General features: G+C 40.2%; 1 long non-coding RNA gene across 1 annotated transcript; it reads left to right on the plus strand.

Annotated features, from left to right (window-relative positions):
* Positions 1-29,602: 29,602 nt before the first annotated feature.
* LOC124881497 lies at positions 29,603-49,658 on the plus strand. Its single transcript, XR_007041671.1, has 4 exons — positions 29,603-29,890; positions 40,665-40,872; positions 49,081-49,244; positions 49,325-49,658. It is a non-coding gene; the product is annotated as an uncharacterized LOC124881497 (long non-coding RNA).
* The last annotated feature ends 22,431 nt before the right edge of the window (positions 49,659-72,089 follow it).

The raw sequence follows: 72,089 nt of genomic DNA on the forward strand, positions 1-72,089 counted from the left end.
GTTTTAATTTTCTTTTGCTTCCATTTTTTGGGATTTGAATATCAAAATCCCTCTTGTTTAGCTTCTTGTGGTAATTTAGCATTTTCCCTATGTCATAGTAGTAGTATTTTATATATACTTGCAGGTTTTGTGGCATCGAGATGTCAAATCATGAAATGCATTAAAGTGCTCATCCAGGTTTGCCAAGCCTATCTATTAGTTGGCCTTTCTGGAACATCACTGATTCGTAAACTTATCAAATACAAAGTTCTTCACCAATAAAACAAACTCAGCTTACATTTATCATCTGGGTGATGGCTGTTCTCGTGATCAGCGGCAAGTTTGTTGCATTCGATTTAATGTTTCTATGTTAATTACTTATTTTCTAACTTTATGTCATGATCAAATATAAATAAATGATTAATACACCCAAAATCGAAGTACAAAAGCACAGCAGTCAAATGCATATGTGCAATAGGTGTAACTTATTCCTTTTTTGACAGCAACTTGAGTTTTTACAGGGATAGGTGCAGCATCTGGATGTGCTTCGTACCTTCTTAGGATTTTCTGTATACTGTTCCAAGTCAGCTTCCTGGGTGAATTTCTGTGTTTCACCTTGTCAGTTGCTGGTTTATATATTTTTCTTATTGTTTAGTTTTGTGCCATTTTTCACCCTTTTCCCAGCACATTTGTTTTCCTGCTTTCATTATTTCTACAAGTGTTTGGTGCAGATTGTCTCTTTGGATTACTCAAAAAGTTATGGGCATATTTGCATGGATGGTTTAGCAAAGGTTGCCCTTGCAGTTGAATTATTTTTTAGTGGAAGGTTCTTTTCATTCTGCCTTGGTACAGTGTTTATTTGCTCTTTGTTTTCAGATTTTTGTTGGCTGAAACTGTCTTGTGTGTTCTGTGCTTAGACCCTTCTATGAAGTAGAATAAATTCAGTCCGGTTACAGCGACAAACCTCATTGGATGTTATAAGGATTCTATGTGGTTGCCCGACAATAAGTAAAGCATAACTGCCAAGTGAAAAGGTTTTATGTTTTCTTTACATGTATAAACATCTGAAAAGTGTGGCATGAATTAGATTCAGCCTCATTTTCTCTGATATGCCCAAATAAGTAAGGCCCTGTAATTGGAAGCTTAAAAAAATCTTTCCTCATGGTAGAGATAAACAAAATTTATGAAATGTTCTTTGTACATGCCAGATGCTTTAGGGAGAACTCTAAGAAATGTATTACACACCTTTTCCATTTCTTTCCTTTCCGTACCCTTATCTGAGTTTCAAAGACTGACTGAACAGATTTCTCTTGTCAGGTCACTTTAAGTGGACGCAGTCATAATTCTGCAATCTCTTTTTTTCCCACAGCAGCTTTACCCACAGCTGAACCTGCTCCTACTTTCTCAGTTGGATACTCTTCCCTCATCTTTCTCTTCATTCTTTACAGCACAGTGCATAATATTTCTGTCTTGCAGACTTCTGAGCTTATTCTTTTTCTTTATTTCTTCAGCCAGGTGTAACATACTTCACCCCACCTAATTACGCAAGCCGCTTGGACTTCGCAAAGCAGCCAATGCCCTCTTTCATACTGCTTTTTTGTTCGGATGAACCACTGCCCTGTGTTTAGAGGTATATAGTTTTCACTAAAGCCTCTTGAGGACGAAAAAGTGTTGGATTATTCAGTGTCTACTTAGAGAGGAAGAAGAAAATAACTGAAAAGAAAGAATAGATTGATTTCTCACCATCACATAAATGCAGTTTTTTGTCCTCATAGTTCCTGAGAAATCAAGTATCCAAATGTATAAAACAGCTATTTCTTTTCACTTTATCTCCCATAAAACAAGCGTTGTTGTTTTTCTTTCTCTGCTGAAGAGGCGAGCCTTTATTTTCTTTTCCTGTTAAGTTTGGTGCCACTGTTTGAATCGTAGTAATATTGCTGCTCTCAGTGTGCAGAGCCAGCGCAGTCACAACAATCTGGACTGCTCATTGACTAGACTGCACTGGGAGTCCTAGCAAACCGCAGTAAGTAGGTACAGATGGATCACTTTATGTCACGCAGGCTCTATGGCCGAGTATACGGCAGTACAGAGTAGGAGGTATAGATCTAAGATCATATGCTTGCAATGCAAATCCACAGACAAAAAGATCTTTCCGCATTTAACATTTGCAACTGCTTTTTGTCCCCTGCTGTGGGACCCATTTGCTGTGCAAAAGTACTTTCAGTCCAAAAAACCTGTTCAGGATTTTATGATGTGTATTGTCTCTCCCTCATGTTTCCCCTTTCACACCAGACTGTTCACCTGAGTTATGCTGATATCTCTCTGTGTGGATGGAATCATCTCTGGATTGCCACTGTTCTCAACTACAACTCGGCTCATCAAACTTCCCCTCCATATGAAAACCAGCAGGAACCTTTGCCTTAGGTGATCCAGCTAAATCTTCTTCTGTTCCACATGCTTTGAGTTACTCATCTTCTGTTTGCTTGTACCCTAAAATGTCAGGATCTGTCTGTGTTAGGGTTTTGTGTTTGTTTACCTTTCTACTCAGCCAGGTGCTTTTCTGTTCATTCATGTTTATTAGACTCCTTCTGTTTAGTTTTTGTTACTTCATGTGTTTAGTTTTGCTGCTTTCTGGGTTCTGGTGTTAGACGAGGAACTGGGGTATGGAGGACCGATCCTGACAAAATTAAAAATAAAAGTAGAAATATATATATTTTCTTTTTCCTTTTCCTTACACATGCATTTTCATCAAGAAATGTATATATTTTCTTTTTCCTTTTCCCTAGACATACGTTTTCATCAAGAAATGTAAATATTTTCTTTTTCCTTTTCCTTACACATGCCTTTGTTCTTTTTACATTTCCTAATCTCTCTTTTTCCTTTACCGTATGCATTTCTCCTTCATTATGCAAATGAGGAGGGCTGCCTTCTTCTCTCCAGCTTCTCTACTATTGGTCAATAAAAGGAAGGAGGAGGATCCATGTGCAGGCCAAGGGTGTGTCCCAATTTAGGGGCTGGATCCTTCCAAGTCCGTACTTGTGGGCTGACTACATCACAGCGCGGCGCGGAAGGTCTGTCAAATGCGGCAGACAAATGTGTCCTTCTTTTGCCCGATTTGAAGGATGCGATGTGAGTATCCTTCGCAGTCCATCTTTTCCCATGATTCATTGCGGGTCGAAGCGGTTTGGTCAAACGGGCAGCCATGACGGACCACACTGGGAAAAGCTGTGAGTAAACTGTGAAAAATTACACTTTCTGTGACACAAATGAACTTTTACAATGTTTTCAGTGTGGGAAAAATCTGCTTGATTTATCAAGACATCGCTTAATTTCAAACTTGCTCCGACGTGTTCGGAGTTTTCCGCTCCCGCCATATTAACTCCTGGCTTGCCTTGCCAGCCCTACCGGCGGTGGAGCAATTAGGGCAGGAGGTGTTGTGGAAGGCCTCTGTCCCAACAACTCATCCATAAGGACAAACCAGGGCCATGTAGCTGCAGTGGGCTTTTCACTGACTCCCTCTCCTGACCCTGGATATTTGCAATCCTAAAGTTAGAAGGAAGAAAAAAAGAGTTGACTAAACAGAGAAACCAATAAGACTTTTAGAAATATTTTTTATTTGTGTGTGACATGAGAAGTTCTGAACATACTTTATATTTAATTTTCATTTTGTCCCACTTTTATTTTGGCCCGCAAGGGGGTGACCTTCCCCTGTTGGCCCATCTTCTCCAGAATTGTCCTAAACAAGCAAAAGGAAAGAGGGAAAACCAAAGGAAGTATGTTAATCACTGGATGGATATTTATGAAAGTTAGAAAGATAGGAGTTTTTGAAACTGGACAGAAACTGACTGCAAAGAATGTTGTTAGTGTACCTCCAAGCCACAGTGGCTGAGTTTTTAGCTCCAGTAAAAAGGTAGTGGTTCTCACCCCTGAGCTTAATAAACTGGCCCGTCTGCTCCTTTGTCCCTTAACAAAAACAACAAAAAACCCCATCTTGCTTAATATCAGTGTAAATAAAGCCTTTTTTTATTTTACATTTGTTTTAATTTGCAGAACATATTAAAATATGTCTATGCAAATGCCTAAAACAAGTTCTTTCAAACTTTTAACTTCTTTACTGAGATTTGCTTGCATTTGAAAGTGTATTTCTCTTCAGCTGTACCTGGAATCACGAATTATAATGCTAGCTGAATTATAAATACACTTTTAAAAACACATATAGCACATTTCTTCATCAAAGATAAATATTTAAAAGCTTATTTATTCTCAATCACACTCTCCAGCGATACGGTAGGATTACATAAAATTGTCCATTTATTCTGGTTAACTTTCATATCACCTGTAATGTCAAATCGACTTACATGAACAAATGACACAATATGTTAAAATAATACTAACATAAACTGTTATAAATCACTTGTGTTTAACATTCACTGTGATGACTGCCAGCGGGAGCTCAGTGCCGATAGTCCGGTCAGATCTCTACCGGGTTAGCTCGCTCCACTGCCGGTAGGGCTGGCGAAGCAAACCAGCAGTTACTACGGTGGGAGGGGAAAACTCCGAACATGTCGGAGCACGTTTGAAATGAAGCGATGTCTTGATGAATCAAGCAGATTTTTCACGTCTACACAGTTATATTCCCCCACTAAAAACATTGTAAAAGTTCATTTGTGTCACAGAAAGTGTAATTTTTCATAGTTTACTCACAGCTTTTGCCACTGTGGTCCGCCATGGCTGCCCCTGTTTGACAAACCACTTCGACCTGCAATGAATCATGGGAAAAGATGGACCGCGAAGGATACTCACAATGCATCCTTCAAATCGGACAAAAGAAGGACACATTTGTCTGCCGCATTTGACAGACCTTCTGCGCCGCGCTGTGATGTAATCAGCCCACAAGTACGGACTTGGAAGGATCCAGCCCCTGAATTGGGACACACCCTCGGGCCTGCACATGGATCCTCCTCCTTCCTGTTTATTGACCAATAGTAGAGGAGCTGGAGAGAAGAAGGCAGGCCTCCTCATTTGCATAATGAAGGATAAATGCATACGGTAAAGGAAGAAGAGAGACGAGGAAATGTAAAAAGAACAAAGGCATGTATAAGGAAAAGGAAAAAGAAAATATTTACATTTCTTGATGAAAACGCATGTCTAGGGAAAAGGAAAAAGAAAATATATAAATTTCTTGATGAAAATGCATGTGTAAGGAAAAGGAAAAACAAAATATATATATTTCTACTTTTATTTTTAATTTTGTCAGGATCGGTCCTCCATACCCCAGTTCCTCGTCTCAGTGTTCTTGCCTGTCCGTATGTAAGTGTTTATCTTGTCGACTCACCATGCGGCTCCCGTTCTCCTGCCTACATTTTGGTCCTGCTCAACCAGGATTCATGACTGTTATGTTTGACAAAAACCCGTCGTCTTCTGATGCTCAGGTCCATTTATTAAGGTAGCTCTGCCATAGAATTTTCAAACAAATCCCCTTACAGGTGTCACACACTTACTCTATTGTCTATACATCACGTTTATGCATTCACACAAACTCAGGCTTGCCACCTAGTGGACACCTGCATCATGCATATAATCATGACATCCCCCTTTTTTTTTAAAGTAAGAATGTTATGTAAAGACAACCTGCACATGTAGCAGAAAGAGCAAAACACAACATTGCTACAATAAAGCTACCTTAATCTTTTCACATACATACAATCAATGCAAAAATGACAAAACTGAAACATCTTAATACATTTTTTTTTTATTTTTTTTTAGCACTCATAAGTTCAGTCTATCAGGTTTCTTCACTCTAGTAGATCTTCTTAGCACAGGTGGATTGTCTCTACTAATGTCCTTGTCACAGTGTGTTTCAGTTGCAGAAGTCGTCTGAGAGTCCTCAGCACCTTCACTTGACTTGTCTGTGATGGAATTTTCAACAAAATGCGACGGTAACGTCTCAGAACTTGTCCATCTTCAGCTTTCACCTCATATGAACGTGGAGCTACTTCCTGCAGAATAGTTGCTTTAGTATTCCATCCCTCATCATCCTGAATCCTGACTGTGTCTTTGTATGACAGTGGGGGTAGAATCTTAGCTGATCTGTCATAATTAAATTTTTGCTTCACTTTCTGCTTTCATAACTTGTACTCCAGCTTTGATGGTTTATTCTCCCCTTGTTTGTTACTCCAATAACTTGGCAAAGTTGTACAAATCTTTCGATTAATTAAGAGTTCAGCAGGTGAAAATCCATATTGTAATGGTGATGATCTGTAGCTTAGTAAAGTCAAGTATAGGTCAGAATTACTATCTGCAGTTTTCTTCAGAAGTTGCTTTAGCATCTGAACTCCTTTCTCTGCTTTACCATTTGATTGTGCATAATGTGGACTTGATGTTACATGTAAAAAATCATATTGTTCTGAAAACCTCTGTCATTCTCTGCTAGTAAAACATGGTCCATTATCACTAACAACAGTATGTGGACTACCATGTCTAGCAAAGATTGATTTCACGTGTTATGACACAACTAGATGACATATTTGCTAACAGAGCCATCTCAGGATAGTTTGAGTAGTAATCAATGATCACTAAATAGTCTTTACCTTTGAAATGAAATAAATCCATTCCCACTTTCAGCTATGGTGATGTTGGAATATCAGCCATTATCATAGGCTCCCTGCTCTGTTAACATCTATATTTTTGACATGTTTCACATTTGCTTATTAATGTCTCAATATCTTTGTTACGTCCTGGCCAAAAGACTGATTCTCTAGCTCTTCTTTTACATTTTTCAATGCCTAGATGACCCTCATAAATACGCTGCAGAATGTCCTGTCTTAACACCTGTGGAATAACAATTCTGTTGTTTTTCAGTAACAGTCTATCCACAACACTTAGGTCTGCTCTGACATTAAAAAACTGTGAACATGAACCTATTGGCCATCCTTCATCCATGTTCTGTATGACAAGCTGTAATTCGGTATCCTGTGCTGTTTCCTCAACTATCTGTCTCAACTTTTTATCTGACAGTGGCAACACAGTAGACACCATGTTTACATGGCACTGAACATCGTCATCAGTTGAACTCACTCCATTGGCTGTAGGTGCTCTCGACAGAGCATCAGCAAGAATCAGATGTTTCTCTGGAGTATAAATCAATGTGAAGTCATACCTCCGCATCTTCATCATCAATCTCTGAATCCTTGGTGACATCTCATTCAGATTCTTTTTAAATGATGGCAACCAATGGTCGATGATCTGTTTCCACAACAAATGATGAATGTCCATACACATAACTATGAAACCATTCCAGTCCATAAGTCAGTCCCAAGCATTCTTTTTCTGTCTGGGCATATTTGCATTCAGCTTTTGTCATGGCTCGGGATGCATAAACCACTGGTTTCTATTGGTCATCGTCAACCTGAACTGCTCCCAATCCAGCTTTCGAAGCATCTGTGGACAGTTTTTTTTGTAGGATCATAGAAGGTAAGAAATACTTTTTTAGTTCCTTCCACTCTTGTTCATGCACTTTTGTCCACTGGAACTGGCTGTCATTGTATAAGAGTCTGCGAATGTTTGAGATCTTTGCACTCAGATTGGGAATAAATTTGCCAATGTAATTGACCATTCCCATAATGCGCAAAACACCTGTCTTGTCCACAGTCGGTGGCATTTTCAAGATTGCATTTATTTTATCCTCATGTGGTCTAACACCTTGAGCAAATAGTTTATCTCCAAGAAACAAGATCTCTTTAACTCCAAATGCACATTTACTCCTATTAAGTTTAAATCCATTCTTCTGAATGCGCTCCATGACCCTTTTCAGTCTGTCATTGTGTTCTTGAGCTGTTGATCCCCAGATGATGATATCATCAAAGTAGACTCGCACTCCTTCCAAACCCTCAATAACCCATTCCATCGCTCTATGAAATATTTCAGGAGCTGATTTTATTCCAAAGGGAAGTCTGAGAAAGCAGTATCTTCCAAATGGTGTGTTGAAGGTACAATACTTAGTACTGTTTTCATCAAGTTTTACTTGCCAAAACCCTTGGTAAAATAACTTGCTCCAGCCATTTCACTGATTATTTCTTCACGAGTAGGTATCTGATAATGTTCTCGCATGATGTTCTCATTTAGGTCTTTCGGATCCATACATATCCTTAACTCTCCATTCTTCTTCTTTGTCACCACTATGGAATTAACCCAATCTGTGGACACTTCCACCTTCCGAATAACTCCCAACATTGTCATTCTATTCAACTCTTTTTTCAACCCCTCTCGCAGTGGTGCCGGAATACGACGTGCAGCGTGCACAACTGGCTGTGTGCCCTCTCTTAGTCGAATCTTGTATGTGCAGGGTAAAACAACTAATCCTTTGAAGACATCTTCATAATTTTGAAGCATTGCATCCACTGAGTCATTAAGTTCATTCAGTTCAGTGTTGATATGATACACTCTTTTCACCAGTCCAACTATTTCAGTTCAGTGATGGAACAACGACAGTAGGAGTGGTGTTCTGCCAGAGAAAGCAGCATGCACAGGCTGCACAGACACGGCAGTTGCAGGAGGACGGTGTCATCAACTTCAAGCGGAGTGGTTTACAACATAAACCGTGACAATGTCCTGCCTACAATAAGCAGTGTCTAAATCCGGCGGAAAGCCAAATCAGTCGCCAGCGAAATTAATATTGACAATTTTAACGGAGGACCGTCCTGGTGTTTCAGATTCATGAAAAGAAATAACTTGTCCATCAGGGCGCGGACAACTCCCCCTGGATTACCAAGAAAAAGTTGCAAATTTTCAATAATTTGTTGAAACAAAGATCGCGGAGAATGCCATAGGACCAGACAACATTATAAATATGGATGAAGTGCCGTTGACATTTGATCTGCCTCTGACCTGCCCTGACTCTGCCCTGTCCCAATTCCCACACTACACCCTACGCCCCTCTATGAAGTGTTTACTTTGTACAAGTGCATGTAGGGGTTGAAGTGTGCAGGTTACAAGCGTGCAAAATTGGAGAAATCGGACATTAGGGGTTACGTCATCGACTTGCACCTCTGCACCATAACAGCAACATCAAAAAGGGCGGGAACCAACGCTGTTTTCCCAGTCTTGCTGCTAAAAAAACTATTTAAAACTGCAACAAGCAATTGTTTTGAGGAGAAGAAAGTGAGGTTTATACACCAGACTCTCGCCGCGTCAGTGTTGGTTTGAAAGGTAACTTCAGTGTTATGGCCTACTGACTGCCCAGACTCACCCTGAACCCAGTGGTATCTTACAATGTTAAGCCTGGAAAACCAGTAAAAAAATATATTTGTCGGCTTGCTGTCTAAAGTTTACGCAGTTCTTATTATTCTGATTTGATGGCTGGTTATGTTGACGGTTGTGATTGGTTTTTGCTCAGAACGTCATCTGCAGCAGTGAATTGTGGGTAATATACTTCGGCGAAGTCCGCTTCGATGCGGGCTTCACCGAAGGGCGGATGTGGGGCACAATTGGGGCGGGGCTAAGGACCACTCTGGAGAATTGGGACATACTACGCACTCGAACCCATCAACGGGAACGCGCAATTCAGGGACACAAGGATGGAAGTGCGAGTATTGGGACAGGGCCCAGGACTGTAAACAAGACAGGTGCATTATCCATTATGGTGAAAACCACAGGACATGGACACGAGAGGACACATTTCACCTGTGTCCTGGGTTGCACCGCCTCTGGAAAGATGCTTCTCCCCGATGGTAATTTTTAAGTGGAAAACTATGCCGAAAGACCAACTCCGAACAAGGACATTTTGGTTAAAGTCCAATGAAGGACTGGTCGCTACGGAAAGTGCCCAGGAGGATTTTTTTCACCGGAAGAAAGTGCTGCTTGTTTTGGACAGTATGAGGGCCCACATCACCGATTCAGTGAAAGCTCTTGCTCTCCTTGTGGTTGTACAGCTGCATTTCCTGGTTGTCTCCGTCGAGCCCGACACACACAGTCTCATTATCTTCTGCTCTATGAAACATTAATTGTTTCCTACGCTTTTCATCTTCCTTTTCTTTCTCTTCCTCCTTACACTTCTTTACTCCTTCCTCTCTCCTTTTAGCTACTTTTAACCAATAATCTACATCCTCATAACCTTCTTTGTCCATTTTTCTTAAATCACGATTTGTACTCTTAATTATTGCATCCTGTAGATTAACTAATTTTTGAGAGTTTAATCGACCATCATAATTATATGTGGTTATCCATTTATCTAAATATTTTAATTTATTCGGATCTTGCGCTTCTATGAACTTCCAATCTTTGCATTTTAATTCGTTTTTTAGTTTATTTTTACTTGCCCCTTTTCCCATTTAGTTTTTTTTTTTTTTTATTTGGTCCAGTATCTTAATTCCTAGGGTATTCTAAATGCTGGATTATTTTGCTCAGTAGGGTGACAGAAAAATCTCCTTTTGTGGTAATTCTCACTTCAACTCTTTCGAGTAGAGAATTCTTGCCTTTGCATCCACAAATGTTAGTCACTTACAATCCTACTGCTTTGGTATGAGGCAAACCTAGTGGTTTAAATCCTCCATTCATTTCTCACATTCACACTTTTGTAAATGCGGAATTTTCTTAGTATTTTTTTGTTTAAATACTTAAACAGGACTCCGCCGTCCTTGAAACACGGAATTTTTAGTATTACTTCTTAATACTTCGAGGACTACGCCGTCCCCTTTTTTAAACACGGAATTTTCAGTATAACTTCTTAATACTTTTTCAGGACTCCGCCGTCCTACTTTTACCTGTTAGGCCTAGGATTCACAGGGTTTTATTTCACGCAATGACCCCCAGTCATTCGTCACACCTTTTAATCCAAACTCAACTCACCACTTTGTCTTCTCCTCTCTCTCGGAGTTCTGTCAGACGTCAGACCCCAGCGGGCGGGCCGAGGTCCAGTCCCGGAAAGGGTCTGAGAGTCTCCCAGATGAAGACTGCCATGCGCACAGTCTTTACTGGAGTCCACCAACCTGCTGTAATCCTCGAGCGTCATTGGAATCCAGCTCCGAAGGACCAAATAATGTCAGGTTCAAACAACCTAAAATACTTATAACATCACAAAAAGAATAGAAAGACAAATAATTAGTTATTTTACTTGCTTTGAGGAGAACGGACAGAGATGTGCTTTCAGTTACAAATCTCCTACCACTCTGAAAACCATCTGTCTGTTCCTCTCTTTTTATTATATTTGGGGGTTCCCTAGTTGCAATAAACGTTGCTCTCTAAAGGATGGGAAAAAAAGTTGCAACGTATACAGGTCATAAACACCATTATCTTGTAACAACATACTTCCACAATCTCCCCCATTTTAAGATCAGTGTGTCTTCTGCTCAGCACAATCTGCCACCCTCTTTATGACATCCTCTACTGTGACTGCTTCCTTCCCAGCTGCACCTTTGATCCTTGCCTGCAGACAAACTCATCACATCCTTACTCACACATACATCATGAAAGGTTATAAAGATCAAATAGTAAAGTTAAAGGAAAAATATAAGATCAAAGTATATACAATTATTCCAACACAACCCCTGGACATCAGTGTGAATCGAGCGTTTGAAGCAGCACTCCGGGGTGAATGGGAGGCTTGGATGACTAGCGGCGATAAATCTTTCACAAAAACTGGCATGTGAAGAGCATCATTTTCTGATGTCTGTCAGTGGATCCTAACAGCGTGGGGCAGCGTGAAGGAATCTACCATCATCAATGGGTTCCGAAAGGCAGGACTGCTGGGTGAAGAAGGCACTACAGCTTCAGAACCAGCTTCACCCCGGGATGACAGCGACACGGAGAGCAACACTGACATCGACACAGAAAAGGTATGTGACAAAGCTCTTCTGAGGCTGTTCAACTCCGATACTGAAGAAGATGACTTCAGTGGTTTCAGTGCGCAGGAGGACGATGAATAAACCAATCAATAACTTTTCTGATTTGTTTGATCAGCACCTTCACTTTTATGCTACAAGTACCATTCGAAAACTAATCAGTTCAGTTATGTTCAGTTAAATTGTGTAATCAGTTCAGTCGATATCAATGGCTTTTAGCCCGGTGCGGCTTATATATGTACATTTCCATTTAAAAAAAAAACTTTGTGGGTGCGGCTTATATTGAGGTGTGCTCTATAGTCGGGAAAATACGGTATATTTATTTCTTTTGCACTATTTATATTTTTTCACTTTTCCATGGTTTTTCATTGATATTTCTATTATTTGTTTATCCTTCTTTACTAGAAGTGCACCTTTAACCTGTCCTACTATTGAAACTATTTAATTTCACCCTGGAGGGATGATAAAGTTTAATGTGTCTCTGTATTAATAATTGTATGATTGTAATAGAAGTTTATCTGCTCATTTACTTGACTATTTAGGGGGTGGATCCCTGTGCGATTAAGCCGTAAGCGTTTTATTAATTCACTGTTTTATTGTAAAGAGTATTGTAAGGATTCTCTTTCCTTTCTCTGTGTCTTTCTGCCATTTTCTCTGCTTAAGACACTCTTGGCTCACTAAAACATCCTCCTTACTACTCTTAACAGTTGTTCTCTCTGTTAAGGCCTAAGGTGCTTTGTGAATAACTTTTATCTTACTGAGGGAAAATTCTAATAAAAATCTTAGAATTCGAGATATTCTAAAACTTTGCTTAGAATGACGTCACTAGGAGTTACTTTTAGTCTAAGGATTCTTTGTAAATACGGACCCTGAAGGCTTTTTTTTAATCTTGTTTACTTGGTGTTTAGAGGGTCTGCAATAGTGCACTTCTTGGAACTGTTACTTTGCAGCAAGAGGCCACTATGGTAACTTGTTATAATGTAGGTGAGAAAAGCAAATATCTTAGGATTAGTAACTCACAGTAATGGAAAACAAAGGATAATGTAGAAGCAAACAGGAAAAGAGAGATGAAGAGTAGAATGGTACAAATCTACAGAGCTGCTTGTTACCATTATGGAGAAGAGAAACAGATGTGTATGGGAAAAACCACAGCTTGCACTTTAACTGGATTTAGATTCATTACTGGAAATGTTTGTGAAAGCAATTGTCTGGCCAGTACAGAAACCGGAAATCCAGCGTTGTGTGTGCTCCCAAGTCTTGATAAAAAAAATACAAAACACAAACAATATCAATGCTGAAGAGTAAATGTTTGATCATAACATCTGATTTAATAGTTAGAAAATTATGTAATCAGACAGACAAAAAATATAAAATTATATACAAATTCTTGTATTTTAACTGCTAGAATATAAACAAAAAACATTCAGTGATAATAAATAGTGCTATTCACTTGACCTCCAAATGACACCGCAGGCTCAGTAGATAAAAAAACAAAACAAACAAACATTAGAATAAATAAATAAAGCTTTAGTACAACCAAGAAGAAGTCTCCCTTTAACATAAACAAGGTACATTTGTGTCTGTTTCTGGTGCATTTTCATTCAATGAGGTAACTCAGAATGGGTAATTGTACTCAAGAAAGAGTAACGTTACTTCAAAATAATATTACCCAAGTAAAGGTATATAGCAAGGTGCTGTAAAGGTACCCGCTGAAGTACATTCTTTAAAAGTTGCACATAAATGTAACTGAGCAAATGACTAGTTACTACCCACCTCTGGGCGTGATGTTGCACTCCTGGTTGAATATAATAATTATTTTATTTAGAATAGTAGATCTAAAAAATGTATTTGAAAGTGAAAGATAAAGACCACATTGCTCTCCACTGAATCTAACATGTAAGGATGGTCACCTTTACAACTTCCCATTACATTACATTACTGTATGACTATAAATATGTGAGCCATAACAATACAATAAATCCCCTGATCTGGGAATCTTTGTTTTGGTGCTCTGCAGGCCTCTGTGGCTATTTTCAACTTTTTTCGCATGAACATACTGGAAGAGATAAAAACATGAACTACATGATTTTTTAATATTTTTTTGTTCTTGTCAGAACAGACTGTGCTTTTGTGTTCACATGTGAATTGTTTTCATATTGCATGTTCTCCCACTTTATTTGAGTATGTGTGTTTGCGGATATTCACTCTGAGACTATTTCCCATGTTAAATATTTAAATGCAGTGTTTGCTCTTCCTGATAGAATAGCTACATCTAACTGGCTCAGTAGCAGAATACAATACACTTGATGCGTCAGTTAAGATAACATACAGTTGTGGCTTAAACTTGTATTATCTCTTGTGTTATTTTGTCTTTTTTTTTTAAAGATATGTTTTCTTTATTTTGTATTGTATTTTCTTTGACAGTAGGCAGACAGGAAAGAAGGGTAGAGAGAGGGGGAGACATTCAGCAAATGTCACCAGGGCCAGGACTTGAACCCAGGACAGCCACTTCGAGGACTATAGCCTCTGCACATGGTCACATGCTTTCGCCCCTACACCATCAGCGCCACACCTTATTTTGTCTTTTATACACAGCTTTCCTTCCTCTAATACATTTCTTTAAATAGTCAGAACTAACAAAAAATGGTGAATCAGTCTCTCTCTATACTAATATGGATCTTTTGCATTTCTTTTTCTGAAGATTTCTATAGATTTGGCAAACAGAGAGGAACAGTGTTGTTGCATCCTGCTTTGGCATGTGCACTTTTGCTTTTTAGGCTAGAAAGACCATCAATAATGTTATTATGTCTTCACCATTGTTTTTATGCCTGTGTTGTATGGAGGACTGTTAGGTATTATTTAGTCAACTCAGAGGTAAGAACGATACAGAGTCAGTTTTACTTGTAACGAGGGTAGCCCACTTTGCAGTGCAAACTACAAAGTTTTGACACCCTATCTCTTTATTTATATGCTGTGGTCCAAACACAGTTCAACAGACAATTCAGACAGGGTGTGTGTGTGTGAGGCTGAGAAAAGGCTGGTTCTCACGGACCTCTGGTGAATCCCACACACACAGGGAGGACTGCACACAGGGAGAGCTGCATACCAGAGCATGATACAGAGCAGAGTGCAGGTGCCTTGCAGCACAAAGTTTTTACATGAGTGATAACAAGTCCTCGCACCCATCCAACAGTCCCTCCTTTTATCACAAGTAAAAACATTTAATATAAAAACGAATAAGAAAAATACTCTGTATGAGCGAAAACCCACGGATGGTAAACCGATTATATTTTGTGGGAAATACTCATACGGCCCCGCCGCCCTCGGCGACCATTAAAAGTTGAATGTTGATCAATACTTGAAATCATAAAAATAACAGAATAATATTTGAAAACATAAAAATAAAAGAATAATACCTGAAAACATAAAAATAAAAGATCAATACTTAAAAACATAAAAGAATAATACTTAATGAAAACAGTGAAACATAATAAAGGAATTAAAAATGTGCCCTGTTTATGTCATCATTGTACTTTTTCTCATTTCACTTAAACAACTTCTTTCGATTTTCTGCTGTAAGGTCATTTTCTGAAATACAATGTATGAGTACACTCAGGCTTTTGATGTGATTTATTTACAACATGTCATCATAATTGTCCCCTTCATTTTCGTGCATTTCTACCTGGTTCAGTGTTGCATATGCCACCGTGACTGACTGAGTTACTATTCTTTGTAAAATGAAGGGCATATTATATCTTATGATCTGTTTATCAACTGTGTGCATTCAGGGACTGAAAGGTCCCCTTTGATATTATAATCTGGCAAGGTTTTTTTATTGTCTCTAGAAACTTTTGAATGCATAATTTCCAGTTTAAGATCCTCATGTAGTTTTAGGATTTCAGTGATAATTAAGTTACCTGAAAATCCGTATTTTTATGCCATCGTGTACATATTTCTGTTAAATCAGAGCTTTTGCTCTCCCCCTTCCCCATTGTTCTTTGTTATTTTTCTTCAAACTATGAATGTCCCAGATAAAAGGTCACTGGCATGAGACTTATGGAGAGGACATTAACACGGCCTCCTACTGCGACAAGTCCGCAGCGGTGTTAATTTTCCGGAATGAAATCCGACCTTAATCTCCAAAGTCACCAGTACGTAGTTTTAATCTGGGCAAAAGAAAACACAGGACTAGCAGAATCCTACTATGATTCTGTTAAAATGCTTAGTCCTCCATACACACACAACACAGTCACACAGTTAGTATTTTAACATATTTCTGTCCCTTCAGCAATATGTATGGTCGACCTAGCTTAGTTTATGAGCTCCCTTATCATGCAACATCGTTTCTAATCTCCTTACGGCGAGATCCAACCCAAATTTATCGCTGTTTCCTTGCGGCGAAATAAAATCTTCCCAATGCTGTGTCCTTACAGCGACACACTACCTAGTCGTTTCTGATCTCCTTGCGGCGAGATCCAACCTAAATTTATCGCTATTTCCTTGCGGCGAAATAAAACCTTCCCAATGCAATGTCCTTACGGCGACACACTACCAACGACTTTTAAGTACTTTTCTTCTTTTATTTATATAGCGCTTACTCTTATCTCATGTATTGTATTTTAAAACTATCTCACCTCGGAGTTGACTTCTAGGTGACTCTGTCGGACCTCCCAGAGTCACCCAGCGTCGAGCAAGATGATAACCCACCGGCCAGATGCGAATGTCACACACCGGGACTTTCAGCCACCAGGCCTAGGTGCGGCTGTGCGGCAGCGCTTAACTCGACGTCAGGCTGTTCCCGGAGATCCGCCAGTCACTGCAAAGAAAAATAAGATAATTTTAGTTCTTATAATCTCCGGTTTCGAAGGACCAAGTTATGTTAGGTAATATTTAGTCAACTCAGAGGTAAGGAACGACACAGAGTCAGTTTTACTTGTAACGAGGGTAGCCCACTTTGCAGTGCAAACTACAAAGTTTTGACACCCTATCTCTTTATTTATATGCTGTGGTCCAAACACAGTTCAACAGACAATTCAGACAGGGTGTGTGTGTGTGAGGCTGAGAAAAGGCTGGTTCTCACGGACGTCTGGTGAATCCCACACATACAGGGAGGACTGCACACAGGGGGAGCTGCATACCAGGGCATGATACAGAGCAGAGTGCAGGTACCTTGCAGCACAAAGTTTTTACATGAGTGATAACAAGTCCTCGCACCCATCCAACAAGGACCAATCCTGATATAATTAAAAATAAAAGCAGAAATGTATATATTTTCCTTTTCCTTAGCCACGGATTTGTTCTTTTTACATTTCCTCGTCTCATCTTTTTCCTTTACCGTATGTATTTCTCCTTCATTATGCAAATGAGGAGGGCTGCCTTCTTCTCTCCAGCTCCTCTACTATTGGTCAATAAACAGGAAGAAGGAGGATCCATGTGCAGGCTGAGGGTGTGTCCCAATTCAGGGGCTGGATTCTTCCAAGTCCGTACTTGTAGGCCGATTACATCACAGCGCGGCGTGGAAGGTCTGTCAAATGCTGCCGATAAATGTGTCCTTCTTTTGCCCGATTTGAAGGATGGGTTGTGAGTATCCTTTGCGGTAAATCATTTCCCATGATTCATTGCGGGTTGAAGCGGATTGGTCAAGCAGGGGCAGCCATGGTGGACCACAGTAGCAAAAGCTGTGAGTAAACTGTGAAAAATTACACTTTCTGTGACACAAATGAACTTTTACAATGTTTTTAGTGCGGGAATATAACTGTGTAGACGCAAAAAATCTGCTTGATTTATCAAGACATCGCTTAACTTCAAACGTGCTCCGACGTGTTCGGAGTTTTCTGCTCCCGGCGTAGTAACTGCTGGCTCGCCTCGCCAGCCCTACCGGCGGTGGGGCAAGCTAGCCCCGGAGAGATCTGACCGGACTGTCGGTACTGAGCTCCCACTGGCAGTCATCACAGTGAACGTTAAACACAAGTGATTTCTAACAGTTTATGTTAGTATTATTTTAACATATTGTGTCATTTGTTCATGTAAGTCGATTTGACATTACAGGTGATATTAGTTAATACAGTGGGAGCGGAAAACTCCAAACACGTCGGAGCAAGTTTGAAATTAAGCGATGTCTTGATAAATCAAGCAGATTTTTCACGTCTACACAGTTATATTCCCGCACTAAAAACATTGTAAAAGTTCATTTGTGTCACAGAAAGTGTAATTTTTCATAGTTTACTCACAGCTTTTGCCACTGTGGTCCGCCATGGCTGCCCCTGTTTGACAAACCACTTCGACCTGCAATGAACCATGGGAAAAGATGGACAGCGAAGGATACTCACAATGCATCCTTCAAATCGGACAAAAGAAGGACACATTTGTCTGCCGCATTTGACAGACCTTCCGCGCCGCGCTGTGATGTAATCAGCCCACAAGTACGAACTTGGAAGGATCCAGCCCCTGAATTGGGACACACCCTCGGCCTGCACATGGATCCTCCTCCTTCCTGTTCATTGTCCAATAGGAGAGGAGCTGGAGCAAGAAGGCAGCCCTCCTCATTTGCATAATGAAGGAGAATTGCATACGGTAAAGGAAAAAGAAAGACGAGGAAATGTCAAAAGAACAAAGGCATGTGTAAGAAAAAGGAAAAAGAAAATATTTACATTTCTTGAAGAAAACGCATGTCTAAGGAAAAGGAAAAAGAAAATATATACATTTATTGATGAAAACCCATGTCTATGGAAAAGTAAACAGAAAATATATACATTTCTTGATTAAAATGCATGTCTAAGGAAAAGGAAAAATAAAATATATATATTTCTACTTTTATTTTTAGTTATGTCAGGATCGGTCCTCCATAGTCTTGTTCTTAATCTATTAAGATTAAATTAAATCGGCATTTTATTTTCTTTCTGCAGTTTATTTTTTTAGGCATTTTGTCTGTATATTTTGTTACTCAGGGACTACAAGCACATGCAAAGAGCCATTTGATCCAGAGGAAGCAAATAGATAGATTGAAAGAAGTGGATTAACACCTTAAAATTGGAAAGCAGTATGAAGTTAGCAACTACAGAGGTAGATTTCATGACATACCTAACCACGTCAAAATATATAGTAACTCACAGTTCTGGTTATTATTGCCTTTGTGAAAATAAATGGATCTGGTGGCTGCACACAGGCTTCCATGTAGATATCTGTGTTTGATTTAATAGAAAGCAAAGATTTTGTACTTTGAAGGTCCTATTTTTTTCTGTTTTTGATCCAGTGGATGCAATTTTTGTTTTGTTTCTCTTCCCAGACTCCTTCCACTTTAATTAATGTCAAATTCGATTTAAATCAGCGTTTTTCGTACACCAACGCCAGGGAAAAGCTATATAAAATATTTATTACAATTCCAATCTCTTACCCAGAGACTCTTAGAGTCTCTAATATTTTAGAACAAAAAAATAATGTAAAATGAATTGAAAATGCTGTTAAATTTTTTATAGTTTCTACTAGCTACAACATCATGTATTTTCCAGGGACATGCCATGTCAAACAGCATGGAAGACTTACCAGATGCAAGGACTGCTCATGCTCAACAAGGGACAGACAAGAGGGAAGATTCCATGGTGACATTTACGTAGGAAGCACTGCCCTTTAACTAAAGTCAATTTAACAAAACCATTTAAAGGTCACCATTCTTAGCACGGTCCTCATGATGAGTTGTATACTTGTGGAACACTGGCATACACAAGACATTTTAACCTGTAAACAACACTGTAAAACAGTGTAGACAGTGTCTCTCACTGTTGTTCACTAGTGTAATTGTATTGGGACATGTTTAGATGAACTTTGGAACGAAATCCACAACGGCACAAAGGAGAAGAGGTAAGTGGTGAAGGAAATAATATATGAGGATTATGAAAGGGCAGTTCTCTTACTGTTGACGAGATGGTGGAGTTTCCAAGGTGCAGGTGAGTATACCCACAGAGTATGGCAGGTGGTGGTGAGTGCTGCAGGTTGGTAATGTTTCTTGCTCTTTCTTTCAGGTAAGACGGAGATGACGGTGGAGTGTTGGAGGCAAGGTTGTTATTGTTAACGAAAACTAACAGAATAACAAAAACTAGAAGTAAAAAAACATTTTTGTTTACTGAAATAAAAATAAAAACGAGACTTTGAAGGATGTAATAAGTGTTCACAAAGCTAACTAAAATTAACTGTATTTATAGAGATAACGTACTTAGTTTTCGTTTGTGTTTCTCATGCATAAGTATGAAATCTAGTCACGGATTGTTGTTGTTTTGTTTTTCTTGCTGTGCTGCATTATGCCAGCAGATGGCGGGTATGCCAGTCAAGTAATCTGAGCGGTTCATCCATACCTAGCGTCATGTCAGCAAAATATTGGGATAAAGCACCAGAGTCCAAATTGGGATTACTGCTGTTACGTTAGCTGGTCGGGCTGCTGTTAACGTTACAGACAGAGTAGAAGAAGAAGAGCTGAGTGCGCTGCTTGGACTGGGCTGATCCTTGCCGTGATGAAGGTTTGTTTTGCAGTAGGAAACGTTACTAGTGCTGTCAACATTCAGAAAAATGGTAAAAAACGAAAAGAAATTGTTTGGACGTGTATTGTTTTAGTAAAGGTGAGGACACAAATGCAGATAACATTTAAAAAGTATAGTAAAAAATAGTAAAACGTTTTTATGAACAAACAGAACAGCAAATAGGAAGACAAGAGCACAACTCCCTGATTTGGGAAACTGGAGCTACAGTGTCAACGAGGATTCGTCCAAAGTAAGATGTTTTAAAATTGATTGACCTTTAGTTTATATTTCCTGAGTTAGTTATTAGTAGTTTTGCTAATTTATAATAGTGATTTGTGAACTCAGGCTGAGGGGTGTTTTCCACTCAGTTTGGACATATGAAAGTCACAGAGAGGAGTCAGTAACAGGGAAAGTGAATGGGGCAAGAACTGCATGAACTGAGAATGATGAGAAGGGAGAGAGAATCACCTGGTTAAATGTGCATTTCTTCTGTTGTATGTGCCTGTAGCTCCAAGTAAAAATAGTTGTTTTTTCTATTTGCTAAAAATGGCAATTTTGGTATTTCATCACCTAAGGAAAACAGTTAAATAATAAATAAATATATATAATATATTTAAAGGATTATCCTAGTTTCCTAGTATCTAAAAATATCCAACTACTAAAGGGTATCTGAAACAAAAATCCTATTTTATATGTAAATTGTAATTTTTCAGTATGTTATACGCTCTAATGTGTTTGGAGAGGATTGTGATTATGTTATGTCTCTTTTAGAATAGTGAACGTCTGATGGGAGAGGAGAGAGGAAAATAGAAAGACTGATAGAAAGAAGAGTAAAGCTAAGAGCAGGGAAAGAGCAAATGAGTGTTAGGAAAAGGAGGAGAGTAAAGAAGACAGGCATTACTACTGCTATTTATTTGTTTTATTACTCTTAGGAAATGCTAACAACAGTGTGGATAGAATTTCCTGCTATTACATTTGATTTTTGTAGTTTAATTATGAATAAATATTTTTAAATAAATGAAACTGTAACTGTACCAATGTTTTCATTATATCTTGATAACATTTATTTCTTTTAATCTCGGAGCTGAAAATGTCCCCGGATTTGATTTCAGAAAAAGGACTAAAACTATAACCGAAACTAATAAAAATTAAACGGAAACTAAGCATTTTCAAAAAATAAAAACTTTATTAGCAAACAAATGTTAAAAACTAATTAAAACTAAAATAGAATTGAAAGTCAAAACTAAATAAAAATAAAAACTAATGAAAATTGCAAAACTATTAAAACCTTGGCTGGAGGGTGGACAGGCAGGTGAGTTCTGGTGGTGAGATGTGGAGGAGTCCAGACAGTGAATCCAGGGGAGCAGGCTGAGGAGTGGTAAGAAGATTTACGGAGTAGGTCCTGAGGTGAGCTCTCCACAGACTCAGAGAGCGAGGAGGCCGAGTACTATAATCCGAAAATGAACCATGAACTGGGAACTGATTTTTCTGAAAGTAGGACAGCAAGGGATAAGCGTTGGAAATCAAAGAAATCAAAAGCAAAGAGTAAGTGGAGGCCTGATTACCACGGATAGAGCAAAACAATCAAACCATATTTAGGCACATATATGGTGAAGGGGGGGACAATATGAAGACAGGAATAAACAGTAGTTAAGCATTACAAAAAAAAGCAGTCATTTAGAAGTTCAACAATAAAAGGTTTTAATCCCCTTCTATTATTTTGCGTGGAGCATCAATACCAATTTACATATCTAGTAGGGTAGATAGTACATGTCATCTATGTTCAAAAGAATATAAATCAGCCTGTAGCAAATTTTTTAATTATTTTTTAATCATTTAACATTTAATTTATAACTGTTAATAAACATTAAAAGATATATCAAAGATTCATGTAAGGACAAATGGTACAGTTTTGGAATCCTAACCTACAATGCTGCAGAACCTAGATCTAGATGTTGTAGATTTAATGGGAACATGTTTATTTCAGTTGTTAAGGGCTTGACTCTGAATTGGCATTAAAGACTTGAGACAAGACTTGGACTTGGCCCTCAAAGACTTGAAACTTGACTTGGTAAAAATGACTTACGAACATCTCCGACATAAGGTGCCTGTTATACTGACTGGGACCAACAGATAGAAGACTCAAACCATATTAAAAAGAATTCAAGCCACTGCCACACAGAGTGCAATGTAAGTCTTCGGGGCTTTGTTGTAGACTTCATTCTTAGAACTTTGGAAGCAATGCATTTTCAAAAACTCTGAAGGAAAAATCAGTTTGCACTGACTGCTTGTTTGCAGTCTCTTCCTTGATTGCATGCTAAGTAAAACTGTGGTATAATTCTACAATTAGAAGGAAAATAGAGGAATTTGAAAGAAGGTGCAGCCTAAAAAGCCCTTCCGCTATGGTTTTGAGTATTAGAGTTGAATAACAGCTAGAAGTGCTGTTTTCAATTTTTAAATTCTAAACTCTATTGATTAATCCATCAACTATTCTGATGGTTTTACCTGCAATTTCAAGCATTAAAATACTGCATTCAAATAAAATGTACACATACGTAGTGGCAGTTTATAATTAGGACTTTGCTAAGATTTACTCTCATTTTCAGTTTTTTTTAAGTTACAAACACTATTGTCATTGTTTGTCCGTTTCTCTAACGTTTAATGCACATTATTTCCATTTTCATCCCTCAGGTCATTAAATTATTGAAATTAAGTACACTGTGCAACATCAATATCATGACTGTCATGTAAATTAAACAAGGAATGGAATCAAACACATTGTGTATTATTTGATGAAATTGCTTTTGATCATGCAAAAAAGTTTCATCGCGAGTGCATTACATGGAAATGCCTCTAATGACTGATTATTGTGGGGAAGAGATATTGGGATAGTGGGTAGAGCATGGGGGAGTGTGAAAGCATTTAAACGATGTGGACAGATTGCACTGGGATAGCTTGATCTTCAAGAATTTTAAGCAGGGCTGACTGTGCTGGCCTAATGCCTGGCCTTTGAATCCATTATAGTGGTAGAGTTGGGCTACAATGGCATGATCTTATTTAAAGCTGCTGCAGTCTGACATGATCTGAGAGAGTTGTGCCAGGTTGTTATTCGGGTGTTTGTGGAGGGATCTTCATGGGGAAATGCAGCTGATGTGTAGAGTGTTTTGGAGACCCTTCTGAAGACATGGGGAAAAAATTTTAAAAAATAATTTTTGGAAAATATTGAGAAAACTAGAAAATCGTTGCCTTTAAGCTAAAGATAGATTTTCAAATTTGCTGTGATCTTGGGTGTCAAGAGGTGATAAAGCTTGCATGTAGCATAGTGGGGCCTTCATCTAGGGGGGAATGGGGCCTAAAAAGTGTTGCAAAGTACCCTAAAAGTAGTGTTCTTGTATCCGGAGTCGTTGCTGACTGATTAAATGATCAATTGAATGACTGAAGGACCGATGGACATATCGACTGATTGATCCAGTAAATGATAAAAAAAAAATTAGCTTGCAAAGACTGTGTTGCATTTTTAATAAGCAGAAGAGCAAAAATCGTTTTTTCTCTGGCCTCTACTTCTGACAGGCCGATTCAAGGATGCTAAACCACTCTGAAGCGGAGGAATAGACGTCAAAGATTAACTTTCACTTTTCACCTCAGGAATGCTGATATGGGGATGTAAACATTTGTTGAGACAGAAATGTTGAAGGCAGCTTCACTGTCTGGTGATGGACTATGCTGAGGGGCTATGTACTGTACTGTTTTATGTTCTTTCGACAGCTCTATTTTCTCCCCTCTCATGTTGGTTTTAGATGACAAGCAATGGACTGTGTTTGTAGACTAATTTATGAATAGCGGTAAACATGATTGTCAACATAAATTTGAATTAAAAGATAAAGACATTGATTTACCAAATTATAAATTACCCTTTAATGGATTTCTGTAACATTCTTTCTAAAGGCAACAAGATTGATGTAATATCTGAATGTATCTGTGTTGTAACGCCACCAAAAATATAACATCAAGCCTGGTTAGAACAGCAATGCTTTACATACGGCCCTTGTATCTGCAAGGCTAATTAAGAAGCTTCATGCCCTGTTTGTTGCTATGACTGTCTAAGCTGGAATTGTGATGTGTGATGTGCTGCCTCAACCCTTCCTTTCTCTCCCAGAAGCTTTCACCCTCACAGCAATGCATCTATCAAAATGGCAGTTTTTGCTAACAGCCAGAAGCGTAGGAGCTGAATTCTAATGTCAGCCTGGTGTGTCCGTTTGAAACAGTACAACAATGTTGGAGGCCAGATCTGTAGACCTGTTTTTTTATGGTAGCTATAAGTAAGTCTGAACAAGCATTCTCATACTGTATTAATTTTTCCAAGCTGACTCAGTTATGATTCAGTGATGTAATCGGTTTTGCCACTTTGCTTAGGTTGCCTAGCAGGACATCTGGTTAATGTCTGTACTGTAACTGTTTGCGGTTCGTGCCATTGTTCTACATTGTTATCCACTGTTGGACCTCATCATCCACCTAGTTAGCGTACAGTTTAAGCCACAGGGCCAGTTTCTTTAAAACCTGACAAGAAAATTGTGTCAGAGACGACTGCCAAGGGACAATCTGCCTTTTCATCTTGCTTTCACCCAGATAATACATGCTACACCTTTTGTTTTTTCTATTGGGATCACCTTCAGCTAAACCTAATACCTATTCAATCAATACATATAATAACACTTAAGGTTGACAAAGCAATCAATAAATTGCTAAAAATATAGATTTTTTTAAGATACTCATGTGCTTCAAAAGCAATAATAACTGATTGTTTTCATGTCCCTAAGTTGGCGTAGTTTCTTTCCACAGCAGCCCTTCAAATGCATAGGCTCTCAGCCTCTTTACTCCTTTGTGGTGGTCTTATCTCTATATCTATGTTTGTTAGAGATCTGATTATTTTCAACAGAGCACTTTCCTCTCAGCCTGTAGGTTTACTGGTGGTTCCTAGAGTTTCTAAGACCCTGTCCCAATACCCACACTACACCCTACGCCCTTCTATGAAGTGTTTACTTTGTACAAGTGCATGTAGGGGTTGAAGTGCGCAGGTTACAAGCGTGCAAAATTGGAGAATTGGGACAGTAGGGGTTACGCCATCGACTTGCACCTCTGCACCATAACTGGAACATCAAAAAGGGCGGGAACCAGAGCTGTTTTCACAGTCTTGCTGCTAAAAAAACTATTTAAAACGGCAACAAGCAATTGTTATGAGGAGAAGAAAGTGCAGGAAGCAAAGAAGGTTTATACACCAGACTCTCACCGCGTCAGTCTTTGTTTGAAACGTAATTTCAGTGTTATGGCCTACTGACTGCCCAGACTCACTCTGAACCCAGTCTTATCTTACAAGGTTGAGCCTGGAAAACCAGTAAAAAAAAATATTTGTCGGCTTGCTGTCTAAAGTTTACGCAGTTCTTATTATTCTGATTTGATGGCTGGTTACGTTGCTGGTTGTGATTGGTTTTTGCTCAGGACGTTATCTGCAGCAGTGAATTGTGGGTAATATACTTCGGTGAAGTCCGCTTAGATGCGGGCTTCACCGAAGGGCGGACTGAGGGCACAAAGGGGGCGGGGCTAAGGACCACTCTGGAGAATTGGGACACACTACGCACTCGAACCCATCAATGGGAATGCGCAATTCAGGGGCACAAGGGTGGAAGTGCGAGTATTGGGACAGGGCCTAAAAGTAGAATGTGATAATCTTGTAGTTATCAGTATCCTCTCTTGTGGAACCAGCTCCTCTCTTGTCCTCTCTTGTGGAACAAGCTCCTAGTTTTTGTCTGTGAGGCAGACACCTTGTCTGCTTTTAAGAACTACTTTTATAACTTTCCTTTTTGATGAAGCTTATGGTTAGAGTGGCTTAGGTTATCCTGCGCATTCTCTGTCGTTTGCTGCTATAGCCTCAGGCTGCTGGAGGACATACTGACCACTCTTCCTCACTTTTGTAAGCAATGTTCACACTGCAGGCAACTGCGTTCCAATTCTGATGTTTTTGCCCCCATGCGACCCACATTTGACATTTTCATGGAAGTCAGAATGGCCCAATTCCGATCTTTTCACCTCCAAAAAATCTGAATTGTGCCACTTCCATATGTGGTACTTAATCAGATCTGTATCTGATAGTTTTCAATGCGTCTACAGTCAGAATGGTCATGTTGCATTTTATCTGACGTTTAAAAAACAAAATTGCATTCCAGTGAAAAATTGGAATTGAGCATCAAGACCTGCAGTGTGAACGTAGCCTTACTTTCTGCTATCACTCTCTAAATATGCATTATCTGCAGTTTTACTGCCTATAACATAATTTTCTCTGTCTTTACAGAGTACATTTTCTTTTTGTGTATAATGCTGTCTTTCTCCTGGACATAGCTGCTACTGCTGCCACTAACTATATGCACTCCTTTTTTAATCCCATAGATTTTATGACTGTCTCAGAGCTTCTATGTGTAGCTGTGTCTTTCTCCTCGATTAAGCCACTACAAGAGCTACTGGTGCCATCAACGTTTTACTTTTGCTTTGACGTAGAAAATACATTCACGTTCATTCATGTTCACTTTGAGAGGTTGCGGCAAAGTCATTTCGTTGCAGTCATCTGTCAACTGTTTTCCTGGGTTTGCTTAGATTAATAAACATTTTACCTGTTGATATAATAAACTGAACATGACTGCACAATATTATTATTACTGGGATCAGATCAAAATGTATGTATTTGAATTTGAATCTGTCTTTATATTTGGACTGAATTGACTATATTTTTATATATAAACCATAACTGTTTGTGTTGAATAGTGCTTTGAGATGACATTTGATGGGAAGTGGTGCTAAATAAATAAACTGAATTGAATTACATTACCTGAAGAATGATGGCTGACAATCATAACAGTGAGCTGGTGCTGGAAGTTTAAAATTCAGTTAACATGGCAAGTATGAACAGAAAAGAGGCTTTGCCACCCCGTTGGGGCCATCCATTTGGTCGCACATTTTGACGCACGCAGCTCAACAGACGTCGCAGCTCTGACGTTACTGGAAGTATAAACCGGTTGAGATGCATAGTCTCGGGGCCATTTCCACCTGTCTCACAGGACAGCGCAATGGAGGCGCATTTCTGGAGAGACAAGAGCTCGCAGGCGAACTTTTGCTCCACAAGGCCATTCCCGGAAGAGCTTGAAAGCTGGAAATCTGTCTGATACGAGAAGATCAGAGGATTTATTTGCCGATCGAAGACCCCGCCACAACCGGCGCAGGTAAAAAACCTACAGAGGTTCTATGTCCAAGGAAATGAGTTTCCTCCTTGTGTATGCAGTCGACTAAAGGTTCTTCATCTTTTCCCCTCCTGGACGGATGAGAAGTTACCGTTTTTTTCTTAATTCGATCACGGACGCGTGATCCCCCCCTCTATTTTTTTCTTCAGACCTGATCCATCCTCAACCGGTGGAGATAAGAAATCAACTTCAAAGTAGTTTCGTTCTTTTCATAGTAAACCGGATAGGTGCATTTATATGATTTAGGATCACCAGTAGTTAATCTCAGGTATTAACTTGTTTCAATACTGATTGAATTATGTTATGCTGAGCTGATTATGTTATGCTGAGTTTTGATTTGCTGCAGAATTATGCGTGGTTAATGTTTGTCCAGCTGATCCCAAATCAGCCAGGAGTTAGAAGTTGGACTTTTAAAAGTTTTTCATTCAAGGCAGCTGCGGTCTGGGTCTCGCCCAACCACTCTTTGTTCCAGTTTTATTGCTGGAAATGTTCCACTGGGTTCCCGCCTCAAGAGTTTATGACCCTTTGTCAAGATTTGGGGCGATCAGCTGATAGTGGCTAAAGGGGCGTGGCCCCACCGTTTCATCAGCTGATCTCTGCGATCGAGACATCAACACGTCAGGAGGACTTCTTCCCATTTAACCCAAATTACAAATTTTGTCCATAAACTGCTGGTTTGATCTTCATAAACACTAAATGCATATATATATATATATATATATATATATTTCTTTTATTATTATTGTTAGGTAGTCATTGTTATTCCCTTTGTGTAGAACGGTGTTTATTAGTTAGGTGATGGTTTTTGGACCAGAATAATGGTATATCAGGATTATTTGGCTTCAATAAATCTTCATATATATAATTAAGAGAAGTGTTTGTGTTTATTTCATGCAAGAGAGATTTATCTGTGAAAACAAGGTCGAAGTTCCCCCACCTTCGGTGAAGTGGTTGAATAAACAGTGACAGTTTATGGTTTTGGTTAATAATTTGTAATTATTAAAGAGCTTTGAGCCCATAATCACAACACCAGAGGATATCTCTGATTTCTATTCGTAAGTGATGATATTTGGTTAAGAAATTAATATTTTTCAAATTCTTATTTTAAATTATGCTATTGTTGATGAATATTAATTAATCAATAATCATATATTCCTTACAACCCACATTAGCAGAAAAAGCAAAAGGTAAAATTGTTATTATGAGGTCTGTCGCTTATGAAGCAGACTTAGAAGAAAACCCAAAGGATGTCGACAAAACCTTATGTAAGCTGTACCACAAGGAAGTGGCTACAACGCTGAGTAGCAGCTTTGCAGCACCTTAAAGACCAACACACTGATGTTTATAAAGAATTTAAAAAGATCAGAAACACTTCTGTTTGTACAACAGGTTAATCATGCAGGAGGTAACATAAGGTAACATTATCCATTTGATTATTACTAACTTACCAATAGCCCCATCGCTCCATTGTTTAGCAGTAAAGTTTGTTGGCTAATAATAAGAAAACAAGTGCTGCACATAAAAACACTGTTGATTTAATATGTTCAAATTTTATGTTATATATTTATATTCATATATATGCTGTTATATGTCAGACTGAAGCTGACAAATGTCTATTAGAAACCGACAAAGAAAATATGCTGCAAAAACCATTAAAATGAAGTATATTTATATTTTTTATATTAATTTGAGTATTTTTTTTCTTCTTTACTATTTTATTTTTGTGGTTGAAACTAGGTTCCCCCAAAATTTATTTTCTCAAAGAATAATTTTTTCTCTTATTTTATTAATTTAAAGATTTATAAAAAACAAAAAAGCCTGCTTTCCTTTTATTTTCTTCAGTATTTTGTTTCCTGTCATTTAGTACACTTGTCACATGATTTTATTATCACATGACTGGTAATAGTAAGCCACCATCAGTGTCTCATTAAACAGCTGCTGCTCATCATGCTAGATGGGAGATGCTATTTGGTAGCTGTCACAAGTAGTCTTCAAGCTGTTTGTTAGCCGTTATCTAAGGCCAGGTTCCTGAGTTCCTAATTCCTGTCTGTTGCTGAACTGACCAGACTGATGGCGAGCTAACCCTAGTTTGAACCAGGAGATCTGTTAAATCCCCACCACTCCTTCCACTGCGGTCGGAGGCGTGCAAGGCAACAACATATTCATTTTCACTCTGGACTCAACTGGATCCTGCCAATAACTTTTTATTTTTTTCTCCCTTCTGGTTGTTGAACTGATGAACGTTTTGCCTACACAAGAAAAAAAGATTTGCGGTGATGTATGAAGTTAAATTTTCAAGTACTTGACTGTATATATGTATATTTTTGTAAATATTTGCTAAATACAAATCACTATATTGCACACTATATTGTTATAGTGTGTTTACAAGGTACCACTTTCCTCCAGTAGCCAAACCGAGAATCTTCTGATTTAGCTTCATTATTAATTAACTCACATAAATCATATTTCGGATACATATACATATATGTTACACATACATATTTCAAGTCAGGTTAAGGACATTCCAATTAATCCTAACCATCAAACAATGCAGTCAGATTGTGTGTATTATTCAAATTGGTTAAAAGGTTTTTCTAAGGAGACTCGGCAGATTTCATAGAGTGAGTGACTTGCAGCTTTCACTCCTCCTGGATAAGCATGCAGTGACAGTACAACGATGGAAGTCTCACCTATTTTCTAATTAATTCAGCTAATAATTATTTAACAATTAGAGGGCACTTAAATACTGTGTATAGAGCATTAAACTCTTAGCAAGTTTGAAATAAGAAAAAAAAAAGTTGGTGACATAACAGCAACTTACTGTCCGACAGTTGCACACTAGACATTTTACACCCTTTATCCCAAGAAATACAGTTAAACCCCAAATTATCTTTACCCATGGTAGATTTAGGTGATAGGTAATCTTTAAATTTGATTAACATATTTCTTATGCCTGTAAGTAAAAGTAAACTTTTAGAGAGGCCCAGCCAGAGTTCTAAATGCAGTTTGAAAAATAATCTGTGGAGGGAGCTAAAGATTAGGGTGATGGTAAGGAGACCTTTCAACTTGCTACCAGTTGAAACATGCAAAAAAAAAACTGCTCATAAATTATAAGTAACTATATTGCCGATCAGTATTTTTCCATCCATTATTTAGAAGGGTATAAATAACGTTTCACATGCCATAGATGGTATTTATTTTAAATTCATACTGCTTTTACATTGTTATGATGTCTTTTAAAAGATACCTGTCTCATTTAGAATGAGAAACAGACTGCTTGGTTGAATAAAAATAATTTTAAATCTAAATCTGCCAAGGGTTTGAATAATTTTGGGCCCAACTGTATGCCACAATACAAAAATGGAGCACATCATAAGCGTCACACATAGTTCTTAGAGTTCACAAGAATTTATGTTTTATAAAATAAGAACCACAAAATCATGTTTTTACATCCACAAACATACATGGCAAAATTGATACCTCTAACAGTAGCTTTAGATAGCTGCTACCTGTTTTGAAAAAAATATATGGTGTCCCTGTGCTTATGTAGTTAGTCTTGGACAAACTCCCACAAAAAGGGAGTTGCAAAATAACTTGCCTTTATTCCTCTGAGGTCATCAAAAATATTCCACATATCGCTACAAAGCACATGAAAATCAAGGATACATTTTTTGTTTCTGAAATAGATAAACTAGCTTCCAAAACAGATTTTGGACATTTGCTGACAATATGACTGCAGTTTCTTCTGACTTCAGGCAGATGTTAATAATTCCTTTAACTTTGAACATATCTTTTCCATATTTGCCTAAGACATGGATATAATTTTTCATCAAACAAAGTTGCCTTCCCTACTACCACATTCTCTGCCTCCTTTGTGAGTCAAAACGTTTACTTCCATCTTGTTTTCTTAGTCTCTGCCTGATGTCTGTTATTTGAGTCTCCTGCTGCCTCTTTCCTGGGTGCCCCATCTCTCCCTGTTGTTCCTTTTCCTTTTTCTCCTTCTGTCATTCTTAGTTGGTGATGAGAAGCATTATTTCTTAGAGCATTTTACACCCAAGAGGCTTGCCTGGGTTTTGGCAGACATTGATAAGGGATGGTGCTGCAGTTGCCAAGCCATACAAATTATTTTAGGAATAAAGGGATCAATAGCTTCTTTTAGAAAACTGCACCCCTTTCAAGACCACCATTCAGCTTAAGATTATTTCTTATTTTTGACAGAAGAAAAGTTAGGGTGAACAAGAAAAGTGAAAATCTGAAGGAGTTACTGGGTTTATTTGAGGTCATTTCTTAAAATGGTCAGCTTTTTTTTTTCTTCTTTTAATTCCTGAACTACAGCCAGTGGGGAAAATATGTCCATCTGCCTGCCAGCTTTTGGACAATGTGCACAGCTTTTTAGATTGTAAAACTGTTTTAATCTTTTTTTCACTTTCAAACTTAAAGAATTGAAACAAATCAGGTAGGAAACTGTCACAGGAGGGGAAAGAGTGGACATACAGCAAAGATCCCAAGGTTGAACATGAAACAACTGCAAAACGTATTTAACTTGTGAAGCAGCCACTCCACTGCTAACCACATACCGCCCCAAGTTTTCTCTATTTGGATGATGCTGCTTTGCTAATATTCTAAATTCATCAAAGCTATTTTAAATAATCCATGATTAGTTAACTTTAAATAGTGAATAATGTCTTGTAGTTATCAGTATCTACAGTACCTACAGGCTGAGAGGAAAGTGCTTGACTTTTTATTGAGTAGAATCATTGCATGTTTGGCACTTTGAATTACACAGCAGTCTCAGGAAGAAAAACAATTATCTACAGTGATTGTTTCTATTCCTGGATTCTCTGAGTTTCAGTAATGTGGTGTAAAAAATTGTGGTTTATTTTATAAATTGGGTGGATGGAAGAAGCCACGCATTTCCAGAACTCCACTTCTGATTAGCCGATCAGGCCTGTGAGTGCTGATTTATCAAATCCGAACAAACTCTGATTAACTTGTCAGATGTTGGTCTCTTTATTATTATTGTGCAAAATTCATGCAAAGGTTTGTTTCTTCCACACTTCCAAAGTGCTCAACATCACTCAGTGGCTTTCTTCAAGGGCACCACTCAGCTTCGAATCCAAGATGAGCAACCTCCGAATATTCCAAAAGCCAGTTCCCAGTAGAGGGTCAAGTCTTCTTGCTTTTTGAGTGATTTCCGGGCAGGAAGAACCACTGTTGGAGACAAAGCAACTATCTCTCTAGCCTTGAGAGGGACTCAGGTGCCAGGACCATGGGGCACAGATGCTAGTGATTCTCAGAAGGAAAACAGCCATGCCAGACCCATAGTAATATCTGTTTTGTGTCTTGCCTCTGATCTTGATCTTTTCCAGGCGGTGCTTTAGGTCATTCCTTTAGGTTTACTTTCTTACTTATTCTGTTTATGTTGCTTTATAATTCTGTAAAATCTGTCCTTTGGTTATACTGTGTCTTTGCATCTCTGTTCAGTTCCAATCATGTTTTATTTCTGCTCTCAGCCACTGCCTCCATAATCAGCTCCATCTTTCTGAAGTCTATTCGAACTAACTCTGCCCTTAAATACGGAAAAAAGGGGTCGGAACCTCTCTGCAGCTAGTAGGCTCTGGTGTTTATGGAGGAAACATTTGTTGTCTGTAATGCAACTTGATTACCACACTGACTTGACATGGGTCAACACAGAAAACCAGTAATTTTACATTTATTTCCACTACAGTGCTTTGAGATAGCCAGTTTCTCTCATAAAACAAATGTGTAAGTTAAGAGTTCAAGAAAAAATTATCACACAATATTTCAAGATCTGAAACAATTTAAGGGCAATCGCTTACGATAACAAATAATATCCGGAATTCCTAAGACTGCTAAAGAAAACTCAGAATGTAGTTCATCTAGACCAGTATCAATTTTAAATATAGAGTATAAATTATTATCAATTATTATCAATAGTTGCAAAAAATCATTAGAAAACATTCTTCCAGATATGATACATGTGGATCTACCAGGTTTTCTCAAGAACAGACAAACTGAAGTCAATATCAGACGGGAATTAAGTTTTATGAGACTTTTGGGTAAAATGAAAGAGATATCAATAATTTTAAGTCTATGTCTATGGGCAAGAGGCGGGGTACACCCTGGACAGGTCGCCAGTCCATCGCAGGGCAACACACAAACAACCATGCACACACTCATTCATACACCTAAGGGCAATTTAGAGAGACCAATTAACCTAACATTAAGAGATTCTCTAATATTTTGTTTACTGGGAATATTCATATCAAACAATTTGGCTCTAACAGTTCTGTTATTTCAATTTAAAAAAATCTACATCACAACCCTACATCCAGAGTAAAAGTTAATGGCAATTTAACAACCCTGCTTTTCTTCAGAGGATTGTCAACAGCTTTGTTCGCATTATTTATAGAACCACTTGCACAGGGAGGATCAGGAAATAAAACGAATCTGTATTAATATACAGAATCTAACATATGTCTTTATGAAGATTATATTTTGCTTACCCTTTCCTAACCAAGTTCTAGCTTAACTAAACTAATGTCTTGTTTGAAACTATTTGGTTATTATGGGTACAAATTCAAAACAAATAAAATAAAAATTAGCACACATAATTATGCTCCTACAGAACAAATACATTACCCCTTAGATTTTTAACTGGCATTATAATGTCATTACGTACTTGGGCATTATAATCCCAAATGACTTATCTAACATAGAGACAGTATATATGTTAGGTGTCTGTCAGTTACTAAAGAAATTAAAGCAGATTTAAAAAGATGGACCTTATTATCACTGGAATTCTGTAATTAAATTGATATAATTAAATCAATACATATAGAGATACCTCCAAAACAATTCATTGAGTGGGAAAGAATGGTTTCTGGGTTTATATGGAAAAGTCTAAAACCTCAGGTTAGATATAAAACAGTGGAGCTCTCCAAAAAGGAAGGAGGGTTTTCTCTGCCAAATCTAGAGAATTACTATAAAGAGGCACAACTTAGATATTTGAGTTATTGGTGTATCTCCCATTATAGTGCCAAGTGGAAAACTATAGATTTAAGTCCAGCAGAAATAGCACTTTGCACAAAAAGAAAATGTAAACTGTTGAAAATGCCTTTTAATATCTAGTTCAATTAATGTGGCAAATTGAATATGTTAAATTATATTAAACATTTGAAGTGGGCCCCGCATGATATAGATTTTAAACCCGCCCGGATGGATAAGCAATTTAGTAACTGGTTCCTTAATTGTATCACAGCATGCTGTTTAATTTCAGATAATAAGGGCCTTTACGGTTTTCAGAAACTTCAGGAAGAATACAACTTAAAAACAAGACTTCTTCAGATACCTTCAATTTAGAGCATGTTTCAAAAGTACAACTGCAGAAGAATGTAACACAGACCTAGTTAATATCAAGGTTGATTCACATAAATCCAAAGGTAAGAGAAAGTTAATGGCTAGAATGAATTCATCCTCTAAAGAATGTAATGAAATTTCTCCACATTATATTAAATCTAAATGTGAAAAAGAAGCAAATATAAGTATTACAGAAGCTGATGGTTTAACATGTAAATATTTTGAGCTGATGTATCTCGTGGGAATTTACAAGGAAAAACATTGTTCGTTTCTTTATTAGTCCCAAAATGAAACAAAAACGAAAGGGTCAAACATATTAAGTGTGTTGTTGGAGGACGTGTGGAAACTCTATGGTGGATCATTTTCACATCTTTTGGGACTGTCCAGCTCTCCAGTCTCACTGGGTGGAATTTAATTAAATGATTTACTTAATTACTGGTCTGAAGATTGAATATGATTTTTATTCAATATATCCAGGAGGTGCCAATTCTAAAGTGAACTCGGAAAATAATTACTTGACTAAAATAATGTTAGCAGCCAATAAAAAAGTAATACTACAATATTGCAAAAACAGGACTATCCAACAAAAGAGGAATGGATTGGAATCATAAAAGATCATAAAAATAACATTGTAAGGTCTTTGTAAATGGATGTCAACTGATGTAAGGACATTGACCTACAGTTTGACATACAGGTCCTTCTCAAAATGTTAGCATATTGTGATAAAGTTCATTATTTTCCATAATGTTATGATGAAAATTTAACATTCATATATTTTAGATACATTGCACACTAACTGAAATATTTCAGGTCTTTTATTGTCTTAATACGGATGATTTTGGCATACAGCTCATGAAAACTCAAAATTCCTATCTCACAAAATTAGCATATAATTAAAAGGGTCTCTAAACGAGCTATGAACCTAATCATCTGAATCAACGAGTTAACTCTAAACACCTGCAAAAGATTCCTGAGGCCTTTAAAACTCCCAGCCTGGTTCATTACTCAAAACCCCAATCATGGGTAAGACTGCCGACCTAACTGCTGTCCAGAAGGCCACTATTGACACCCTCAAGCAAGAGGGTAAGACACAGAAAGAAATTTCTGAACGAATAGGCTGTTCCCAGAGTGCTGTATCAAGGCACCTCAGTGGGAAGTCTGTGGGAAGGAAAAAGTGTGGCAGAAAACGCTGCACAACGAGAAGAAGTGTTTTTAATACAAAAAACGTCAACCTTCAAATAATCATGTACAGTTATGCACTCAATACTTGGTCGGGAATCCTTTTGCAGAAATGACTGCTTCAATGCGGCGTGGCATGGAGGCAATCAGCCTGTGGCACTGCTGAGGTCTTATGGAGGCCCAGGATGCTTCGATAGCGGCCTTTAGCTCATCCAGAGTGTTGGGTCTTGAGTCTCTCAATGTTCTCTTCACAACATCCCACAGATTCTCTATGGGGTTCAGGTCAGGAGAGTTGGCAGGTCAATTGAGCACAGTGATACCATGGTCAGTAAACCATTTACCAGTGGTTTTGGCACTGTGAGCAGGTGCCAGGTCGTTCTGAAAAATGAAATCTTCATCTCCAAAAAGCTTTTCAGCAGATGGAAGCATGAAGCGCTCCAAAATCTCCTGATAGCTAGCTGCATTGACCCTGCCCTTGATAAAACACAGTGGACCAACACCAGCAGCTGACACGGCACCCCAGACCATCACTGACTGTGGGTACTTGACACTGGACTTCTGGCATTTTGGCATTTCCTTCTCCCCAGTCTTCCTCTAGACTCTGGCACCTTGATTTCCAAATGACATGCGGAATTTGCTTTCATCCGAAAAAAGTACTTTGGACCACTGAGCAACAGTCCAGTGCTGCTTCTCTGTAGCCCAGGTCTGGGGAATGCGGCACCTGTAGCCCATTTCCTGCACACGCCTGTGCACGGTGGCTCTGGATGTTTCTACTCCAGACTCAGTCCACTGCTTCCGCAGGTCCCCCAAGGTCTGGAATCGGCCCTTCTCCACAATCTTCCTCAGGGTCCGATCACCTCTTCTCGTTGTGCAGCGTTTTCTGCCACACTTTTTCCTTCCCACAGACTTCCCACTGAGGTGCCTTGATACAGCACTCTGGGAACAGCCTATTCATTCAGAAATTTCTTTCTGTGTCTTACCCTCTTGCTTGAGGGTGTCAATAGTGGCCTTCTGGACAGCAGTCAGGTCGGCAGTCTTACCCATGATTGGGGTTTTGAGTGATGAACCAGGCTGGGAGTTTTAAAGGCCCCAGGAATCTTTTGCAGGTGTTTAGAGTTAACTCGTTGATTCAGATGAATAGGTTCATAGCTCGTTTAGAGACCCTTTTAATGATATGCTAATTTTGTGAGATAGGAATTTTGGGTTTTTATGAGCTGTATGCCAAAACCATCCGTATTAAGACAATAAAAGACCTGAAATATTTCAGTTAGTGTGCAATGAATCTAAAATATATGAATGTTAAATTTTCATCATGACATTATGGAAAATAATGAACTTTATCACAATATGCTAATATTTTGAGAAGGACCTGTAAAGTTTAGTACACTGTGTTTGATTATGGAACACTCTGTAACCGGTAATGAGAATGCTGCGGACACAGTTAGATTGAGAGTTGGACACCTGCTATTACACACTGTATCAGATAGACACCAGAATGGTGACACAGTCTACTGATATACAATGAGGGTTTGCGCATTCCTTGCATGGGAGTGCCAGATATGAAAACTATGTTTGACCTTCTTTCGAGGCTGTTTCGTCACTTTGATCACCGAGCGGATCTAGGGCGGGAGCCTTAGCGCTGATCTCTGTAACCATTTCTCTGCCTTTATTTAGAATAAAAGTGTTAAAAGTGTAGAACAGTTTGAGAGTCATTTCTTTGGGAGAAAGGATCGCTTCTGGGGAAAAGATTTCAGGGCAGCTCCGAGGCGTCTAACCGCCAACAGGGTGCGGTAACTCAGACATTCCTGTGGATAGAGTAAAAAAACACATTTAATGTTCTTAGATTATATTTCTTAGAAAAACACATCTGTTGCAAAGAGATGACAGTGACAGCTCACGAATCCAAATGGTGTCTCTGGCACCAAGATTACTTTATAGCCTATTTAACGGTTTGGGACCTTAGTTTCATCAGCTTTGGCTCTGCTTGAAGAAAAGGTAAAAGATTACTCTTAAATTAAAGTTCATTGGAGTCTGTTGATCATTCACTGTCTTACCACTATAAAATGCAAAATTAGGTCAAGGGCCCTTTATTTAAACTACAGAGATAGGCCCAGAATATTTTGTTCATTAAAATAAAGCCTGTATTCAGCTTAACAGTAACTATACCCTTCAGTCATGTGTAATTCATTTCAGTAATGAAAAGCCTTTGTTTTAATGAACATCCAGAATTATTTTGCTTATAGTGTATAAGTTAAATGATAGTGATTGCTCACTAAAATAGAAAGAATTTATCCTTAAGAATTTGTCAATATTTTCCAAATTCAACATTCATGTTCATGGTTTTGTGAAGGACATCCAATTCTAACTTTCCAGCTAACCAAATTCCTCTCTGTCATCTTCCTTCCTTAACATCTGTTTGTCTGAAAGTTGACAGTTTTTCCTCTCACTTTGCAGTTCCCCAGTTTCCCCCTCTCCTTAGGTCAAAATTAAACAGTACAGACCAAAAGTTTGGACACACATTCTCATTCAAAGAGTTGTCTTTATTTTCATGACTATGAATATCGTAGCTTCACACTGAAGGCATCAAAACTATGAATTAACACATGTGGAATTATATAATGAACAAAAAAAGTGTGAAACAACTGAAAATATGTCTTATATTCTAGGTTTTTCAAAGTAGCCACCTTTTGCTTTGATTACTGCTCCACACACTCTTGGCATTCTGTTGATGAGCTTCAAGAGGTAGTCACCTGAAATGGTTTTCCAACAGTCTTGAAGGAGTTTCCAGAGATGCTTAGCACATGTTGGCCCTTTTGCCTTCACTCTGATCTCAAACATGGACTCATCAGACCAAAGGACAGATTTCCACTGGTCTAATGTCCATTCCTTGTGTTCTTTAGCCAAAACAAGTCTCTTCTGCTTGTTGCCTGTCCTCAGCAGTGGTTTCCTAGCAGCTATTTTACCATGAAGGCCTGATTCACACAGTCTCCTCTTAACAGTTGTTCTAGAGATGTGTCTGCTGCTAGAACTCTGTGTGCTATTGACCTGTTCTTCAATCTGAGCTGCTGTTAACCTGCGATTTCTAAGGCTGGTGACTCGGATGAACTTATCGTCCGCAGCAGAGGTGACTCTTGGTCTTCCTTTCCTGGGGCGGTCCTCATGTGAGCCAGTTTGTTTGTAGCACTTGATGGTTTTTGTGACTGCACTTGGGGACACTTTCAAAGTTTTCCCAATTGTTCGGACTGACTGACCTTCATTTCATTCATTTCTAAAGACAACTCTTTGAATGAGAAGGTGTGTTCAAACTTTTGGTCTGTACTGTAGATGTGTTAATTGTTGACATCACATTACAATTTAATTCTTATATTAATTATACTACTCAGTGTGCATATTTCCATCTTTGTAACATTACTTGTTTCCATCCCCAACCCCCATACCAAGTCTATCATTCCCTACAGGGATTGACTCTCCTGTATGGATGACTATAACCGTTTCTTCTTTGGTCTCCCACACAAATCTCCTGAGGAGCTCCAAAGGTCCAGAATTGAAGTTCTATTTGGTTTTGGCTTCTCTCAAACTAGCCAATAGTTTCAGTGTCCAGAAACAACTAATTTTAATGAATGAAGACACAGCAGAGCCATTATTCTGCCCTGAACCTGTAATTAAAAGTAAAAAGCATACCAGTTTTAGCAGAACGACCTTTGTATACAGGACACAAACCAACCAGAGCTAATAAGCATAATTTAATGTCCTAGTTTCTATTAATATAGCTTTATCAGAATCATTCTCCACTTGTCATAAGTTTTAAAAACAAGTTTGTAGCTTTAGGAAAAAAGATGTGAAGTCTTTAAGATTCAACACACTAACAACAAACTTCAACAACAAATTACCAAAGAAATGGTCACATCTACACATTCATTCTCCATTATGCTAAACCATTGCCAGCAGACCACATGTCACTCAATGTCTCAAAAAGATGATGGCTTACTTATGATTATATACTCTTGTGATGACATTTTCATTTTTGACTGCAGTGCCTTCTCAGCTACAGTGTAGGATTTTAACTTGTCTTAAAGCTTTTTGTCTCATGTGTGGCTAACACTCAGCTTGTGAACATGTTTAAAGAGTTTGAAGCAATGGACACAACATACAAAAAGGGTCATATTTAATGAAGAAAATGAAAAACCTTACTACTAAACCACTACTAAACAAATTATATCATACAGGAGACAATCTGCACAACTTCAATATCTTTTTGAGTCAGTTTTTTCACTGTTATTATAGAAAGCCTATGTCAGAAGATGTTTTTTGGAATAATGACACTGTCTGACCACAAAGTTCAAACACATGCACAACTTTATATGTACTCTAGATATTTGCCATGTCTATGAGCTTCATCATTTCATAATTAGTGCTAAAATCTGTCATAATCCTGAAGTGGCTGTTGTGTTATTTTTTTTTTAATGTTCTTTCTCCTCCAAATATACATTCAGGCCTGCTGTTCCCCCATTTTGGGCCCGGGACAACAGAGTTCCACCTGCAGCCTGAAAGTCAGAGCGGAGCAGACAAAGGTGATACAGGAGGGCCTGTTTTTTCCCGGAGCAGAGAGACAGATTCAGGCTGTGAGAAGGAGAAGGCAGAAAGCGCTCGCTACTGATATCAATGGAAGTGCCAAATAAGGGGCTGGTTGATAGTTTGAAGGTGAGAGCGGGGGGATGGACGGGTGGGGAATAAGGGGGAAGGGTGAGTTGGTTACGCAGGTGGTTGTGGGTCCTATAACCCTGTTCTCAGGGTGGGATTATATGCCCGAAAGACTGTGCTGTCCCAGGCCCTGGCAAACCTGACAGCAGCGTTGCATATTGTGCAGGCTTTCTTTATGGGCCGGACCGATTCCTTAGTCTCTCTCACTTGTGGGCCATCATCAATCAAGTCCTGGGTATTTAAGATTAGTGCTTTTTTTTTAAACAATTACCTATTTGTCCGATAATTAAGCTTTCTGTTGCCAGGAAAATGAGACAAATGCTTAGAATGGTATTAAACCACACGTTGAGAAACAGTGGGTGTTTAGGTAATGTCTGACATTTAGACTTTGCTTTGAGGCTGCAAGATACTTGCTGGAAGAATTATATTTGTAATAATAATTAGCAACCAGAGGCACAGAGATGTACGTGTACCTTTGCTTTGTTGCCTTTCTTGTTGGGAATCACTCTGTCATGCCTTTAGGTTATTATGTCATGGTCTTGCTCAGATGGCTGACCCACATGCGCAAATGTTCTCATAACAGGAGAAGATTTTAAACAGTTTATTGAACATAAATTGGATATGAATCAACAGGTCTTCTTGGTCCAGAGGTTGTCTGGGGAAACTGGTCAGCAGAGCCACTACGAGGAGAGAGGCAAAGGTGAACGGGAGGAATAATTGCCAAGATGTAATGTAGCTGATGGGGAGTGGAACTTACTGGGTGGAGGATGAAAGGGAACACCAGGGAGAGTCAATGGGAGTCTGGGGTGATTGGTCCGTGTGGCGATTTGTAAAGTTGGACGGCTGGAAATGGTAGAGAGGGCGGCCAGGGTGGAGAAGTGAGTTTTAGAGGGTGGACAGGGTTCCACTGGGAGTCTGGTTAATAAGGAGCCTCTGGCTGCCAGCCGTGAAAAAAAGGCCAGAGGTCGCAGTCTTTACTGCAAGAGTTGTAGAGAGCTGAGATCCAGAGGAACTACACTGGAGCACAGGTGATTGGGTTACCACATAGATTAATACTCAAGCAACAAGGAACTGGCAGCTTGCTCCTCTTATACACCAGCTGATGAAGACAGGAAACAGGTGTGCGGAGGCACACCAGCTCAGGTCCATCCAGCAGCATATTAGGTTAGCTGCGCCCTCCAGTGGCCACCTGAAAACACCCAAGATTCCTGACGTTATTATTCCAGTGTTCATTTATTAATTTATTAATTTATTTATAAAGCGCTTTACAAACCAAAGTGCTGTACAGGTGAATAAAAATAGAAGATAAAAAAAGATAATAAAAGCAATATGCAGATATAAGGTTAAAATATAAGTTTGAGAATATAAGCGATAAAAGGCATAAAAGAAATGAGGATGGGCCAGTTTAAAAAGATTAGTTTTTAAGACAGATTTAAAATAATTTAAAGTTCCAGCAGACCTAACAGAAAGAGGGAGTTTGTTCCAGAGCCTAGGAGCTGTGGCTGAGAAACCTCTGTCTCCCCTAACCACGAGCGAAAGCCTAGGAAAAACTAAGACCTTCTGGTCTTGAGATCTTAGAGTTTTACTGGGGCTGTGTGGATATAAAAGCTCTTTAAGGTAAGGAGGTGCCGGATCATTTTATACATCTAAAAACTAAAAGCAAAATCTTAAAAACTGTTCTAAAAGAAATTGGCAGCCAGTGGAGGGAATACAAAATCGAAGTGATATGTTCCTGTTGCCTTGTTTTCATTAGCAGATGGGTAGCTGAATTTTGTACCAGCTGGAGACAGTGAAGGAGAGACTGGTCAATCTCATCATAAAGGGAGTTGAAAGAGTTCCGTCTATAAATAATAAAAGCACTAATAACCCTCTCAAGGGCATCATGAGGGATATAATCTATGATTTTACTAATTAGCCTCAGATGATAAACGCTAGACTTGACTACTGTACTGACCTGTTTATTGAATTTAAAATCTTAGTCAAAGATCACCCCGAGATTCCTAACAGAAACACAGCCAGAAGAGTCCAGTGACCCAAAAGCACTGCTACACCATGTCAGCAGGTCAAAGTTACAATATAAAATCACCTGTATTTTTGTCATCAGCACATGCTCTCATTTATACCAAACACTTCAGCAAACTCTCCGCTGACTGGGTTCCACTGGGTTTTAATAGAAGATACACCTGAATGTCATCCACATAAAAATGGAATGACACATTGTTTTTCTGGAAAATGGAGCCCAAAAGGAGCAGGTATAAGGAGAGTTAAATAGGACCAATTACGGAGCCTTAGGGTACCCCATATTTAAGAGGAGCAATGGAGGAAGAAAACTCTCAGCTGGACTTCTTTTGGATTAATATGACTTAAACCATTCTATAGCTGTTTATTTAATATCAACAGACTGATCCAGCCTTGACTTTATAATGTCATGATCTTCTGTTTTAAAAGCAGCAGTGAGGTCAAGAAGAATTAAAACAGTTAAATCACCAGTCAGCAGTTTAAAGTAAATCATTGCACATTTGAATAAAAAACACCCTCTCTAAAAGTTAAGAAAGAAAGGTAAATTAGGAAATCTGCGTAGAGTTTGAGAGGACAGTAGGAATTAAATTGCTCTTCTTAAGAGGAGGATGGACCACAGCAAAGTTAAAAGCAGCTGGAACACAACCTAAAGAAAAATTTACGTTAACAAAGCTTTAAATCCAGAAACGTACAGCACTTAAAACCTTCTTCAACAATCTGGGATAAATTTGACCACCAGCATAATATGAAGGCCTCGTCTTTCCGACTACTACTGAGATCTGAGAGATAGACATAGGTTCAAAGTGTTGTAAAAAAGCTGAGGATACAGGAGGTATAGCAGGAATGCTTTGCTTTGTGTTAAAAGGAACAATAACATCCAAAATACCAATGGGAGCCATGCACAGATATTAAAAGATTAAATTCAAATAAAACAGATAGATGAACAGATATGCCAGAATCACACACTGTATCTCTTTGACATCTCAGTTTAAGTTAAAACCATGTTCAAGGTGTGTCCATTATCATGTGTTGGACCACTCACTAACTGAGTTAACATAAAAGAACCGATAAAGTTTAAAACATCTGTTAATGGTTTCTTGGATTGTGTTACAAGCATCACATGTGAGTGAATATTTGCACAAAAAAAAACTATGTTCATCAGTTTGAACATTAAATATCTTGTCTTTATAGTGTATTTAACTGCTTATAGGTTGAACATGATCAGCAAATCATTGTATTCTGTTTTTATTTACATTTTACACAACATCTGTACTTTATTGGCATTGGGGTTAAGTCTTGTTTTTGTGGAAATTGATTAATACAGCACTAATGTGTACACAAGGCATCCAAACGGTTGCACCTAGGAGGCATCCTGATCAAATACTTTTTAATCTGGAGAAGAAGAAGTTGTCCTTTCAGCTCCTTTGATAATGGCTCCTCTTTATTTTATCTCTAAGGTAGAGACCGGCGAGCCTCAAGAGGAAGCTCATTTTAGCCACTTGTTTTTGGGACCTTGTTCTTTCAGTCGTAATTTATAGGTGAGGATCAAAATGCTGACAGACTGGTGAATTCAGAATTAACTTTTTTCTTCACCATGAGAAATTAGATCAACACATTACAGCAGATGAGGCCCTATCTCCTGACCTCTTCAGTTGGATGCTGACCCCTAATGTGGAAGGAACATATTGTTTAAATAAGTATATCCTTAGAATCAAAATTCACAGAAAGTACGGTTTAGACAAAAACAGAGTTAGTAAGCCAGGGTGACATAGACAGAAAAGCAAGAAAGCAAAGAAAGAGAAAGCACAGGGGTGTGAAGTCTAATATAGGTTTAGAGGCAGTGAAATCGTTCAGCTTTGGTGGTTAGTGTTGGAGGAAAAGGGAACAGCCGGGCTCCCCTGTGCAGAAAGAGACTTGAAATAGCTTTCTCAAAAACAGCCTGATCCCGCATTACTGTAAATTACTTCCGATCACACTGGAAAAAAAGATATAATAAATAAAAGAAATCAGTGTAACTTTTCTGTGAACCATAGAAATCTAGTCTACAAGGCTGCAATGTGGATGCTCACACACTGGGATGATTGGTACACTGCAAGGTTGGATCCAGCAAATGTGGTTAATTGCAAAGAAAAACTGCATACATGTGCTTTTGATGATGGCACCTGAAATAAAAGTTGGATTTAATAGATGCATCCAGTCCTATTACGTCTTGAGAACCACTTCATGTATTCATTAGGTTGAATCTATAATGCTAATTAACTTCCCCTGTGCAGGGTTTATTTCTGATTGCCTGTGTGCTGCACAGATGTTCTAGAAGCATCTTTAAAATCTCAGGGCCTTGTAACTGAATCCAATTTGGAAAAAAAGCTTCCTGCCTCAGGGATCTTTTACAAGTTGAATAGGAGTAAATGAAAAAAAACAAACAAGCAGTGTTACCAGTTTTGAAGTTATGTGTGAAATTATGCATATTTCAGTACATCTCTGCAAGGAGTTATTTGGGAAGTTTTTATATTGTTTTTTATTACAGTCTTATATTTTTTAGTTTAGTTAACTTGTTTGTTTGATTTTATTAAAATGTAATCAGTTAAATTTAAAAAGCATGAAAGGGTAGGTTTATCTGATAAGGCCTGCACCTTTTGTTTGATTTTTGTCCATGATGCACAAGATTTGAATCTTTGGTTTTGCAAAAGGTGGTCCCTGCCCAGAAGCTAATGCTGTTTGAGGGGGGCATGGTATGAAAAAGTTTGGGAAACCCTGTTCTAGGATGTTATCTTGTATTCTCTTCACCCTTCTTTCTCTCCTTTATTCTTTTTTCCTTCTCTCCCTTTTTGCTCCATCTCTCTCTCTTTCTTGCTTCTTTTTTTCCTTTTTGTTTCCATCTCTGTGTCCATTGCAATTGAAATAATCCCAAGCAGTCTCTAATAAAGTGTCTTTTATTAAAATTTCAAGTTTCATTAGCTGTAATACTCCACTTCTGAACGTAAATCTGTTGTGCTTCTTCCTGGCACTCAGAAAACAATTCTGAGGTTACTCTGCCAGACAGGACATGCTAAAAAAAAAAAAAAACAACACTGATATGACTTATAGTTGAGAACTCCTTCAACCCCTCATGCAAATTGTTCCATAGGTTTTGCCCACATGGACAGAAATACACATTTGTTTGTTCGCTATTCAGAAGGATCCATCACAGAGGGAAATCCTTCTTCCCTCTGTGATGTTTGTACCACCATGTTCCAAATGAGAGACCTTCTTTCAAACTTACTGGCACACGCTCCTTCAAATTTAACAAATATAATTTTTATTATTTATTCCTTTATCACATTTATCACATTCCCTCTTTTGAGTAACCTAGCCCCTAAATCCAAAGATATCCCATTAAACCTATTTGCATGTACTCCCTCAGGTGCTTTCTGATTTCTCTGAGGTTTCTTTCAGAGGATAGCTCTCCCTTAGTTTGTTTGTTTTAAAAGGTTCAATCCACCAGGGGTCCTTCCAAGATCTGTGGAACACCTGTCTGTATATCTACTCCCCAGGTGCAATCTGCTCCGGAGTCTCTCCCATTGGTTCTCTGGTTAGAGCCTCCTATGTGTTATAAGACATAAACTTCACAGCAGATTGCAATTGTTCACCATAATGTTTTAATTCCTTTCTCTGTGAATCCAGATTTGGTGCACAACCATTCTGGAGAGAGGAGGTGAACGGAAAGGGCATGGTTCTTCCTGTCAGCAGCTGATGTGGTGTTAAACACATGTGCTAAGTAGTTGATATCTCATTGAAAACATCACCAAGGGCAACGCATCCAGCCATGTAATTTTAGCATCAGCACAGACTTTAGGCAGTTGTTCTTTGATTGTGCGTTTAACTCTCTCAACCCACATGGTGAAAGTGTCAACTGTTATACTGGTCCTTCTCAAAATATTAGCATATTGTGATAACGTTCATTATTTTCCATAATGTAATGATGAAAATTTAACATTCATATATTTTAGATTCATTGCACACTAACTGAAATATTTCAGGTCTTTTATTGTCTTAATACGGATGATTTTGGCATACAGCTCATGAAAACCCAAAATTCCTATCTCACAAAATTAGCATATTTCATCCGACCAATAAAAGAAAAGTGTTTTTAATACAAAAAACGTCAACCTTCAAATAATCATGTACAGTTATGCACTCAATACTTGGTCGGTAATCCTTTTGCAGAAGTGACTGCTTCAATGCGGCGTGGCATGGAGGCAATCAGCCTGTGGCACTGCTGAGGTCTTAAGGAGGCCCAGGATGCTTCGCTAGCGGCCTTTAGCTCATCCAGAGTGTTGGGTCTTGAGTCTCTCAATGTTCTCTTCACAACATCCCACAGATTCTCTATGGGGTTCAGGTCAGGAGAGTTGGCAGGTCAATTGAGCACAGTGATACCATGGTCAGTAAACCATTTACCAGTGGTTTTGGCACTGTGAGCAGGTGCCAGGTCGTGCTGAAAAATGAAATCTTTATCTCCATAAAGCTTTTCAGCAGATGGAAGCATGAAGTGCTCCAAAATCTCCTGATAGCTAGCTGCATTGACCCTGCCCTTGATAAAACACAGTGGACCAACACCAGCAGCTGACACGGCACCCCAGACCATCACTTACTGTGGGTACTTGACACTGGACTTCTGGCATTTTGGCATTTCCTTCTCCCCAGTCTTCCTCCAGACTCTGGCACCTTGGTTTCCGAATGGCATGCAGAATTTGCTTTCATCCGAAAAAAGTACTTTGGACCACTGAGCAACAGTCCAGTGCTGCTTCTCTGTAGCCCAGGTCAGGCGCTTCTGCCGCTGTTTCTGGTTCAAAAGTGGCTTGACCTGGGGAATGCGGCACCTGTAACCCATTTCCTGCACACGCCTGTGCACGGTGGCTCTGGATGTTTCTACTCCAGACTCAGTCCACTGCTTCCGCAGGTCTCCCAAGGTCTGGAATCGGCCCTTCTCCACAATCTTCCTCAGGGTCTGGTCACCTCTTCTCGTTGTGCAGCGTTTTCTGCCACACCTTTTCCTTCCCACAGACTTCCCACTGAGGTGCCTTGATACAGCACTCTGGGAACAGCCTATTCGTTCAGAAATTTCTTTCTGTGTCTTACCCTCTTGCTTGAGGGTGTCAATAGTGGCCTTCTGGACAGCAGTTAGGTCGGCAGTCTTACCCATGATTGGGGTTTTGAGTGATGAACCAGGCTGGGAGTTTTAAAGGCCTCAGGAATCTTTTGCAGGTGTTTAGAGTTAACTTGTTGATTCAGGTGATTATGGTCATAGCTCGTTTAGAGACCCTTTTAATGATATGCTAATTTTGTGAGATAGGAATTTTGGGTTTTCATGAGCTGTATGCCAAAATCATCCGTATTAAGACAATAAAAGACCTGAAATATTTCAGTTAGTGTGCAATGAATCTAAAATATATGAATGTTAAATTTTCATCATGACATTATGGAAAATAATTAACTTTATCACAATATGCTAATATTTTGAGAAGGACCTGTATATGGATAATCTAATAGAATCATCCTCTCACCTTTAACCAGAATCATATTTATTGAAGATCAAATTGACGAAGCAGCCTAGGTCACATGTGGTTTCTTATCTGGTACTCCCGTGCACCGGACGTACAGTCCCTTGGTGTTTATCAGTAGACTATGTGTCACCATTCTGGTGTCTATCTGATAGGGTGTGTAATAGCAGGTTGCTCAGTCCTTAATCTAAGTGTTGCTGAAGCATTGTAATCAACCCTGTTACAGATTGTTCCACAATCAACCCAATGTACTAACCCTTATTTCAAACCGTACGTCATTTGTCCTTGTAATGTACTTCAATGAGGATTCTTATCTATATCCTAACAAAAGTAAAAACATTAGAATTTATACTCTATCATTATGGTGTGTGTGTGTGTGTGTGTGTGTGTAAAAACTCATCTATAAGTGATGATAAGAAAGGTTATTCCTAACATCTCCCTCCTAATAAATTTGGATCTAAGAAACTGAGTAAAGAGAAAATCATATCAGATATCTGATTACTGTAAGTACTAGTTCTTCACAGCACCACCTAACGCACCTCAAATGCAACATGAACTTTGATTAAACTATTTCTGTATAAAAGTTAAGGGGGAGGGACCTGGATTGGATCTATTTCTTACTCTGTGAACATGTTCTCACATCTCCTAGGCGGAATTTACTGAAATGGCTGTTTTACACCTACTGCTGGGTTTGCTTGGTAAAGCCCTCTTCCTGTTGTCCTGTCTCCTTTCTGTTGCCTTCCTGGGTTACTGCTTGTACCTCAAGTACATTCACATAAAATATGACCACATACCAGGGCCACCGGGGGACAGGTAAGCCAAGCTGGGTTGGTGTTTGTTACTGTTCTCTGCAAACATTTGTTCTGACATTGTTTCCATTTTCTTACCCACAGCTTCTTCTTTGGCCATTCACCAACACTTTTGAGGTAGTAGTGCATGGCAAATTCCTGGAATGGTAACCACAGTAGGTTTACACAGTACTTACTTCAATCAGCTTGCCAGGGAATGTGTGCTTCACTAAAATTCTCTAATCTGTTTAATTAACTAATAGTTTAGTATTAAATTTCCTATTTGCCTTTGTGCTAGATTTATAATTCACATTTTAAAATAAATATTAACATATCATTTGCAGGTCTGAGACATACGGACATGTTTGCAGGATACATTTTCTGCATTATGTTAGTGTGTTTGTGACCTGTCCAGAGACAACAAAGGTAAAAAGTGTGAGTGCTGCTGGAGAAGTGGTGTGAGAGTGCTGCATTTTTGCAGGCCCTGCAAAAATAAAACCTGAAGTTTGTAAATCTTTAAGTATTTATTATTTTATTAATTCCTGTTTTAGGAAATGTTGATGTCCCCAATGTATCTTAAGGATAAAGCAGTCTACAAAAGACTCTTTAATTTGTTCGGACAAAGGTAGTATCTTCTTATATATATTTATCATAAAGAACCAGTTTTTGGTGCTTTTATTCACTGAGTTGGTGAACCAAAATTTGCAAGCATTATAGTGATGCTAATCCGCAGGCATTTACAGATTTTAGACAACATGGAGAGGAGCTGGAGAGAAGAAGGCAGCCCTCCTCATTTGCATAATGAAGCAGAAATGCATACGGTAAAGGAAAAAGAGAGGTGAGGAAATGTCAAAAGAACAAAAGCATGTGTAAGGAAAAGGAAAAAGAAAACATTTACATTTCTTGATGAAAACGCATGTCTAAGGAAAAGGAAAAAAATATATATATACATTTCTTGATGAAAACGCATGTGTAAGGAAAAGGAAAAACAAAACATTTACATTTCTTGATGAAAACGCATTTGTAAGGAAAAGGAAAAACAAAATATATATATTTCTGCTTTTATTTTTAATTTTGTCAGGATCGGTCCTCCATAGTAGGCAGGAATATTCAGCAGGACAGTCAAAGAGTCACAAATATACTGGAACTGGGAATTCCACAGTGTTTGACTTTAATTAAACACACACTTCATCAGTCCAGCTGAAAGGCTTCTATCTTATACACGAAGCAAACAGTGTCTATATGACCCGTAATGTTACTTTCGAGTAAGGGAGAATACAATTTAAAGTCCATCTCGCAGTCTACGTGTCCATCAGCAAGCACACTTCTCCCGTAACTACAATACTAATCAGTAGCTTAAGCTGTCTTAAAGAGACTCTACACAATTATGACTGTTGCAGAATTAAACCCACCTCGGGGCTTTGTCAGCCTGGCCTGGTTACCCTGAAGTGGGGAAACATCTAAAACATGCAGGACACTGGCCCTCTGGGACCGACTTTGGACACCCCTGGCCTAAACTAATCCCATTGCAACCAACTGTCCAAGGAACTTGGTCTTCATGATGCTGATGCTGAGTTGTGGAGCTAGTTAAAAATAGGATTAGGCTGTAAAATAATGTCCCAAGCTTTAACAGAGCATTGTTCAGTCATCATCTGGAAATGGAAGAGCATGGCACAACTACAAATCTACGAAAACTTGGCTGTCCACCTAAATTAACAGGCTGGACTGAGAGAGCATTCAATCAAAGAAGAAGCCAAGAGTCAATCTACATGTGTTAGAATAGCCCAGTGAAACTCCAGATTTAAATCCAGTTGTGACAAGACTTGACCTGACGAAACTATTTTGCTGATGAAAGAAAGACTTTGACACCAGACACACGCAAAAGATTTGCAGGTGCAACTGAGGTGCGATGTGGTTTCAGAAAGCATTGAGTTAGGGAGTCGTAGATACAACTGGACACATCACTTTTAAGATTATTATGTCCCTACCACTTTATAATTACGCACTACTTTGGGTTAGTGCATCACATAAAATCTGTTGGAGTTGTCCTTCTAAACTCCTGCGCGTTCGTTTATTTGGTCAAAGCATCTTAATTTTGTACGAGAAACTAGACTTGAATCTCTAAGAAAGAAAAACACGGACTAAGTAATAAAGTTGTTCACCCGGCCGGGGAGAGAGGTGCTGCATCTGCGTAGTCAGGAACACATCTGTTTTTCTCTCTCCTGCACCGTTCTTTTATTGAACACACACATATTACAGGAAATATACATTTTACATTTGTTGTGCAGCCCTTCTCAGTTTCTCACACATTCTTTTGCTTAAGTATACATTTTACATTTGTTGTGCAGCCCTTCTCAGTTTTCTCACACATTCTTTTGCTGAAGGTCAGTTTCTCACACATCTTTAGGAATCTTCAGGGAGAGGAGTACCATGCCTCCCTAATACACTGCCGGCTTCTCACGATACAGACAGAAAACACCTGCAAGCTTTAACCTTGAATAATAAATACTCATTGTGTGACCACGCTAGAAGCTACTGTTTAAGGATTTTTCTAACTCTCAAAAGCATAACTAAAAACTCCTAATAATAATCAATCTATAAGCAGCAAATACTAAATATATCTTAACTTTAGCTACTAATGATAAGGCATTTATATTTCCACAATTCCGCATTTTGAAGTCTGTTAAGACTTCACTAAAAGAATACACAAAGTAAACGTCTATACCAGAAGCCTAAGCACAGCGGACTTGAATCAAATTCTCAACACCCCTTCAGGCTCCTCGTCGTCATCAGGGATAGCCAACAAAGGCATCATATGAGGGGGTGTGGTTGCCTTGCCTTCAATAGTTGCAGTAATAAAGCGCACAATCAAAGATCTAATACATGGTACACAACAACATCCACACGTCACCATAATAGCCACAAATACTGCTATGGAAATAAACAAAGACATGATTAAACCTGACCAATGTCCAAACATACCAGTCATCCAATCCTCAAATGGGTTATCAATACCTGAAGTTCATGCATGGTTGCGGATAGCGTTTTGAGGCCTGCTAAGGCTTTCGACACCGATCCGTCTGATGCTGTATTGTTTGGAATAAATGTGCAACACATATCACCAAACATTGCACATACGCCCCCCTTTTCTGCTAGAAGCATATCCAGCGCCATTCTATTTTGTACTGTCATAAGGGAAGTAGGTCCTGTTTGATCAGCGAGTCCCTCAACTGCATCTCGAGTTAAGTTCGCGAGGCATAGGATATTGTAATAAATATAATTGATGCGGTCGACATTCTTGTTAGGGGTCACAGGGAAAAGGGCAGAAATGATTGGTATATTCTCAAATCCTGCAGAAATTTGGTCAACCAATTTATATTCATTTGGTACTCCCCTAGGGACACCTATAGCATCTATATAGGTGGGGGAGCCCTGACTTAAATCAAATCCAGCAGTACTTCGTTTCATAATATGTCGTCGGCTTCTGCGGGTGAGAGCTGTTTGTTGGGCATGTTTAGTGGGTAGACGTTTAAGGTCCTTACCCAAAAGAATAAGGGGAGCCTGTAATCTCACCATTGCACACACCCCTATGGTATTCTTAGGTATGTTGGTAAGTAATCTATGTCCACCACAGTAATAATAGAGTCCAGATCTGGCCCAAGGACCAATAACGTTACCCGGTGTAGTAATATTACACCAATCTGATGGGATTTGCCCCACATTCACTTTGGGGGTGGATGATGTGAAGTTAAAGCAAGTATACATGCCATTGGCTTTAGTAGGTGTGAACGGTCCTGTTTTAGTATTGTTAGGAATGGGAGGGAAAATGCTGGCCAAAGTTGTACAGTTAGCTGGAGACGCCTCGTTGGTCAGTTGAATTATGCAATTGTAACCCCAATTGTCCTCTGGGTACAGGGGAGCAGGGTCAGTAGTTAAATGTGGTCTTGCAGCCGCGCATGCCACACAATCTGATTTACTTTGTTCTTTGCAGTCTGAGCTATCCATTGGAGCCAGAGGTTATCTTCAGTATATCCCGTGGCCATCTGGATAATTTCTATGGGTTTTAAGGTGTTGTAGGCTATCTTTATTCTCCCCTTGTTTGACTGCCTGATTGGAGTGGTTTCCAAAATTTATCTTGATGATGCCTTCCAGATTCTGTGTGTTCCATCCTCGTCGAAGACCAAACATGAAATGGGCGTTGCGTGTTCCCAGGGGGTTGTGTGTCAAGGCTTTAAGGGTTAAAAGGAATGGCTGTTGCCCGTTTGAGGCGGTATTCGGTAAACTACCGCGTATCAGGGATATGTTTAGCGCTTCAAGTTTAGGTGTCGGGTCAGGGTTAAAAATATTGGTATTCCATGGTCTGCTGTGATATATAGTATTTCCCCACCCCCTACCGCACAAAGGGGTGGGTGTGTCTGCACTTGTGGACTCAGTGTGTGGAGAGTTCAACATTAGCGCATAGGTAATAGTGGAGCCTCGTCAACCATGTGCTGCCTGAGATTTGGTAAGAGCTACAATTGATAACGTCGCAGAGATGAAATTGGAAAGTCGTGGTCGCACCGTGAGTGTAATTTAATTCTATTCCCCCAAACGCCTGGAGGCATTTATCTGGACCCTGGGGTTTGGATTGTCTTTTATTGATCCTGGGATGACTGGAGCATGTCTGGAAAGGAAGTTCACACAACAATCCTAGAATCAATGTAACAGTGAAAAATGATACAGCACCTATACCTCCCATTACCCAACCCTTAAGGGGCCTGGGTCCTAACTTTTGATCTCTCATTCTTTTCAAAGGTACCTGTAAAGGAAGATAAGGATCAACAATATGGTGAAACACAAAAATAATTCTTTTTTTTTTGTTAAAAAGTTCAGAATGTTCTGTTCAGTTCTTTGGTGGGAGAGCAGCTACAACCACCAGTGAAAGAGAGGAAAGCTCAATCACATCCGCCTCTTCTGTGTGATGTCCTGGTCTTCACTGACAGGTGTAGACTGACCTGGAGCTAAGTGGTCTCACCAGGGGATTATTCTGCCCCTATTGGTGGGACCACTGATCTGACGGTGCACCTAAGGTGTAGACTAACCTTTAGGTGTAAATGAACGCTTTCTCACCCTAGGGGATTATTCTGCCCCTTGAATTGGGTGAGAAGGGTCTTCTGGTGGGCTGGTGTTGTCCCTCAGGTTCTGCTGGACCTCTGGCAGCGATCTCTGTGGTGCCTCTGCTGCTGCACACTGGCTCCAATGATACCACGTGTCTCCTTTGCCTTTGAGCCTCACCGCATGTGAGGTTCTCTCTGTGACCTGGAATGGACCCGTCCACCTGGGCTCTGACCACTTCCGTTTGATGATTTTCAGAAGGATCCACTCCGCGTCTGAGGTGGTGGCTCGAGCCTCGGATGGTCGGGCGGCCACCTGTTTTGAGAATGCTGCAACCAAGCTGTGGAGAGATCTATAGTAATCACGGTGAGACATAGATTGTTCACATTCAGTTATAAATGGCAACCTGGTATGTGGGCCTGGAAAAGGTCTTCCAGTCTGTAGTTCATGGGGGGTCAGTCCATGCTTCTGGTTTACAGAACTTCTCACAGACATTAGGGCTAGTGGCAAAGCAGTGACCCAATTCATTTTGGTCTGTGCACAGATTTTAGCCAATTTCGTTTTGATTGTCTGGTTCATCATTTCCACCTTCCCTTGGGATTGGGGGTGGTACACTGTTCCAAAGGAATGTCTCAGTCCCAAGAACTTTTCAACCTCTCTAAGTTCTTCATTTTTGAAGTGTGTGCCATTATCTGACCTGATTTTTGCAGGAAAACCGTGCCTGGGAATGTAGTGATTAATCAGACACTTCACCACTGTTTTGCTGTCTTCCTTTTTTGCTGGCCAGGCCTCAGGCCATCCTGTGAATGCATCCACACATACCAACAGATATCTGAACCCATTCACTCTCTCAGTCATATCTGTATAGTCAATGATGATTTCTTTCCCTGCAATAGGATCCACAGGGAATTTTCCTGGCGCTGGCTTCAAGGTAGGTTTGACATTGAACTGTCTGCAAATTTCACATGAGTTTATCCAATGCACTGCCATTGGTTTTAAATAAGGATGCCACCAATGTTCGAGATTTTTCAGCATCTGTGTGGTTCCTACATGCCCCATGCCATGGGCTTCCTCCAGGACTGCTGTAGTGAGCCCTGGTGGCAGGATTGGACGTCCGTCTGGTCTCCTCCTAAGTCCATTTTGGTCCTTACTGCCTCCTCTCGCCTTCCACATCGACTTTTCTTCTGATGAGGCCCCCTTTTGTAGTTTCACTACTTCCTCCAGAGTGGGCTCTGGTGTCCAGCCTACCTCTGAACAAAACAGTATATTTTTTGGTTGATACCCAGCACACTGCTTCGCTGCTTGATCTGCCGCCTGATTCCCCAGTGCTACTCTGGTATCACTGCTGTCATGTCCTTTACACTTTATAACTGCCACCTCCTGTGGTAAGAGCAATGCTTCAGCCAACCTTCTCATTTCCTGTTCATGCTTGATGGGTTTCTGTCCTGCTGTCCTAAACCCTGTTCTTAACCATTGCTTCAGTTCAACATGCACTGCGCCTGTGGCATATGCTGAGTCTGTGTAAATGTTTATTTTTTGTCCTTCTCCTAATTCTAGGGCCACGATCACTGCCAAAACTTCTGCTTTCTGTGCTGATTGTGTGTCTGTCAGCCTTTCCGCTTTCATTGTCACAAAGTCTGTCCCTGTGTCCTCCACAACGGCATACGCTGCTTTCAGTCCTTCTGTGTCATGTCTGAAACAGCAACCATCTATATACAGGTTTTTTGCCTCTGTTAAGGATATGCTTTGTAAATCCGGTCTGATTTTTTCATTAAACTCCACTTTTTCTGCACAAACATGTGGTTCTCCTGATGTCATTCTGTCTGCCATGTTTATGCCTTCATGTGTGTATGTGATGTTAGGAGCTTCCAGCACCCTGCTCAGTCTCTGTTGTCTCAGTGGTGATAGTGTGAATGTCTTTGAGTTCACAAAAGCCGCTACTCCATGTGATATGAGAATGTGGAGGGAGTGTCCCATAACTACATGGGCTGTTTTAAGGATTATTTTGGCCATCCCTGCTGCATGTCTGGTGCATTCATAATGTCTTTGTTCCATGTTGTCCAACATAACACTTATGTACATTAGCACTGTTCTTATTCCCCCTTTTTTCTGAAACAGCACGCCATTGGCTGTGTGTGCTGTTACAGAAACATCTAAATAGAACGGCAATGTGTAGTCAGGGTGTGCCAAGTGTGCAGCTTGGGATAGGCTGGTTTTCAAAGCTGTAAAAGTTTCCTCAGCTTCTCGAGTCCATTCCAGTGGGGCAGTGAGATTTCTCATGCCCTGCTCTTTCACCAGGTCCCTAAGTGGAGCAGTGAGATCAGTGTATCCTGGAACAAAAGATCTACTGTATCCAGTGAGACCCAAGAAGGAAAGCATGTCTTTCACAAAAACGGGTTTGGGATGGGAAACAACAGCTGACTGATGAGTAGGGGACATCCCAGTGCCCGGTTGGGAGATAACTCTACCTAAAAAGTCAACCTGTTTTCTACAAGTTTGCAGTTTGGATTTGCTGACCTTGTACCCGGCTTTAGCAAGATGTGAGAGGACCACAGCCTCCAAACATTCTGAAACAGTTGGCGTTGCCAAAAGGATGTCATCCACATATTGAATCAATGTGGTGTGTGGTGGAAGGAGGCAGTCCTGTAGAGAGTCTTTAAGAACTTGGTTAAAGATTCCTGGAGACAGAGCAAAACCCTGTGGCAAACGAGTGTATCGATACCTATGTGATCCATAGGTAAAAGCAAAAATGTCCCTGCATTCCTCAGCTAAAGGCAGGCAAAAGAAAGCATTGGCCAGGTCAATGCATGTGAACCATGCATGTTCCGGATTAAGGTTAGTGAGAGCGACATAAGGATTTGGAACTGGGACAGTGGGAGTGGACAGCGCTGCATTAAGCTCTCAAATCATGTGCCATCGTCCATTTTCCTGTCCCTTTTTTCTCTACTGGCAAGATAGGTGTATTCCATGAGGAGGAGTCAGCCGACTCCAACACATCTGCATTCCACAACCCCTCTATTGTGCTCTCAATGCCCAGTTCAGCAGCGGGTTTATGAGGGTATTGAGATCTCCAGATTGGTTGATCAGAAGTAAGCTGAAAGGTAATAGGAGTACAGTGTATGAGACCTACGTCCGTAGGACCTTCAGCCCAAAGTGTGGAAGGCATGCTCTGTACAACTGCATCTGCCAGTGGGTGATCTGATTTTTCTCTGCCATGATGTCTGTCTAACTGTACATGTTCCATGGTGCCTACATCTGTGGAATGATTCAGAATGCGATAAGTGTTCCCTTAAGGTGAATAGGAGAGGTTAGGAGTTGAAGAGAGATGCCAATCCTGTAGGGAGAGGGAGCGTTTTAACACACCCCCTAACTCACGTGCTTCATGTCCTGGATGGAGGGCTAAAGAAACGTGGGGAACGCCATCAGACCACATTTTAAACCACTCTTCCTGTTCTTTTGATAACTGTACAGAGGCGACAACTCCCTCTGGAGCTACATAAATATCAGTGGTGACAATGTCCCATGTCGTACCCTCCAGCTCTTCAGCAAAGCTTTCCTGGTAGCATTCACAGTTATTTCTGTCAAAAAACAGTGTGACATGTGGTGGGTCAGGGGGAAGAACATAGGGTGCCAGAGTGGAGATCCAGGATTTCCACCGAAGGAAGGAAGAGAGAACACCTCTGCATGCCGTGGTTTCCGGGTGTAGCAAGACCCAGTAAATGTAAGCCTTAGGATCGGGCAAGGGCTGGATTAAATACTGTCCATGTGAAAAAAATGTGTTGCTGCCACATGAGAGTTGGGTGCCATTAGGAAGATGCACCTGCAGTCCGTCTGAACCACACAGAATGGTTGCGCCCATTTTGATCAACATGTCTCTGCCCAGTAAATTTACTGGTGTGTCTGCGGACACTAAGTAGCTGTGGTTCAAAATGTGCCCTCCTATTTCAGTTCTTAGGGGCATGGTGTAAGGTAGGACCTGTTTAGTCCCAGAAAACCCCATGACAGTGGTAGTCCTTGTGGATAGAGTGTTAGAGTGTTGGATGGTTGAGCATGTAGCCCCAGTGTCCACTAGAAAAGGAAGACTTTGTTCATACACCGTCACGGACAGTAAGGGGTCCTCAGTCCCTCTGTCCGGGGGGTTCTGTGGGGACCCTCAATGGTGGTCTGGCCAGTGACTGGGCTCATCCCAGGCTGGCAGTTGGAGTGAAGGTTGCTGCTGTTGGCCTCCATGTGATGGACCACCTCGTCCCCTTTGTGGGCGTCTCGCAGGCCCTCCCATAGGTCCATGCCATCCATAACCCACATATGGACCGCGTTTGTAGGGACAATTCCTGCTCCAATGACCAGGCTCTTCGCAGTAATAGCACACATCAGCATTCCCCCCCCTCCATGGCGGTCCTCGCTGGAATCCCCTTCCCCTGGGCCCACCCCCTCCCCTGAAGCGACCAGCATGTGCCTGATAATGACCAGAGGCCTTAGAGGCCAGGAAAGGGAGGAGCTTGTGGAGGTTGGGACACAGCACTTTCATACATTATTTTAGGGGTTTTACCTTCTTTTTTCTTTTCTCCAGCTTTTTGTTTTGCTTCAGCTAACTGCATTTTCAGTAGCTGAGTTTGTAATGTTTTAAGTTCTTCCTCATCTTTCTTATTTTCCTCTCTTATTTTAGATAAATGGTGAATTAAATGGCGGTCCCATATTCCAGTATCAGCCCCTGCCAAATCAGGATTGTCCTCCATGTTGGTTTTAACCTGTGTTGGTAAGCCTCTTAACACAGCATCTCTGAACTAATCCCTCTGTGAGCCCTCATTGGCTGGATTAGTACCGGTTTGTGTTTGCCACATGGATTTACACTGGTCCAAATATTCTCTTGGATTGGTATTTGGATTCCATTCAAATTTAGGGATAGTGTGCCCCCTGGTTACAGGATATAACTCCCTCAATGCGTGCCCTATGTCTTGGGCATGGATAGAGAAATGAGCTGTGTCTTGGAAGAGAAGGGAGCGAGCATTCGCTTCAACCTCTCTACAGCTGTGTGGTTTCATGCAACGTGCTGCAATTGCGCAGTAGTCCCCTAGAGCGAAAGTGGTTCCTGCAGTTAAAGAATCCAATGTTTGCAACCAAATAGATGCACCCTCTGTAATAGGGGGTAATTTGTCGCACAGAGTGGTGAGATCTCCTAAGGAGAAAGGTTTGCATTTTCTTTGACCTCTGGACCCCAGCTGTTCAAGAAGCGGTAAATTGTACGTATGTCCTGGCTCCCTAGATGCCACCTCACGCAAAAGATACCTGTTAGGTATGGGCCCACTATGCACGGATGAGGACCCCACACCTTCCTCATTTTCTTCCGCTAGACTAGTGGGCTCATTGACTGGGGGGGCTGGATCCGCCAGTGTGGAAGCATTGGAGTAGGCAAGGGTTGGGGGCACTGAAGAGAAAGGATTTCCGGGAGATATATGACCGGACAGAGGTCCGGAAGACACAGTAGAGAAAGATGCGGTGGGGGAGCTGAAGCTCTGCCTGCTGGAGAGTTTTGTTCAGGCAAACCAGTAATCCTCAGTCTGCCCCCAGAAATGTCCAATGTGGGGTAAAGGCCCAATGGAGTGGGAGAAGAAGATTCCTTGGTGGCGGATTTTGGAGGAGGAAGACCATATGGTGGCGGTTTATCTCCAGTGTGTGTGTTGGTGGGTGTTGTGTGGGGTTTATCAAACATAGCATGTTTACCTCCATGCCATATCAGCACCATTTGCGACCAAAACGTCTCATTCTGTGCTGCTTTATCTCTTGTTTCTTTAAACTTCCCTTTAAATGGTCCACTATTTTTGCATTTTTCCTCAGCCAACTCTATTTCTTTCTTAGCCTTCTTCATATTCAGCCTAAACCACCTTCCCATGTTTTTTCTGCTCTTTTCATCAGTTCCATCTTTTTCAACCTCCTCCTGTATTTTCTGATTCATCTTCTTAATCAACTTTTCTGCCTGTTTTTCTTCCTGTGTCTGCTGCACCAACTGCCTCACCACATACACCTGTTCCTTAAATGTTTTCCACACTGGTTCCTCTTCACCCCAACCTGAGTCATCTGTGTCCCGGTCAAATTCAACGTCCATCCTGCTAGCCTGTATAAATTCTTCACCAAAAGTTGTAGCACCTTCAAAAGTTTTCACACCTTCAAAAGTATTAGGCACCCTAAAAAGTGTTCACATCTTACACAAGTATTCACACCCAAACAAGTATTAGCACTCTGAAAAGTATTGGCACTGTGAAAAGTATTCGCACTCAAAAAAGTATTAGCATTTAAAAAAGTATTCACACTCAACAAAGTATTCGCACTTAAAAAAGTATTAGCACTCTGAAAAGTATTTGCACTCTGAAAAGTATTAGCACTCAAAAAAGTATTAGCACTCTGAAAAGTATTCGCACTTAAAAAAGTATTAAAACTCTGAAAAGTATTTGCACTCTGAAAAGTATTAGCACTCAAAAAAGTATTAGCACTCTGAAAAGTATTCGCACTCAAAAAAGTATTAGCATTTAAAAAAGTATTCGCACTCAAAAAAGTATTCACACTTAAAAAAGTATTAGCACTCTGAAAAGTATTTGCACTCTGAAAAGTATTCGCACTTAAAAAAGTATTAGCACTCTGAAAAGTATTTGCACTCTGAAAAGTATTAGCACTCAAAAAAGTATTAGCACTCTGAAAAGTATTCGCACTTAAAAAAGTATTAGCACTCAAAAAAGTATTAGCACTCAAAAAAGTATTAGCACCCTGAAAAGTATTCACACCTTTCTTCACTACACTCTGTTCATTCACTGGTCAACTGAGGCCAGCATTGTCTAATGTTTATAGACAATGCTTGATCATTTGTGCAGCTGAAATCTGACACTTCCCTTATCATGACTTACTAATGTGCAGGAAAGTAATAAGCAAAAGAGCAGAAAATACATTCTGTATGTCAGACGATGTGCTGCTTGACAGTCTCATAAATCACTTGTATAATGTGGTATACAATTTGACCTTGGGAAATGGAGCCTAGGTTTTTAAAACCTACACTTTACACTTTAATTTCAAAGGAAATTCGGTGGAGTTCAGTATGGAGTTCAGGAGTTCAGTATGGCTTAAAAAGATGGAAATTCTCTGACTGTGTACAAGATTATTATGTGTGTGTATGAAATTCGTTAACTTCAGCACATCTGGATGGATTTCCTCCGTATGTGTCTCTCCAGTTCTGTTTGGTATTAAATTGTGAGTTATAAATGACATTTGTAACAAGACCAGCATGAGAAACTATGAGCTGGAATAGGATAATTCAGCAAGAATAGTTAGACTTGGAGGACATCTAGTGGACTCCAGAGAAAAGTACATAATACACAAACACATAAAATCGATGAGCTGTTCACAGAAGGGATAATCTGTGAGACAGACTTGTTAGTAGGAGTGTGTGAAAAATACGGTGTGACTGGAGAGAGGTGCAGCGGTTCGCCAGACTCTCATTGCAGGTGAATGAGTGCAGCATTCCTGTATGGAAACCTAACTGGTGTCAACAATGACAGAGTGTCACGGATTGTCCATAATGAACACCATGTTCAAGCATTAGGGTGTCCGTCAGTGCACTTGGCAACAGGACACCATAGGCACAAAGTCGATGATCGACTTTGTTGTCATATCGTCAGACCTTTGGCCGCATGTTTTGGAGACTCGGGTGAAGAGAGGGGCTGAGCTGTCCACTGATCACCACCTGGTGGTGAGTTAAATCCGCTGGAAGAGGAGAAAGCCGGAAAGACTTGGCAGGCCAAAGCACATATTGGTGGTCTGCTGGGAACATTTGGCAGAGCCCTCGGCCAGGGATGTATTCATCTCTCACCTCTGGGAGAGCTTTGACCAGATTCCGGGGGATGGAGACTGGAGTCCGAGTGTACCATGTTCACCGCATATATTGTCGATGCTGCTGCTCGTAGCTGTGGCCGTAGGGTCTGCGATGCTTGTCGTGGCAGCAATCCCAGAGTCCTACCGGTTGTGGTTGGCTTGTGGGACTCCTGAGGTGGCTAACAGTGACCGTGAGGCCAGGCGTGCCACGTCTCGGGCTTTGGCAGAGGCATAAACCCTGGGAGGAGTTTGGTGAGGCCATGGAGAAGGACTACCGGTTGGCCTCGAAGCGATTCTGGCAAATTGTCCGGCACCTCAGGAGGGGTAAGCAGTGCTTCGCCAACACTGTTTACAGTGGGGGTGGAAGGCTGCTGACCTCGACTGGGGACATTATTGGGCGGTGGAAGGAGTACTTTGAGGATCTCCTCAATCCTGCCATCACACATTCCCTGGTGGAAACAGAGGCTGGGGACTCGGGGTTAGACTCTTTCATAACCCAGGCTGAAGTCACTGAGGTGGTCAAAACGCTCCACGGTGGCAAGGCTTCGGGGGTACATCAAGTCTCTGGATGTTGTGGGGCTGTCATGGTTGACACACCTGTTCAACATTGTGTGGCGGTCGGAGACAGTGCCTCTGAACTGGTAGACTGGGGTGGTGGTCCCCCTTCATAAGAAGGGGGACCGGAGGGTGTGTTCCAACTACAGGGGGATCACACTCCTCAGCCTCCTTGGTAAGGCCCACGCCGGGGTATTGGAGAGGAGAGTCTGGTTGATAGTCAAACCTTTGCTTCAGGAGGAGCAGCGTGGTTTTCGTCCCGGCCGTGGAACACTGGACCAGTTCCATGCCTTCTACAGGGTACTCGAGGGTTCATGGGAGTTTGCCCAACCGGTCCACATGTGTTTTGTGGACCTGGAGAAGGCATTCGACTGTGTCCCTCGTGGTGCCCCGTGGGGGGGTGCTCCAGGAGTATGGAATTGGGGGCCCTTTATTAGGGGCCATCCGGTCTCTGTACAAGCGGAGCAGGAGTTTGGTCTGCATTGCCGGCACTAAGTCGGACCTGTTCCCGGTGCATGTTGGACTCCGGCAGGGCTGCCCTTTGTCACCGGTCCTGTTCATAACTTTGATGGACAGGATTTCTAAGCGCAACCAAGGGGGTCTGGTTTGGGGACCAGTGGATTTCTTCTCTTCTTTTTGCAGATGACGTGGTCCTGCTGGCCCCCACTAGCCAAGACCTACAGCATGCGCTGGGGCGGTTCGCAGCCGAGTGTGAAGCGGCTGGGATGAGGATCAGCTCCTCCAAGTCCGAGGCCATGGTTCTCGACCTGAAAAGGGTGGCTTGTCCTCTTCAGGTTGGAGGGGAGTTCCTGCCTCAAGTGGAGGAGTTCAAGTATCTCGGGGAAGAATGAAGCGGGAGATTGACAGACGGATCGGTGCAGCTGCCGCAGTAATGGGGGCCCTGTGCCCATCCATTGTGGTGAAGAGAGAGCTGAGCCGAAAAGCGAAGCTCTCGATTTACCGGTCGGTCTATGTTCCTACCCTCATCTATGGCCATGAACTTTGGGTCATGATCCAAAGAACAAAATCCCAGATACAAGTGGCTGAAATGATCTTTCTCCACAGGGTGGCACTCCCTTAGAGAAAGGGTGAGGAGCTCGGGCATCTGCAAGGAGCTCGGAGTAGAGCCACAGCTCCTCCACATTGAGAGGAGCTGGTTGAGGTGGCTCGGGCATCTATACCGGATGCCTCCTGGACGCCTTCCTCAGGAGGTGTTCCAGGCACGTCCCACCGGGAGGGGGCCAAGGGAACGGCCCATGACACACTGGAGGGACTATATCTCTCGGCTGGCCTGGGGGCGCCTTGGGCTCCCCCAGAGGAGCTGGAGGAGGCGTCTAGGGAGAGGGACGTCTGGGTGTCTCTGCTGAGTCTGCTGCCCCCGCGACCCAGTCCCTGATAACGTGGAAGATGACGAGTACGGCCAGTATGAGTACAAAGATTTGCCAATAAACATCTTCAAGACATTCAAGAAAATATTTTGTTAATGGGGTGACATTTTTTAAATCTGAGTATGCCATTTTTAATAACTGCAGATTATTATTTTAATGCTGTAAATTAACCCTTACTGTATAGTCTCTTAGTTTTGCAGTCTTTCTTTTTCTTTTTGTGAATCTGAATGCCTTGGTTTGTCACTTTGCTCCTGGTGCACCTGAATATCCCCACTGAGAGCTGCAGTCTCCAAGTCAGTTTGTGCTCATATGGTGGAAATGTGATCTCATGTGATGATTGTTTTCTCTTCCAGATTGTTATTTCTTTCACAAGCACAGACTATATTTAGTTTTTACTGGCCACCTCCGTTGCATTCAGAAGTTATGACAAATTCTGGAATTTGATGCAGCACCTTTTAAAAAGTAAATAATAAAGTGAGTTGATACTCACCGCAATTTGAGCTGCTGCTGTCATGTTTGGGGTTGGTAGGACCAAAGGGCAGGAATGAGAATGACAAAAACAGGGTTCTTTAATAACAGAAGGAGCAGGACATGGGGTAGAGAGGAACCATGACAACCGGTGAGCTTATGTACTGAAGGAAGCGTGGAGAATGACATTGAATGCATGTAAATTAATCACAGATTAGAAACAGCTGTGGAGTAGAACAAACTAGGTAAATAAGGTTAAATAATTAACACAAAGAAACTGAACTACACACAAACTACAAACTAAAGGAAAAAGACAAAGAGTAATCTAAGAGAAATAAATCCATATCCACAGAGAATATGGAGGTAAATTTGTCTCAATATTATTCAATCAAACAAAAAACAAATTTCAATCCAAAAAAAACTAATCTCGATCAAAAAAATAAATTGCGGTCAAAACGTTTGGAAAATTCAATAAAAAAAAAACAAATTTCAATCAAAAAATATTAAGTTGTGATCAAAACTTTCAGAGTTGTAACGATTTTTTTTTTTTTTATGGAATATTTTATTTTGGGGAGAAAAAAAATTGTTTGATAAAACTTTTTTTGATTATAATGACTCATTTTTTCTCACGAAGAGAAAAAAGTTATTTGCAAAACATAAACTTTTATTTGCGCATGTCAAAAATCTTTGGTTACGAGTCTCGCTTTTTTGGTTTTGAAGCTCTCTGTTTTTGGTTGAACTCAAAGAATTTTGAGTGTTGGAAACATGAACATCCTGGGCGGGGCCTAAAGACGAACGCTGTAAGACGTTTCCCTATTGGTTAGCGCTGACTAAAGCCGTAGACTGTGATCCCCCCACCTCTGAACTTCTGCTCGAACTGCAGAAGTTCAGAGGTGGGTGGGTGTCTCCTCACTGAAGCGACGCTTCAGTGAGGACATCAACTGCACAGAAGAAAACTGCGGTTAAGTGAGCCGACAGTCAGAAATACGCGGTCACGCCAGCCGACACTAGATCTCTCTTAAAGATTAGTGTCGGGCATACAAGGCGCATTACGGTAATGGAGCAGAAAGGACGCCGATCCTGGCAACGGTTGAGAAAATAACAGGAAAAAAGAAAAGTAACCTACAGAACATTTATATTAATTACATTTTTACAACTTTCACATTTATGTTTTATGTAAAAGAATAAATATTTAATATTTTACTGTGCAGTTTTGGAGAAATATCTAGTCAAAATACCTCAAAATGCTCAACCGTTATATGCATTTGTCCCACTTTCAGGAATTTATTTATCCAAAACCAAGAGAGGTGACAACACAATCTATTCAGATTATATTAGATGGTCATCTACATTATATTGTATTTCTCCAAACCTTTACAGTAAAATTATGAAATACTAATTCTGGTTATAATATAGATGACCCTCTCATAAAATCTGAAGAGATTGTGTTGTCACCTCTCATGGTTTTGGAGAAAGAAATTCCTGAAAGTGGGACAAATGCATATAACGGTTGAGCATTTTGAGGTATTTTCACAAGATATTTCTCTAAAACTGTACAGTAAAATTTTAAATATTTATTATTTTACATAAAACATAAATGTGAAAGTTGTAACAATGTAATTAATATAAATGTTCTGTAGGCTACTTTTCTGTTTTCCTCTTATTTTCTCAACCGTTGCCAGGATTGCTGTCCTTTCTGCTCCATTACCGTAATGCGCCTTGTATGCGCGACACTAATCTTTAAGAGAGAGCTGGTGTCGGCTGGCGTGACCGCGTATTTCTGACTGTCGGCTCACTTGACCGCAGTTTTCTTCTGTACAGTTGATGTCTCCTCACTGAAGCGACGCTGCAAGCCCTGCAGTTCGAGCAGAAGTTCAGAGGTGGGGGTGATCAGAGTCTGCAGCTTTAGTCAGCGCTAATCAATAGGGAAACGTCTTACAGCGTTTGTCTTTAGGCCCCGCCCAGGATGTTCATGTTTCCAGCACTCAAAATTCTTTGAGTTCAACGAAAAACCGAGAGCTTCAAAACCAAATTAAAGCTGCAAGCAGCATTGGGCGGCCCTCGCAGCCAAGCGCCGCTTGGCCTGTGTAGCGACTGCGGGGGCCTTGCCCCGCCTCCTCCACGCCACCGAGGAGCCCGCCACTTCATTCCGCACGTTCCCACTAGGTGGCGCTGCGAGCCACCTTTCATACATTCTTTGGTAATTTTAAGTTCTGGTCTGGCAAGAAATGTTCAAAATTTGGCCGAAATGCAACCTTTCCGATGAAAACTGCACTCACTTGTTAGTTAGTGGGCGGGGCTAAAATAATGTCGTCAATTGATTGTGGCAACATGTTCTTCATTGATCCATGATGATGTATACTACATTTGAAGTGGATCCGATGATGTATGAGGGAGATAGAGCACTTGAAATGTCCTAGGGGGCGCTGTTGATCCAAAGTCCAATGTAATCTAATAGAGTTTTTTAGGGGCTGATAAAGATGAACCATATTCAGTTTGGAGTGAATCGGACCTTCCATATGGAAGCTACACTCATTTGTTTATTAGTGGGCAGGGCTAAAGTGATGTAATGTGTTGACTGTGTCAACATGTCCAGCTTTGATCCATGATGATCTACAGTAAGTTTCAAGTGGATCCAATTGGGCATGAGGGAGCTAGAGCCCTTGAAGTGTCGTAGGGGGCGCTGTTGAGGCAAATTCATATGTAATGTAATAGAGCTGTTTAGGGGTTGACACATATTAAACATATGTGTCAACACATTTTGGAGTAAATCGGCCTATGCATGTGTAATTTAGAGGCAAACGTATCGCCATGGCGTCACATCAGACTTCACCACGCCGCCACGGCCACACCCTCCAGCCAGACCTGTAAGTACTGAAGATCAAATTATACCATCGTGTTATCTGTCATTGGAGACAGTTTCATGTTGATCAGTTGAAGGAGATGAAATAGGTGGAAGGGGAAGATTGGGTCAAAAATCGGCATAATTATCTCTGGGGTGTGAACCAGGCATAAGCATACAAACATACAAAAAACCTGTTTTGAGCTGCTATAAATTATTTCAAAAATTGACATGGCATAACTTTTTTAATGTGAATAGGCCTTTATATTTAAAGAACATTTTTTATATTGCTTAACACCTTATTAACAAACTGTGCAAATCAAACCGGAAGTGCTTTCATTTTGAAAAACAGTAAATGTTTTAGTTAATCCTTTAAGATATCTTTACGATACAGTCCAGAGTACAGGGTTTGGATGGTTTCTTCTCCTTATTCTGAGTCAGATAATTTGTAAGATGATTAGCAATACTGTACACTAAATTCGCAATTTGCATTTACCTTTGTTGTCAAGAAACATGTTTTAAGATGCATTGCTGTGAAATAAATTGTATTAAACTAAACATAACAGAGAGAGTTTTTAAAAAACATTATATTTGTAAATTGAAATATTTCTAATGTATTGTAAAAAAGACCAAAACTTGTATTTTGCATGGACAGGAACATGACTCAAATTTAAGATTCCCATCAAGAAGGTTATGGCAGTTTAGGAGGAATGGCACTCTGTAAATAGCCTATTGATTTTAGAGCAATAACACACAACCTTCAATGAATGTAAAATATGTTCATTAAATCCATGTTAGGTCTTACTGAATTATTGATTTTCCTGTGACACAAGTGTCACAACATTTAAATTGTGCTTAGATCAGCAAATGTCACTCATCTCTAGAGAAGGCAGTTCTTTCCCCATTAAACAGTTGGATATTAGGCCCCACATTCAGGCCTGTTTATTTTTGAATGTCCAGTATCTTTTAAGATTTTTGTTGCTGTTAAAGTCTCACTCATTCTTTAAATGAGCAAGCCAAAAACAGATGGCTGCAACAGATTCAAGCCAATAACCGGGCAACACGTCATTATCTTTAAGATGCCCACGGCACTAATAGTGTCGAGTCAACCTACCCTGAACATGCAGATGTCCTCCAGCTATTCAGATATGTTCAATACTTTGGCTTTAACCTTCTGCTAGTGTGTGCGGTTTTAGAAGTTTCTTTGAGAAGCCACTCTGACATCTTCTGTGTGAATGTGTTCATCAGTATGTTGTTGAAACTAGATATTTACATACATAAAAAAGACATAACCTTTATTTTCTCCCTGTTTGACATTAAATCACAATAAACCTTTCCTGTTTTAGATCAGTTCAGGTTACCAAAATTATTTATATTTGTTAGGTAATTAAAAAGATGATTATTTTTGGATGTTTGTAATTACTTGGGGGCTGCACGGTGGCGCAGTTGGTAGCACTGTTGCCTTGCAGCAAGAAGGTCCTGGGTTCGTTTCCCATCCGACGGTCTTTCTGCATGGAGTTTGCATGTTCTCCCTGTGCATGCGTGGGTTCTCACTGGGTACTCTGGCTTCCTCCCACAGTCCAAAGACATGCCTGTTAGGTTAATTGGTCTCTCTAAATTGCCCTTAGGTGTATGAATGAGTGTGTGCTTGGTTGTTTGTGTGTTGCCCTGCAATGGATTGGCGACCTGTCCAGGGTGTACCCCGCCTCTCGCCCATAGACTGCTGGAGATAGGCACCAGATTCCCCGCGACCCACTATGGAATAAGCGGTAGAAAATGACTGACTGACTGTAATTACTTGATTCAAATTCAGAAATTTCCAAACCTTAAACCTTAAATTTGCCTTAAAACAAATTTAAAGCCCAAATATTGATGTCATGGCTTTATATGGCTTTCACGGCTTCTAATGGGCTATTTCATAACATTTAAGTATATTAGAGGTACACATGTGGGTGTAGTTTGAGGCAACATCTCAAACATACTGCTTTCTTGTGTGGCATAACTGAAAAATTTAAAGAAATCAGCCAGGATATCCAGAGGAGAATAATGTACCACCATCGTTGGGTATAATCTTCTCATGCCTGTAGGTGGCACACTCATCTTTTCAAACACGAGGGGAATCCCCAGCCATCACACCGCGCTATTGAATTCTGCGTCCCAGAGTTGAAACTGTTTTCATGCAACATGTGTACAGGTCCTTCTCAAAATATTAGCATATTGTGATAAAGTTTATTATTTTCCATAATGTCATGATGAAAATTTAACATTCATATATTTTAGATTCATTGCACACTAACTGAAATATTTCAGGTCTTTTATTGTCTTAATACGGATGATTTTGGCATACAGCTCATGAAAACCCAAAATTCCTATCTCACAAAATTAGCATATTTCATCCGACCAATAAAAGAAAAGTGTTTTTAATACAAAAAACGTCAACCTTCAAATAATCATGTACAGTTATGCACTCAATACTTGGTCGGAAATCCTTTTGCAGAAACGACTGCTTCAATGTAGCATGGCATGGAGGTAATCAGCCTGTGGCACTGCTGAGGTCTTATGGAGGCCCAGGATGAAATGAAATCTTCATCTCCATAAAGCTTTTCAGCAGATGGAAGCATGAAGTGCTCCAAAATCTCCTGATAGCTAGCTGTATTGACCCTGCCCTTGATAAAACACAGTGGACCAACACCAGCAGCTGACACCGCACCCCAGACCATCACTGACTGTGGGTACTTGACACTGGACTTCTGGCATTTTGGCATTTCCTTCTCCCCAGTCTTCCTCCAGACTCTGGCACCTTGATTTCCGAATGACATGCAGAATTTGCTTTCATCCGAAAAAAGTACTTTGGACCACTGAGCAACAGTCCAGTGCTGCTTCTCTGTAGCCCAGGTCAGGTGCTTCTGCCGCTGTTTCTGGTTCAAAAGTGGCTTGACCTGGGGAATGCGGCACCTGTAGCCCATTTCCTGCACACGCCTGTGCACGGTGGCTCTGGATGTTTCTACTTCAGACTCAGTCCACTGCTTCCGCAGGTCCCCCAAGGTCCGGTCACCTCTTCTCGTTGTGCAGCGTTTTCTGCCACACTTTTTCCTTCCCACAGACTTCCCACTGAGGTGCCTTGATACAGCACTCTGGGAACAGCCTATTCGTTCAGAAATTTCTTTCTGTGTCTTACCCTCTTGCTTGAGGGTGTCAATAGTGGCCTTCTGGACAGCAGTTAGGTCGGCAGTCTTACCCATGATTGGGGTTTTGAGTGATGAACCAGGCTGGGAGTTTTAAAGGCCTCAGGAATCTTTTGCAGGTGTTTAGAGTTAACTCGTTGATTCAGATGATTAGGTTCATAGCTCGTTTAGAGACCCTTTTAATGATATGCTAATTTTGTGAGATAGGAATTTTGGGTTTTCATGAGCTGTATGCCAAAATCATCCGTATTAAGACAATAAAAGACCTGAAATATTTCAGTTAGTGTACAATGAATCTAAAATATATGAATGTTAAATTTTCATCATGACATTATGGAAAATAATGAACTTTATCACAATATGCTAATATTTTGAGAAGGACCTGTATGTCAACCATAGAACAAAGCAAAAGACCTTGTAAAGATGCCCCTAATCAACAGTGAAAAGAGTTATGTGCTGACATGGAACGAAAGGGCTCAGAAAGAAATGGATGCCATTAGTCCAAATTTTGCATAAAACACCATATTACTGTTTGCAAATGTAGTCGTGGACAAGAACCCTTGGTATTAGAAACATATCATGTGGTCTGATTAAGCTAAAATTAAAGTTTTTGATCATCATGATTATTGTTGCATTTGAATGAATGAGGGGCAACACTATCCCAGCTGTAAAGAAAAGGGCAGGCAGCAGCATCATGCTGTATAGATGCTTTGCTGCAGGAGGGACTGATGCACTTCACAAAATAGATAGCCCTCTGACCACCATCAGCAGGCAAGACGGGTGAAGTACCTTGCCTAAGAACACAACAACTGAGACAGATGGAGCGGGGTCAACCCACCAGTTACAGGACAAACACTCACAAAGCAACATCTCAAGACATTAGCAAAGAATTAAAAGTTTGGGATCAAATGTGTGCCCTAAGCTTCGAGGCACACGCTCATTATTCTCGCATTTAGCAAATATAAATAATTTTGTAATCATAACTATCCTAAAACCGGAAATGTTTAGTCTAATTAATGTCAAACAATGAGAAAGAATGTCAGGTGTCCTTCTAAACAATTTACATAAATATCTGGTTTCAACTCTACATACATATGTTTGCGGCTTGTGCCCACATGGCTTGAGGATGGATGTGTACATATTGCAGCTGAGCCTGACCAAGCTTGTAGCAAATACAAAATGCTTTGTCTCCACACAAAGTAGCACCAGCTTCTGGGGGCCAGACCATCTCCTATTATATCACAGATTTACTTACCCAACACTCAGACCCACACAAGCATAAAACCTGCAAAGCGAAAAAAAATAAATAAATAAAAATCCTGCGAGGTCAAATAAGAAATGCCACATTTGTCATTCCGATTTTGAACAAACAACAAAAGTGTGGGGCTGCCAACAAAGCAGAACTCAGTGCTGAATAAATGTTTTATTTAACCACTTATTCATACGCTTCCAACAAATCTAATGCTTTCAATTCTTTTTTG

The sequence above is a fragment of the Girardinichthys multiradiatus genome, chromosome 15, assembly GCF_021462225.1.
Source record: "Girardinichthys multiradiatus isolate DD_20200921_A chromosome 15, DD_fGirMul_XY1, whole genome shotgun sequence".
Taxonomy (NCBI): Eukaryota; Metazoa; Chordata; class Actinopteri; order Cyprinodontiformes; family Goodeidae; genus Girardinichthys; species Girardinichthys multiradiatus.